General features: G+C 42.7%; 1 protein-coding gene across 1 annotated transcript; it reads left to right on the top strand.

The window, feature by feature from the left end:
* Window positions 1-10,631: 10,631 nt before the first annotated feature.
* Window positions 10,632-36,378, top strand: ntn2 (netrin 2). The gene is made up of 6 exons (XM_085360659.1): window positions 10,632-11,682; window positions 24,067-24,255; window positions 28,630-28,779; window positions 30,877-30,930; window positions 35,835-35,909; window positions 35,993-36,378. Exons 1-6 carry the CDS (start codon window positions 10,632-10,634, stop codon window positions 36,376-36,378), a joined length of 1,905 nt encoding a protein of 634 aa, XP_085216785.1.
* The last annotated feature ends 14,217 nt before the right edge of the window (window positions 36,379-50,595 follow it).

The following is a 50,595-nucleotide window of genomic DNA, read 5'->3' as shown; positions in this document are numbered from 1 at the left end:
GTGTTTTTCTTCGCGCATATTTATTTCTTTTATTAATTGGGCGCCTCTTCAAATTACAGGAAAAATGAAACTTAAGTTATCCAAATACTGTGCGCTATTGGATATGCAGATCTCTCTCACACACACACACACCCTCACTCTCTCTCACCCTCACTCTCTCTCTCGGGTGCGCTCTTTCTCTCTTGGTTTTGGGGGAAATCTGGGTTTGATTTTAACGGGGAGTAGCCTAACCCGGGCTCTCTTTACATATGGATGTACTGGACGCTCTTCAGTCGCTCTGAGCTTCGGACGGGGATGAGTTCGGTGGTTCATCTCTCCTCCCGCCGCTATCTTCTCACTTGTGCTTAACTATTTTTTAAAAGGAGACGAACGTGAGAAAGTACGCCTCACTTTTTTCCCCTCGTTTGGAGAGGACGGTTTTTGACGGAGCACGAAGCTTGATGCTAAGGTGGATCTCTCGCTTGTAGGACGTCTTTTAAAAGTACTAAGTCAGCGGCTCTACCGTCTTGTGACACTGGGGTAAGTTTATAATTTGCGGCTCACCGTGCCTGTTTGTTCCACACACCCGGCGTGTGCGCGTCTCTGCGGAGAGCAGATCTCAATTTTACGCACCGCTTATTTTCCCAGTAAGTGACTCACGGCGCTCGCTGTGACGGGCTGTCCAAACCTGCTATTTGTTTTAAACGCAGGCAATGACTGTTATTACCGCATTACAGACTGAGGTCGTGTAAGTTTCGGGTTGCTGAATCACCGGGACGCGCTGGATCAGAGCGGCGGACATCACGAACAGGTGTCAGCCTCCACGGTTTACACCTGGCCCACGTGTCGCCGCAAAGGAAAAACAACAATGTCAGCCCGTGCCGAGGTGCAAGAGGTGAGCTATATGAAAGCCAGCTTGCATGCAACAGCTTCCAGGTTCGGGCACTGGCGCGTAATCGGTGCATTGGCCGCTTCTAATATTACCCCCTTTTCCGTTCGACGCCACCACGTGCAACTTGTGGTTTAAAAAAAAAAAAAGGGACATTTATGCATTAAAAATGTTTAAATTAAGACACAGTAGCTCGTTTGGAGAAATAACTTGTCTTTATTATTAAAGGTCAGGAAAATCTGTCTAAATCAGGGTTGGCAAACATAAGTCCCAGGGGCAAGAATCGGCCGCCCAAGACTCCAATCCGGCCCACTTGATGGAAAATGTGTAGGAGGACATGAATATATGACTTTTAACCGTCCTTTTACAAGTTTTGAAGCCCTTTTTTTTTTTTTTTTTTTTTTTTTTTTTTTTTTTACTGATCCAGACCTTCCCCATTACCATTCATACTACCCCAAAGTAAATAAATAATAGATTTCTATCATTTTAAACATTACTGCTACACAGAATTTAAGCCCAAAGAGTTGTGCTGACAGATTTCATACATTTACTGCAGCAGCATTTCTTTATCATTTAGAAATGCTGTTGAAATTTGACTTTCTTTTTTTTTATATTAAAATCTCTCTGGGTTTAAATGTGTAGTTAAGCTTCTGCACACTGACAGAAAGGGGAGTTTCACTGGTACGGCCCACATAAGATCAAAGTAACGTGTATGTGGTCCGTGATGTAAAATTAATTTGATACCTGTGCTCTAAACTCTAAATAGCAAATGATGATAATACATTTTTGCACTTAAGTCCACTTCCTGTCAGGGTGTGATGGGGAAACAATAGCCTTTACAATACTGATGAGGTTCACCCTCCCCGAGCTCATCCACTTCTCTGCTCTCAAGCAGGTACAAGCCTGGAAGCGAAAGCGAGAATCCCATACCGATGGCTTATCTTAACTGCTTCAATAGACTTAAAGTATCCCCCTATTGCGCTCTGAAACAGTGTCAGCCACTTGACCTACTTCTCACTCTCGCCGCAAACGCCTGGAATCGGTGCACGATGAGGGCCTCTGAAACCTTGCCGCTCGCCAAGGTCAGAAAGAATGTGAAATGTCAAGTCGAAGCCAGAGGAAAGCAGGGGGAGTTTAATGCATCTGAAGCGAAGGGCTGTTCATCTGGAGTGCAGCCACTGCTTCCCTGTTTTTGCAAATTAATCATCATTATTTAATTGCATCACACCCTGCTTCCATCAGTGACAGAGCGAGGGAGGTAGAGCCAGGAGCAGCTGAAGGCACATGATGTGGAGGCTAATCCAGAGCAACATAGTGCAGATTTTTATTAACTCCTTAAAGTGCGGCTGGATGGGGATGGTTAAAGCTGCAGTAACATAAGCAGACTGTTTTCTTCTGCCTTGAAGAGCAGGATTCCTCTGGATCTTGGCTCCGTCCACCTGAGCGAGTAAAGTCAACACTTCCACTATATTTTTCCTTCTGTGGCTTCAGCAGTTTGACGAGAGCGGGAAAGTAATGCTATATCTGTTTCTCCTAGTCGCATACACTGCTCTGTTTTTACTGTGTGTAACTTCATCCCCCTTGAGTCGAGCATTCGAATAAACTGTGCAGGCTGATTAATTAATAAGGTCTACTCAACCACGAGCCTGTGGGAGAGGCTATCATTGAACTCACGATGCAGCTGTTTGTCAGGAGCTACCATATCAGATTCTGGTAGCTACAGGGATAAAACACAAGATCCAAGAATTAGAGTTTGATTTCAATCCATGAAGAATTGATATATTCTGTTTCCAACCTTGCATTTATATGCAGCCCATGAGCTGAATGTGGTGTGACAGAGTACCCACATTACATGCACTCACTCAGGCAGCATCTGTCTCCACTTCAGAGGTGAGAATGAAGTTGAAATACTATCTTGACTGCTGACTGAATTGCCTGTGTGATATCTCTCTGAGTGACAAATTAGGTGTTTGTACTTGCTTACCTTCTCTGTTAAAATACCCATCATTCATCAGCGTGATACCCAAGATGGCTCTCGCTGTGGGAAGAGGACCCAGAGGCAGAGATTCACATTTTATCCCACCACTTCCTGCACCAGCAAACGCTAGGCCTGCGTTTGCTAGCTGCAGATTTCATCCAGATGCAGAGGTGTGTGTGTGTGTGTGTGTGTGTGTGTGTGTGTGTGTGTGTGTGTGTGTGTGTGTGTGTGTGTGTGTGGTCCACATGCGTATATCTGGCCCCACTTATTTCCTATCAGTATACTTATCTGACTTGGATACACACAGACACATCCATAGTGATGGAAAAGTGTTAGTGCCTTTACACTATGACCTCTGACCTGTGGGCAACTCCCCTACAGAAATCCCCCTGGGGTGTAGTAACATCGCCCTCAAGGGAGAATGAATAAAGATGGAGAGGAAAGAACAGGAAGAGGTGAAGCAGGCTTGTCTGAGTCACAAGCTTTGGCATCCGATAAAGTGTCTTGTAAATACAACTTGTTTGTCAAGGAGTGTGTTTAATGAACGCAACCTTCGGAGTATTTCAAGGACTTAATAAAACGATTTGCACCCCCTTTGGAGTTCAAAGTAGGTCCGTGCTTTTGGCTGTGGTGGGGTAGAGGTTGCTCTTATGCAATGGAAAAAAAAAAAAAGAGGAAAAGAGACCGTTTTTCCTGTTAGGGGGGCTTTTGGGAAAACCGCGGCTCTGCCTACCGCAGCCAACCTTCAAAGGGTTTTAAAGGAGCGTTCACCTCTCTTCTCCTTAAATCCTTCCATGCCTCTGAACAAGTTACTTCCTCTCATACCCAGAAACGGCTCACCTGCCTCTCAAGCTGCGGTCTGGGTTGTGCTTATGTCCATGGGAAATGTTCCGTAGGGCAGCCCTCCAGTCCAACCGCTTCCTGAAAACACCACACTTTGGGAAGTTCAGCATTTCTCACATGTCTGTATTATCGCTGTAATCCTGCTACTTGATAGCTTTCATCCAGTGTTAAAGGAATTTGTTAGTCTGCCCGCCATCGTGGTCCGAGGATATCATCCATCTTTTTCGCTCTCTCTCTCTCTCTCAAGCTCATCTTGACAGCACATGTAGGGGAAATATTTCTTGTATTTGAAAACAGATCACAGCGTGACATAGGTGGCTATAAATTTTTGGACGCCGGTCCTTGTACTCCAAACTTTTACCCTGTCAGCTAAAAATCCAGAAGAAAAGTTTTTCCTCGTGGGAGCTTCATGGAGATTTTTTTTTTTTTTCAAGAAAATAGTTCCACATCCTGTAACGCAACATACTTATGTTCAGAATGATCCATGATCCATTTGGCTGTGACTCAAATAGATTCAGAGTTTGTAACTGCTAACTCACATACTTTATTTTGCAGTGTGATTTAAGGTTGAGCTTTCTGTAGGATTTAGTCTTAAAATCAGTTATTTTACCACAGATGTTTGGTTTGTGTCACTGACTAAATGTTTTTAAAAAAAAGGTCAAAACTAAAAAAGAAATTATTTAAATGCATCATATTTTATTATATTTTTTTAACTGTAGAGCTCATACTCGTCTTCACCCTACTTACTGTGTTTTCTTCTCGCTTTTTATGAGTGCAGTCACATTTAAAAGTGAAGCAGAAAACACATGAGTCGGATGTGTGGAGGCTCTAAGTTGGAAAAACAACTAAAACCAAAGGTCTTGTGTTTTCATTTGATGTGTATTTTTGCCTGTTTCTGTTCTCACAGTTTAACCCTCTTTAATCCCGTGTAAATTCATGAGTAATGCCTAAAACTTTCTGTCTGCTCATGTCCTCTCCACTCCCTTACGCTTCTCGTTTTCTCACCGAGAGCAGGCTCACCTCACTGAACCCTCTTTTTAACAGACAAAAATATACAACAAGGTGTCCTATCAGCAGTTTTCGTGACTTTTTGCACTAAATACAAGGATCAGCAGCTCAGTACAGCTTCCCGTCCAGAGTCTGTGAGAGCCATCTTAACTTCTCTGTCTGTCGTCTCTCCTCCTGTTTGGTTCTGGATCAGGTTCTGTTGATTTAAAGAACTGCTGTCAGACTCGGGGCCGGCGGTGTGGGCTGGGCCAGAGAAGCTGCTGCATTCCTCTGCTGGGCGTTCAGGGTTTCTCCCTGTGGTGTCTCTTTCTGTCAGATAGAAAGGTAGAGAATTTTTTTTTTTCACTTGGATGTTTTATGATCTTCTGTGGATCTGCCTGCTGCATCTCAAGCCACACAGACACTTTGAAACGGCTTTGTGTTATCCCAGAAACAGCCAGTACTATCTCATGGACTTTGCTTTAGCTACAGGAGTTTGATATAGCAGTAAGGTGATGGTGAGTAGTTTTGAAGGTTGGAATTGGAGGATTTGTCACATTATATACACACACACACACACACACACACACACACACACACACACACACACACACACACACACACACACACACACACACCCTCTGAGGAGACATAAGCAGGCTTTAAAAATTTGTTAGTGATCCCCGTGCTAATGACGCCCTCAGCTGTGAGAGGTTACACCCCTCTTTCCTCAGCCCTCCCCCTGCCTCTTCAGTGCCTAATGAATGCTAGTGAGGTACTCAGACTTTCCTTCACCCTCACGTACTTACACACAAACACACACACACACCAATGGTAGGATCTTCATGACCGTGGAGATGGACATCATTAAGTGGGATTCAGGCTGATAATATCGGACCCCTGTTACCTGAAACCTGTCAGTCATGTTGATTGGTCTGGACAAGTTTGCTTATCTTTCAGGTGTGTGTGTGTGTGTGTGTGTGTGTGTGTGCACAAAGTGGACAGGGATGTGATTCATGATTAATCAGAACTGTCATTTATGGCCGGTTCCATTTTCTCAAATATATAAATTTATGTTATTCTCTCATAAATGGCATCAATTAATAATTTATAGGTGTGGCACAAAAGCTAAAATAAACCTTGTGAAACGTGACTACTTCCTGATATCTGAAATAGAACACTAGTAGTTGATAAATGGATAAGATTGAGGGGATGGAGTAGATGTAGGGGATTCCTGTTGCTTTCCTGTTCAGCGGTGTAATATTCATACAGTGTATCTTTCCATGCTGATAATGAGAATGGAGGTAGCCCTGTTGTTAGCCTATTAAAAATCCCATCATGATTCCAGGCAGCCGGTAATAACCCCATTAGGGATTACTATACAGCAGGCTGGAGGGTTAGCAGGGTACCAATTTGGACCCCAGCTTGCTGTCATCTGAGACGGTCGTCGCAGAAGGCCTCCATTCAGTCCCACTTTGAGTGCAGCCAGCACACCGTCGCTCCAGAACAGCAGGAACGGCTCCCAGTTGGGATACAAAGTGGCTCAGCTGGTCCCTCTCCTATCCTCACCTCCCCTGGCGCCCTCCTCTTCACCCAAGCCAAATAAAGCCTCTCAGCCACTTCTGTTTTCCTAATCTGTGAACTCTGACAGAGGCGCCCACGCTTGAAAGAGAGACAACTCAACATGGGATGATCTCCCGGTGACAGCGAGAAGCTGAAAAAACGTTCCCAGGAATGTCTCCGCTGAAACCACCAGACCACCCTGTCATCTTCCTGTTCTTCTCTTCCTCCCTTTCTCTCTCGTCTGTCTTCCTGGATTTCTGCTCCCTCTATTCGTCGCCCACATCTCTTTAATCTAATTTCCTTTCCCATTGCCCCTCATCATCAGCCTTCCTTAATTGGGCTCACTGGTTTGATTTTTAAACCGCTGGATCTGTTCCGACTGCCAAATGGCCTGAGTAATCTTTAAAAACATGCTATGCAGGGGGAGAGTGAGGGCTTTCACTCTAAAAGCCCCATATTATTTTCATTCTCTCATTTCCAAAGGAGTCTATATTACTAATAAGCAAATAATTTAACACTGCCACAGCCCAGGATTTGGGATCAAAGCATGTTTGCACATTCAGGATTTTCATTGCCGTTATGCCACAGAGGAATGTTGTTGTGACAATTTGCCTAATGTGCAGTTTGTATTTATCACCGCACTTCGACCAGCTAATCATTTTAAAATTACTTCTTTTTTTCTCACTTAAATGATGCCAGTAGGTTTGCAAGCAGGCCAACTTTAACGTGAAATGCAAAAGCGTAGCTATTATAGGAGATCAACATGGGAAGCGATGCATTACCCTCAGGTTAAATGTAACATCTTTACACTCAAATGTAATTAATTAGTGAGCTTGGGCAACGTGGCAGCCAGATTTTCCAACACTTAAACAGAGCCAGGATAACTGCTACACTCACTTGAACGAGAGTGGTTTTAATCATCTCATTTAACTCTTGGCAGGAATCATAATGTAAAAATATTGCATGCATGATTTTATTTTCTCCCACAACAATAAGAATATCTCTTTACTAGAACAATGTAAGCAAATCTGCAAGTCTTTTTGTTTCTCTTTAAAAGCTGCAGCCTCTCCTCGCTAACCCAACATTTCTGTGTGGGATTCGTCGTCTTAATCAGAAAGACGGAGACACTGGACTGCAGCTGTTGCTACTTGAACCACATTTAATGAGAGGCTAAATCTTTCCCACTGAGGGGAAGTCGTAGCTTGTTAAACACACGGCCAAAGCTATAGGCAGATAACTTTTTGCTGAAACAGATTCTTAGTATTTAAAAGGTCAACCTGCTACACCTCAGTGCTGATGTCATAGCAGAGATTAAAAATACCAAAAGGCTGATTTTAGTGGAAGTGAGAAGTCTCTCGTGCATGCTGGCAACTGTTTCGGAGGGCGGACTGAGTGGAATTAAACAGCCGTGTCACTGTACCGTCTCTGTTTAACCTACATGCTCGTCTGTCAGACGCGCCTGACAGCACCAGACCCTGCAAGAGTCCCGGCAGGCACATGGGCCGCACCATATTTAGTCATCCAAAGTCCAGACACAGACCCGTGCAGTCCTCTACCTTAATCTGTCTCCCCTCCATTGCACCCTCTCTCAATTTTTATGTCCTTCCCTCAACTCCCTCCCTCCATCTCTGTCACTTTCCCTCTTTCTCCTACTGCTCCCATTCATCTCTGTCCTTGCTTGCCCTCCCTCCAGTCATTTCTGCTTTATCACTGTCGTGCCCCTCACTGTTTCTCTCCTTCCCGTGTCCCTTTCCTTTCTTGCCTACCAAAACTCTTATATATGATTATGCCATCTATTTTTCTTTGGTCTGCTGTCCACCCACCAACTCTTTCTAAACATGCCCATAAAATCTTCAATCCTGTGATAATTTCTAGACCTTTTTCCTATTTTGTTTCCACTCCTATTTCCTCTCTCCTTCAGAGACTCCCCACAGTTTATTTTCCCAGATGAGCATGCCTCTGATGGAAGCCCGGCCTGGATGCTAATGAGTTGCTAATTCTATCGGCCGCCTCTCTGCGCCCTCCCCACTGAGTGTCAAGCCCACCAGCCTTACCATGACCGGTCTTTTGATGGAGTACGTTTGGTTGATGAACTCCCGTCTGTGTAACCACTTTAACCTCCCTGACCGCAGACACATGCAACCTATCTGTGTCCTTATCTATCCTGCCAAGACCTCTTAGTCCAGTCATTAATGAGCAGACCCATCCTCTCAATCCACTGTGCATAGTGTAAGAGGAAATGTGTTGTTTTTATTCTTATGCTGAGGTCTTTAACTTGCCAAGAAGATTATTTCTGAATGTCTGCTTCACATCTCAGATGTGTTAGGTTGTATTTCCCTATACTCACATATAGGGAACTTCCCACTATATCACTTTATACTAAATCCTACAACTTATGCTGTCATGTCCCAAAAGTTCTCTGTAATTTTTCTGAACTTTTTATTTGAAGTTGTGATGCATACATACAGTAGGTACAGAAGGACAACAGAGTACGATTGCACCTCAAACTATGTAATTTCACATTAAGATAGGGGCATTCGGATACTCTATAATACAGCCCACAACCCTTTTACAATACTGTGTAGATACTGCATTTCCCTTATGACATTGTATGTTTAAATAGAAAAACACCTGTATGATATTTTATCTCCTTTCCTTTCAAATACTCCAAATGTACCTGTTACTTTAAAATTATTAACAGCATACTTTTCTTCTTTTCTTTAAGAGTGAAAACTGTATCCAATGTTCTCCTGCATGTATCCATAACACACACATACTGAAAATAAAAAAACCTAAACCTAAAAAAATTACCTGCTTAATGTTGCTAAAATTAACACCACACAGGTTACACTCTGTAATGCGTGACAGAGATTGATATCGATATTCATCACATTAATTTTTCTAAGCATCTGAATTTATGCTTGACAATCAGCTGAATGGTGTTTAAGCACAGAAGAGGCATCCTATTTATTAGGACACGTGGGTGTTATTTTTTGTTTTTGTTTTTTTTGAGGATTTCTATGGACAAAATCCACAAAAATTGACTTTTTTTTTTTTTGATTGGCCACAGATGAAGCTTTTTGTTCTACAAAGATGAAGAACGATTCTGTAGTATAAGAAAGAGTGTGGGGGTAGAAGGAGGTGGGTGTGATGCATTGTAATTGAATTCAAACGGTTGAGGTACCTTCCCAACCCCTCCGCTGTCACTTTTAAAATGAGGCTCTTCTAGACTTGACATCCAGGGAAGTAAAAAGGGGATTAAGGAAGAAGAAACCTCAGGCCATATACATCTCTTTCTATTGTCTGCTTTCTTTGCTCTGGGGCTTTTTCTCCTTGTGCCCCTCGATCTTTCTCGGGGACCAAGAGGCCTCTCGTCAAGCACTCAGCTTATGAAAGAAGCCAGCCAGGTACCTGTCTTGACCCATAGATTTAGTCTGTGAGACACTGAGGCCTTTCTAAGTTCTTTTAAAGTGGAGTTCATTTCTCAAATACCCATCACTTTTGGTGAATTTTCTGGTTCAGCGAATAAACACAATGCTGCCTTCTTTGCGGTCAGCACTGTGTCACAATAGCGTTGCAACGGTTGATTTCCTGTAAAATTCCTCAAAAATTAGCAAGTAACTACAGCCTGGCCTTCGTATGTAGAATCCACCCCCCGTCTTTTTTTTTTTTTCTTTTTTTTTTCCCTTCTAGGACCAGCGCTTGCAGCAGTGCTTTGACCAGGGTCACACACGGTTCACTGCTCTGCCGCACCACCAGGGATTATGGGGTGACTTCTGCCATGCTGCTCAAGCATGACCAGAAGGCTTGGCCAGTTTTGACCTGAATAGCGTAGGACTCGAGTAGTGAATGAGAGGCCGGCATTGAAATTCAGGATGCAGCTACTTGCAGTCACTTATGTCTCTCTTTAAATGGTCACATTCTCTCTCTCGGGCCCCTCATCTGTCTGATCCTTTGACAGGCTTTCAGTCAATGAAAACATTCACTTGTGGCCGTACAATGTAAAAGATTTTATTTAATTTCCTTTATAAGGGGAAGTATAATTTGGTTTTAAAGATACACAACATTGGGTTTTTTGTTTGCTTGTTTTTTATGCAGTACATCAATGCCACTTTCCATTTTCTATCCTGTTATGGTAAAATATGTCGATGACATTGACCCTTGTGTTTATTTCTCTCTCTTACAGGAAAGGCTCTGGTCAGCCTGAAGCGAAGGGTCACTGAGCTCAGACACTCTTCTTCCACTGACTCACAAATTACACACTCACGGGGGGGGGGAGTCACACACTGACACATCAGTGCAACGACGCAGACACTCAGTTTACACACTTGGGCAAACACACATACCCTCATCCTTGCACATAGACATCCAAACACAGGCCCCTTGAGCAGGATGAGGGAACCTTGGAGGTACCTGCTGGGCCTGTGCCTCCTGGCATGCTCAACCTTCACCCACAGTGCCGCTAATCCCTTCACAGGACAGCAGACTCCTCCAGACCCCTGCTATGATGACACCGGTGCAGCACGCCGGTGTATCCCTGAGTTTATCAATGCTGCCTTCGGCAAGGAGGTGATGGTTTCCAGCGTGTGTGGCCGACCTCCCTCCCGTTCCTGTAGCGTGGTGGAGCGGGGCGACGAGCGGCCTTCTGTACGCACGTGCCAAATCTGTGACGCAGCCGACCCTCGCCGTGCCCACCCGGCTTCCTACCTCACCGACCTCAACTCGGCCCACAACCTCACCTGCTGGCAGTCGGAGAATCTGAACACCTCTCCGTACAATGTGACTCTCACCCTTTCGCTGGGTAAAAAATTTGAGATTACCTACGTCAGCCTGCAGTTTTGTTCACCACGACCCGAGTCCCTGGCCATATACAAAAGCATGGACTATGGCAAAAGCTGGATGCCCTACCAGTTCTACTCCTCGCAGTGCCGCCGCATGTACAACCGACCCAACAAAGCAACCATCACCAAGCAGAATGAGCAGGAAGCTCTTTGCACAGATGGTCACACTGACCTTTACCCGCTGTCTGGAGGGCTTATAGCTTTCAGCACTCTGGATGGACGGCCTTCTGGTAAAGATTTTGACAACAGCCCAGTTCTTCAGGACTGGGTCACCGTCACTGATATCCGTGTGGTCTTTAGCCGGCCGCAGATGCCCCGGGAGTTGGTACTAGGGGCCGGAGGCAACACTGGAGGGAGGGATGATGACCCCATGGCAGTGACATCAACACTCCCAACTTATTTCTATGCAGTGGGAGACTTCCAGGTGGGCGGGAGGTGTAAGTGCAACGGCCATGCCTCACGCTGTCTGAAAGACAAGGAAGGTAAACTGGTGTGTGACTGCAAACACAACACGGAGGGACCTGAATGTGACCGCTGCAAGCCCTTTCACTATGACCGACCTTGGCAGAGGGCCAATGCTCGCGAGGCCAATGAATGTCTGCGTAAGTCTCTCTTCTTATCTGTCATCCGTTATGTGCTTTTAACAATGTTTTAGTTTTTCTGCTCTAGATATCTCGTGGATATAATCTGGATATTGCATGGGATCATTACTTCAGGTTGCAGACAATCATAAAAAAGTCTGAATTTGAACAACACTGTGGCGCAAAAATCAGTGCAACAGTGGCTGCATCTAAAGTTCTGATTGCATGTCTTAGCTGAGCAGATGAAAATTAGGAAATGCCTGAAAATTTCAATGTTTGTCTATTTTGTTGCGTCTTTTCACGGCACAGTTATTTTCAGGACGTGAGCTGAACTGAGAGGGCACCAAAAATGATTTTATACAGAAGCAACACAGAGAAAGAGCGAGCTGTAGAAAAGGATAAATATGAGTTGGAAGACCCGTGTTTGACTGTCATAAGAGTAATTAATGATGTTGCCAGAACATTATGTTGTTTATACAGGTGAAGAGTTGTGCGCTGACAACTTTGGCAATGTCTCTCAAAACACAAGCCCATACGTTCCTTTCATTTCTCATCAGCCTCTTGCATTTACTGTTCCAGTAGAGAAAAACAGGGCTACTGCACTCAACTACATCCTGAACTTGTCTATTTAAAAAAGGAAAAAATTGTTTTGCACAAGCAAGTCTAAACAGTGGATGACAACAGCTCGACTCATTGGCACACGGCTACGGCTAAGACTTCCAAGAATGTTATTTGGCAGCGTTTGCCGTCACCTCACGACACACTCAGTAAAAGTCATCCAGACATGCTCTGAAAGCATGCCAAGAAAAATCATGGCAATTTCTGTGGCAATTTTTGTAATGTAAGTAGATTACCTTTGTATAGGATCAGGCCTTTCTATGACACCAATTTTATGGCTGTACAAAGGTCTTGCTTACATGTCACATTAGCGTTTTTATCAGGATTCATCCTCTAATGTGTGGCTGTTTCTTTGGTGGTTACACACAAATATATATATATAATTATTATTATTATTATTATTTTTTTTACAGCGTTCTTCTGTTGGTGTGAATAGACTTACGTTGAACTCAATTCAGGTCAATTTTGCTTGTCATAAAAATGTGTTAGCGTAGCAAAATAAAACCATATTAGAAACCACTGTCCCTGCTTTAACCTTTATGAAATAAAATTACAGCCAGAGAAGGAGGGGGGAGAAACGGGAGCAGAACATTGAAAAACTCAGTATATTTTTCTAACATGTTGTAATTGCCCTGTGAGCTGGCCTGAGTTCATATTTAGCATTGAACAGAGCCAAATCTGTTTAAAGGGGGCAGAGAGTGACAGAGCCAGAGAAGCGAGGCCGTTCTAGCCTTAGACTGGACTTAGAACTGACACGGGAGATTTCAACCTTACTTTTGGCTTTTCCTCCTCGACGCCCTCGCTTTCTCGGCTCACAGATGCAGGCACACATACACCTAACCCCTTTCTGTAACAATATCCTGTCAATCCCTGAGTGATTTCGCCCTCGTACTTTTGCGCACGCCCTCCTTCAAATGTCCCGTAGCCGTTTGTGAAGTGTTACGCCCGCTTTCCGTAGATCTCATCTCTGTGGGATTGATATGTCACTTTTACCCAGAAGTTCTGGCCTAAATAGCCCGGCTCCACGGGCCAACTACGATGACCTAATCCCGGTGTTGATACAGGGCAGTTAAAGGTCTTTGCTAGTCGCACGCTATACCTGATCACACATCCTGATTTGCCAACAAACCAGTCCCAGTTGTCCCTAATTTCACGTTCCACAAGCTTCTTTTTTTTTTGCTTTTTTTACAGCCTATTCCACTGGAACCACTTCCAAAATATTCTTAAAGTAGCAGGAGGGCCTTTTAAAGAGGCTTCTCAGTGTATAAATAAAGCCCCTTAAGAAAAAAAAATGCTGCCGTGCCTTGTCGATTTCTCTGCTTGCTTTTCTTTTTGAGACGTTACACAAACTGATTGGGGGGGTAAGAGTGGTAAGTTACATAGTGGAGGAGTCCCTTAGGTGTCATAAGAGGTCCTGGGGTTGTTTGGGTTTGGAGGGAGAGTCTGAAAGGTCACGATCCTCCGTGCAGGGGTGACGGAGTTAAGCTGATTGGGAGGTGGTTTGTGGGTAATGAGGAATTCAGAGTGGGCAGATTTGGAGCCACATCAAAAGCTGTTTTGCACCCTGCCACTGAAGCCGAGTCGGCTCTTGAGAAATTATGTGCCTCTTGGCTGATTTTTTTTTTTTTTTTTTTTTTTTTTTTACCCTTTCAAGTTCCTTTTAAATGTTGTGCAAGGTTTTGGTCTTATCGGTCTTGACTTAAATCTTAACATGCACAACGTGAACATCGCCTCCAACAGAACTTGGGTTTTGCTAAATGTTCGACATGCCCCGCACCAGGATTTCTGTCTGTGCTCTTGGCAAACTCGCATAGCGTCTCCAGACACAAGCCATGCGCACACACGCCCATCTGCCGCCTCCCTCTCTATGAATCCTGCCTCGAGACATTGGTTTACAAATCCCTGCTGTAGTAGTCGGAGAGGGCAGCCTCGTAAAGGATTGTGTCTGTTTGTATTGAGGGAGACATGATGGAAAAATCTGTGATTTATCTGCTCGGCGTCCGAGCCACAGGAGAGAATAAGGAAACAGATGGATAAGAGCTATTTGGTTAGTGGTTGTGATGGAGTGTGGGCTTTTCTGCTGGCGTGGCCGGTCTCGTAATGTAAATACTTTATGTTAACTTAAAAATATGAGACACTAGATCATGCCATAAATTGAATCTGCCAAAGTCGCACCGTAAGATGAAGAGCCCTCTTGTGGAGTCAACGACAATGTGACATCCTGAGTAGATGATAATTTATGGTCTCGTAGCTCTCTGTTCTTGGCTGTGTCCACAGCCGTCTCGGCCCTGTTTGGCTGCAACAACAAGCTGCTCTATTCTCCAGCCCTTCCTCTCCCTCATTTGTACTCAACCTGCAGGAAGTCCAGAGCACTGCTGGGACGCTGCGAGCTCAGGGCCAGACACCATCCATCCCCCAGTGGCCCACCGAGCCAGATCTGCTTCCAGTGTTGAGCCAGGCGCGCTGGTATGCATTAAACAGGGAAGTCATTTAAAGACTGATTGAACTGCTGTTTCGTCTGATTTGCCAGAAATGCAGGTGAGCTGCGGTTAGCAGCGAAAGCCGAGTGTTTCTGCTCTGCTGACGTCTTTGGGCATGGTGTTGAATGTTTTGAGTAGGAAATTTGACACACTGGGTCCACGGAGGGAATGAATGATATGGTATTCTTCTTTTTTTTCTGCACAAGAGGGTTTAATTTTGAAATTAAACAACCAATCAGTCAAAGACCTTTTCACTGTAGACTCTCGTTATACCTCAGGCCATGTCATCACCTGAAGGAAATCCCACAAATTAGTTATTACCTCTGAAAAAAGTTATTAGCTGTTATATAATACGTAGATGCTATTAGATCATGTCTGCTTCACTAATGAAACAGTGGTCTTATTAAAATGTGACTTTTACAGCGGAAGAGGAAGGAGAAGCAGAACGGACAGATTTTTGCGAGTCTTGTCACAAACCCTCTCAAGCTTTTCAGGGGGCTTGTGGCTTTTTGTGGGCTCAGCTTATGTTTTTTGGAAACTATTAGCTGGAATTAGGGGGACATTGACAGATGGGTTTCTTAGGGAAAGCAGTGTGATCCAGCAGTGGTGTCAAAGCAAGAGGCCGGCCAGCAACACATGCTCAGAACCATTACTCTGATGAAGCTTTCAGAGCTGGAAACTCTGAAAGACCACAGAAGCGCAAATTCGCCGCTTTTTTTTCCTCTTTTTTTTTTAATATCTCTTTTTCCACCTTTTCATTTCTCTCACTGACAAGGGGCAGATGGTTATTCAATCCTTATTAGAATTTCAAAATAGGCCTCCATCCTTTCACAGCACCCCTCCTCCTCGTCCTCCTCCGCCTTCACCTCCGCCAAGGCCAAGCAGAGGTCAGGCCCGCGTTCCAGTCATGGAGCAGATTCATCAAGACACTTTTTAGAAACTTACTTGTTAGAAATGACCTCATTCTTAAACATCCCACACATGAAAGCATGGCACAGTATGCGTGAAGATGCATCAGCGACTGATTTCACAGATGAGCAACGTTTGTGTGCTTTTATTTTGAAATGAAAAGCTAACATCACCAGAGCACTTGGTACCTTAAACTGGTACAACATGGTCAGCTGAACTTTTTTTTTTTTTTAATTATTATTATTTTAATCTGACTGTAGAGGCCATTATGAAATGAATCTTAGTAAGATGCTAAATATAGATGGCTAAGGATGTACGTTTGTTCCATTTTCCTAATTTCACTAAGTGACCTCCGCTGCCTTTGCCATGGAGGCAAAGGGGGAAACGATGCTTCAGTTACTTTTGTTTGTATGTGTGCTTGTTGAGGGGGCGTGGGGGTTGGTGAGCAAAAGAAAGTGATTTTTTTTTTTTTTTTTTTTTTTTTTTTTTTTTTAAAGAAACCTCCTGTGCTTTCAAATAATTACACAGCCGCAGAATGTTGTTTTTAAAATCATGCCTCTGGGATAGTTAGCGTGAGACACGAGAGTTATGGTATGGCGAGGCCAACAAACATAACATTAGGCCTCTGAATTCTGTTTTGGTGGGGTGCGCGCGCTTTAAGAATTTGAAGCAGGTCCTTTAGGACAGCAGGATTTGGTCACTTTGACTGTAAGCTTTGCTCTTTGCTTTTATTCCCTCTGTCAGTATTGCGGCTTTGGTTCGTGGCCAACCCGCAAGGGACTGATGCAGTTCTCATTCGGCAAAGCCACCCATAAAGGCTTCCTGGCAAGAATGAAGCGCAGTTAAACAAACGTTCAGGACAGCAAAGTGTCAAATAACAGCGCTTAATGTCAGCCGGGTTAAAATGCTGGATGCTCCGCGGCTGCCCGAGGCCAAGGGAGTGCGCGTTAGTGTGCGTACGAATCTCCTCGCGTCTGTGCATGTGTGAGAGCCACATGTAATCTGGAAGTGTGATGTAGCATTTCATCCCGGTGCCAAAGCAAACTGGTGGAGCTGCAGTGTGTGTGCCCACCCTGCTTTCCCAGGCCCACATCAACTCTCACCCACAGATGGTAGCAATCACCTCCTGAGGTGCCCTTCACCTCCAGCGTTGTCTTTGCTCTCTGTCCTCGTTGTAGCACACACTTCAGTGTTCCCTCTTCTGCCTGGACAAACTCACGCCTGCTGTTTTGTATTTCATCTATTTCGCCTCACTGATATCAGCCTCCTCCTTCTATCGCTGAATTCGTCATTTCGTAATGTTTTTCCTCTTCATATGTTGTTGCAAGTGTTTGTGTTCTCTTGCCTGGAAAAAGAAGAAGAAAGAAGTAGTATTTTGGCTGCCAGCCGGTATTGCTGGTGGCAACAAGTTTCAGAGGGTATTAAAAGAAAGTATGTTTTAGTATGAGCTCCCTTTTAACAGGTTTTCATTCATGTCTATACCTGACTCAGACGGTGGGGAAATAGACTGATCTAAGCAATCAGTCGCTGGCATCGTTTGCATTTTGTGTACTGCATTTGAAGTGAAGTCAAAAGAAGACTGCATCCATCTCCACTGAGGAAGTTCAGCCCATGAATACATCTTACAGACCGGATCTGTAAGTCAGGCTACCTCTGCTTCTCACTGCTGATTTAAACATCACCTTTACGACTCCAAAGCCGCTTCAAATGTTCAGCTATTATTGGGGTTTGAGCCACGGTTCTCCACCATTTCTGCTGTCATCTCTGGCCAAGGTGGTGAATTTTCACAGTATGTTCCATCTGTCACTTTCTATTTCTATTTCTAACCCAAACAGGGCATCTCGTGCAATGCCCAGAGGCTACATCATGCATGTGTGTGCCAAGAGTCAAGGCAAAAAGTAAAAACTGCTGCACTTTACCTTGGTTCTTACTGATTCTCCATGATGATTTGATTGCACAACATCCTCTGCTGCTTCTCCTGATTGCATCTTATTGACTGTGACAAGGAAAAAAAGAGCAAGTAAGAGACGGAAAGCAAAGGCAGTGGCAGGACAGAGATAACGATGTAGGGATGTGAAGTGGACCAGTGAGGGGAAACAGAGCTAAGGACTCAAATCTCACTGACACCAGGCCCCCAACCTGGCAACCCTCCAGACTAATCTTATTAAAATCTCTCTCTGCCTGATGCCATCCAGAGAGAGAAAGTGGAGATGCAGGGAAAAAGGTGGACGAGAGCGAGGGCCAAGGCAGGAAACGAGCAAAGGAGAGACGAGCGACCAGCATTTGAGATGGGGTCTTATGAAAGTAAAAAGAGAGGAGGGGTAGCAGAGGTATTAAGGGGACTCTTAAGTTCAAAAGGGCTCCTGAGAGCTTGCTCTTAAGCCAGCGGCGTGAGGCTAACCACAGAACCCATCAGAGGGAGGGGAAGTCTGAGAAGTGGTATCATATCTGAAATTGAAAGATGTCTGTGTGTATGGGGTGGGGGGGAACAAGAAGCTCTTGCATACTGTACTGAGTGTGTAATGCACCCAGCCGGATTTCCTGTTAGTCCTCAGCTCTGACTCTTTAAGTCATTGTCTCAGCTTGATGTCCACAGCTCATTAGAGTCTACAGATCCAGCAGAGCTTACATCTGCTTATGACTTTTATTTTATTTTTTTTTACCCTCAGTCCATATTATTTTGTGGGCAGTTATTACCTCTTGAGGCACTTATCACTGGTGTGTGTGTGTGTGTGTGTGTGTGTGTGTGTGTGTGTCCACACTGTACACTGGCTTGGCTATAATAAGGAGCTAATTAACCGGGTGTTCCCCTTGGTGCCCTGAGCAGGTGGCTGGAGCAGCCAGGTGGAACTCGGCCCAAACACACACACACGTGCATTGGCATACACACATACACACACATGATGGCAGCAGCCCATATAGCAGAGCCTGTTTGGCCAGGCGAAGAGAGCACCCAAGGGGGGCTGCTGCAAGCAAGTCTGGACTGTGGCATGGGCCAAGAGGGGAAAGGTGGTTGGTGTGAGCGCACTCCAATTTTCAAGGACCAATTTTAGCCATGGGATTTGTGTTTCGCACAGGCATCCAAAATCAATTGGCTGTGCTCACTGTATACGTACGGCTTGGCTTTTGTTCGGCCTGAAGGAAAATCGAGGTTAGATTTATCCCGGAGATATGGAGTGGATGCAAGAGGGGTGATGCACTCACAAACACGCTCGCATTTTTTTTGTTGTTGTTGTTGAGCAGAGTCTTTAATGGCCAATTTGGCATTCGTACTTGACGAGTCAACACGCGAACCTCTTCGGAGCACATTTCCTCGTAGAGGCATCTTAACACAATAACCGATATTAAGTGGTGTGGTGTGTGTTTAATTTTTTTTCCTCTCGATCTCGAAATATTTCCTCTTGTTTTGAAAAACACAGATCACCTAAGATGACGAACTGTGTAGGGGGAAGGTACCGGGTCGAAACAAGAACCGCAGATGAAAGTTTTGCACTTGGCACCGTTCGGTTTGATGACAGTGTGGTGAAACAATTCATTGCTCTAAAATTTTCCAAAGGGTTCTCCTCCTCCCTCCCTCCCTTTATTTTGGTCTCCGCATCCCTCCGTTTGCCAAGCCTGTAGCCTGTGTTTGTTATTTGATTTCCACGACAACACGAGAAACCAGCTTTACGCATCCTCGAATTGGACACTGACCCACGGAGGAAAATCGTTCACTTTGGGGGGCAATCACAGACTCTTTGCTGACTTTGCTGCCACCCACAGAAGTCCTCCCCCATACTGAAATGACTCCCCCCCCCCCCCCTTCCTCCTTTAGATAAAAATGAGTCTTTATGCACAGCACTACTACGGAAGCTTTGATGTGTTAATGAATTGAAAAATGGTCTTCAACAGAGTTCAGTTATCCCCGCTGAGCCTAATTTGGTTGAGAGGGTGTGCAGTGGTGGTGATGGTAGGGGGTGGCATTTTGGTGGGAGGTGGTGTGTGTGTGTGTGTGTGTGTGTGTGTGTGTGTGTGTGTGTGTGTGTGTGTGTGTGTGTGTGTGCGCGCGTAGGCACTTCAAAACAAACCCATAAACATTCCAGGATCTTTGGGGCAGCTGTAGCTCTGAGTTAACAGCACGCAGGGTGTGAAGTGCAGGAAAAAAAACACATGCAGGTAGCATAGAAACACCTACTTGCTTTTAATTTTTTTTTTAGTGCTGATTTTCTGGGATTTGTTCATTTTTCTCCTGCACTTTTTTTTTTTTCTGCATCCATCCCCATTTGCGTCGTTCTTTTACTGTCAGATACTAAACTTTTTCCAATTCTTTCTTCCTGTGACAAAATGTCTGGATGTCGTTAAATCCTTTGCAGCTACACGTGCTAAATCATTTAAAGGTTAAATTCTGGAGCTTTCCTTTACATTCTCCACACTTAAGCGTGTCCAAGCTCAGTCCGGTCTTTGTTGGCCGATCTTATTGCACAGCTGTAAATCTAGAGGATGCCATAAGAGGTCCGCTGGTACTTCAGCTGGGCAGAAAACGCGATCCATCGCTTTCATGTTCTGCTACAAGGTGTTAATGGTCACAAGTGCTCACAGCTGTGTGTGTGTCTGAGATGCTTGATCACAATCACAGACCCCTACCTCCATGCCCCCACCCGCTTTCCACCCCTGCAGCCCCAGCCACTCAGTGTGACGTGTGTGTTCTTTGTCACATTTCCCTTAGAAGAAGTTGGACAGGCTGTTTAGATCTTCACATGCACACACACACACATGCAGGGAGTCTCTCACCAGTCGATGTATATTGTTTTTCCCACTCAAACCTGGGACCAACCATCTCGCCATCTAAGAGCAGACTAAGGGTTAAAAGGCTTTGAACTCATTTTTCAAACTTTGTTCAGGATTAAATTGCCCCGCTCCCCTAACACTGCCTTCATATTCCATTTTGGATAATTCTCCAGGGTTGAGAATTAATTCTGATCTTGGACTCTCCAGAGTATGAAAGCACAGCAAATAAATCCAGCAGGGTCTCTACACAAACAGCGCTGCCTTGATATGAATTTATACATAAAACATTATTTTCATTAGCTCGAGGATTCCATACAAATTGGGCAACATAATAACCAGATGGAATTGGGAAACAGTCTGGGAATGTGCTCCCCTTTTTCTTCCAGGGCCCGCAAGAGGGTGAGTCGGGGGGAGACTTGGCCTCTTTCCCAACCAGGTGCCAGGCTTTCCTTTGAGTGTGGACAGCGATATGTATTGCTCACCATATGTGGGGTACTTATTGCTTAACATTTGCGCTTGAGGGATTCTCCTCCAGTGAAGTTGTCCTTTAAGTGATTGCAAAAGGCTCAGATCATTGAACTTAATAGAACTGGAGAACTGACCTTGGCTGGAGCAGAGAAATGAAAATCATCTGTAAATTATTGGGAAATATGTCTTAAAGGTCACACATTATACCATTATCATTATAAGTTCATCTAAGTCTCATATCTCTCAAGAATGTGCATGTCAAGTGTCAGCTTAAAATACAAAACGGATTTCTCATCCTGCAGTGGTTGTACAAACACGGTCTTTGCTGTGTTTTATAAAGTTTCCCTTAAATAAAATAGGGGCCTTGGCAGTGGCAGCTTATCTGGAACAGCGCTGTGCCTTCTCCTGCCATTGCAATAGATATCTCAGAACAGGAAAAGTAAAGCAAAAGAACTTTGGTTACCCGCCATAAGCCCAGATCCTGTAAGTATAGACTTACCCACTGTCTTGTAACAAAACTCCAGAATTCAGCCACACGTCTGAACCAGAACTGGACCCAGAGCAAGGAAAGAGTCTTACAGAATGAAATGCTGCACTAAATTTTCACATAATAGAGTTACCATTTCTGAAATCACTTGCATTATGGCTATTTATTTTCCACTTATGTACAATCGGGCTAACTGAGTTTAGCCCGCACTACAGGACATGAAGAGACATGAAAATACCCACTTGTAGCAGGCTCAGTATTAAAGGCATTTTTTGCTGGCCTTTTGTATTCTAACACAACGCTGGTGAGTAGGCGTATATACTCAGGTCGTGCAAATAGTTGCCAGATTAGCTGTGCAACATGCTAACAGTGTTTTCCGATCAGGCAAGAGTGGGTAAAGTGTACTGCATTCATCCAACACTAAACATTAGTTTGATTGTAGTATTTTTTCAGATGTATAGCTAAGAGCTTTACAGAGCTACAGGCTCAAACCAAAAAATAAAGAAGTAAAGGGTCATGGGGGGGGGGGGGCTTTGTTGAAGATGAGGACTGTGTAGTTGTGACATGACGTTATGGAAGGCCCTTATAAGTCGTTTTTAAGGTAGTTTCTGAACACAGTTTGAGTAAATCTCTATTTTTCTAAATCACTTATAGTCCACCTTTACATATTTGTAATGAAATGGGTACTGAGATCTCATTTTCTACGAACTTGTAACAAAATAAGTTTAAAAGTTCTGTGTTCTACAACTGGTTTCTTATTTTGTCAGTAGTAAACTTAATTACTGAAAAGATTTATATAATTGAAAATAAAAAAAACTGATATTTCCCAAATCTTTGGAACAGCATTGTTGTTTTAAAGGAGTGACAGAGTCATTTAAAAGATGATTAATTATTAATTGGTCTTTATATAAACACTAAAAACTTATAAAAGCGGGGGTTTAATACATAGAACATAAAAGTGACGTTGGACAAAATTTTATTCAGTAGTAGTGGTGGTGATGATGATGATGATGATGATGATGATTATAAACTACCTGTTTTCATTGCCCATTATGGCACTTAATTACTTAATTTTCTTATTTATTTTACTGTTTTGTGTCTGTGTACAATGTATTTGTACATACTGTCTGTGAAAAGCTCTTACAAACTTTTATTTACTTACTCAACACAAAGGTGTAAAGGTACCATGTTGTGGTTACAGGTGTTGCAGGTGTGTTATGTACCATTTTTATGCTCTTTAATTCATACACAGCCGTAGTACCTTAGTAGCTCGGCTTTTTGCCTAGCAACTTCAGAGTGGTGACGTGTCCTCATGAAGTGACTGCACCTGGGCAAGAAATAGCTCTACAAACAAACAAGATATAATGTGTTAATTAGTGAGGGCTGGCAGATTTAGTTGCCGCCGGTCAGAGCCAGGCTAGGTGTTTGGCCCTCGTAAGAGGCTGTTCTCGCTAGCTTCATGTTTATCCATCTGGCATGAGGATGGTGTCAAACTTGTAGCCCTGCAAATATGATCATGTATACACTGAGTGAGTGGGTAAGACAGAAAATATACATTTCACATGTTTCTGTAACTGACCCCTCTGCGCCTTACCCTCACCCAGTGTGTTTTAACTTAGTCTCTGTTGCTACATCCTTCTTGTTTTATTCTAAACATTTATTGTGTAGTGAAATCTATTTCCTTGACGCCTCTCCAGTTTGACTAAAGTTAATGAATATCACTTTCTGTTGTGATCCTCTAATACTTCTGCTTTGCCACAACTGTTGACATTTTCACTCAAACAGCTCTGCTGTTGTTTACCGCTTTTCAAATGCATCTGCAGATAACTTTGAGCTAAAGCTAAGCTCAGCGACAGTTGACTTTGAAGCCACGGCCAAGTCTTCAGGTTCCAGGTCTGACTTTGATTTAACCAGCAGAGGTTCTGGATCAAAGTCTTACACAAGCAAGAAGTGTGGGTTTCTCATTAGACTTCTCAAATGCAAAACCCCCACGTTTAGATAATGAAAAGAGTTTATCAATAATGTCAGAGTTGGTGAACGCAGTTTTATGCTGAGGAATCAACGGAAAAGACTTGTGAGCAAAAGAGACATTAAGGAACCAGCTGGATTTCAAGGGTAACTGGGAGAGCTATAACCACCCCTCACATGTCCCATATATCCTGCTCGCCTCATTTAGAAGACAGCTAGCTCGAGCCCATTCCTATATCTGATTTGGTCTCGCTTTTAATAGATCTAAGAAGTCTTTACTCATCAGTGATTCATGAAATTAATGTCTCTCTTTCCAGTGATTAATAACTAATGGGCTGAGAGAAGCCGAATTCATTAATTATGAAATGGGGAAAATGAGCTCTGCAAATATCACTTTTGATTGATGAGTTCTGGAATAGCAGCCAAGCCCACAGATGCAGCATAGATTATAAACCACTTATTATTATTATTATTATTATTATTATTATTACACTGCCTTACTTGAAAATCTTTCCCAGCTCTCTTGTGATATACATACCCCACCAGTAAGGATATATTTTACTGCTGAGCGTGCTCCATGTGAACATTTCAGCCTGCTAAATTTATGTTTGAACCCTAAGATAAATACTGAGAAGTTATTGTAAACTTTTGTATCTATCCTCCTCACCCTTGCCGATACCATAACGGCTTTGCTCTTTCCCTCCGCAGCGTGCAACTGCAACCTCCACGCCCGCCGGTGTCGATTCAACATGGAGTTGTACAAGTTGTCAGGGAGGAAAAGTGGCGGGGTGTGCATGAATTGCCGCCATAATACCGCAGGACGCCACTGCCACTACTGCAAGGAGGGCTTCTACAGGGACATGGCCAGACCAATCACCCACAGGCGAGCCTGCAAAGGTGAGAATCTAACAAGAAGTAACAGTAGTGTTTATGAAGAACTTTATTACTAATTTTCCAACGTGGCTTTCAAGATAGTCTGTGCTATTTGCTGCATGAGCTCATTCCTCCTCTATACTTCTATTAGGCTTCAGTCAAGCATACTGCAGAACTGTAGCACTCATTCATTTATCCTTGATTATGATCAGAGCTCGCTCTTCATCTGCTGTCAGAAATATAACACACAAGTGGTTTCCTGGGAAAGAATTACCAACCACAAGTCACGAGCACGGATTGCTTCGCGTTATGTCAGTCATTAATAGAGTAGAAAATATTTGTTTATAGATATATGTGATTATATGAAAATGTCCCAGATTATTATTTTAAATGTAGTTTAGCTTTTTCTTTGGCGCTACTCGGTGCTAAATGTTTACAAAATGTTCAAACAAACACTGATTGAGCCAGTCTATGTGTTTGAGAAAGGGGAGAAGTGGTAATATTTTATGAGTGGAAACATATGTTGTCATGGCAACTCTTACTATATATGTATATATTAATAAAAAAAAAAAATCAGCATGTCTGATTTGCCATACCATAGCAGAGAGAAATGATTTGATACTATGCCTGGAGTCTTTCTGGCCACCCCACCGAATGTTTTCCCCCCTTGCCCACACACCACATAATATTTTCATGTAACCAATGCATGTCTCATGGAAAATTGATTTCATTATTTCACATTTGCAGTGATATTTTTCAGCCCCATATTATGCTGGAAATATTGCAAAAATAACACTTGTTTCCTGTATTTGATGCTCGAGAAAATACTCAAATAAATAAGAGTGTTTTGTAGCCGTATGATCCAGATGAAGGTTTAAAAAAATCACTTCCAGAACATAAAAAACGGCACTAGTGAAAGCTGCCAACACTCATAGCCATGAAGATCTCCTGGCTGTAATTTCACGGTGGGAATCTCTCGCTGGCTTCTCGTCAGTTTTCCTTCTGCAGCCTGTAATATAACACCGAGAGGTTAGAAATGGCATGATATCAGGCCGCAGTTGCCCATGGTAGTTTCAATGAGATGTTGAGCCATTCATCGTGTAATGGCCAAAAAAATTACAAAAAAAACCCTCCACAGCGACTTGGTCACATACCTTAAAACTTAAGTCATTTGACCTGTTAATGCACTGAAACAATAACAGAAAGGGATCTGCTGCACCCCTGACAACAGATCCGCTCTGAGATGTGCATCCCCATGTGCAAATGGTTCTCTCATCTTTCATTTCCTGCAGTACGTGGAAGCATAATGTTTTCACACACATGCAGGCCACTTGACACTACAGTTTGTCTGCGATCCAAGTCAAGTGATCAGGTTATAAACAGTTTAACACCCTCCTTTCCAAAAGCTCCAGATGTGACAGAATCCAAGCTTACATTTATAAAGCTGAGGGGGCCAGCTCCATGATTGATCCACAGCATTCTAGGAGATGTCATTTGCTTTTGCTCTCTTTTTCTTCATCTCTGTCTTGCCAGATGGTTTACAACCAGGACCTCTGATTGCACCCTGACTTATGACTTCCCTCACTCTGCCTTTCTACAAACCCATTAAACCTTTGTCTTCCTCTTATTCTCATACCAGCATCTATGATTTTCTTTCCAGCCCTTTGCTTTCCATGTCCTTTCTGCCTGTGACCCGGTCGCGACAGAGGTCAGGGGTGTGGTATTGTTGAAGGGGGTGCGTGTCATGTCGTCATGTCTGAAATGGAGTTACTGCAATAAAATACAGGTGTGTTCAGAGGAGGAGGCGGGAATAGAGGGAGGCTGGTGGGAGGTACAGAATCTAGAAGGGGTTGTGTCTGTTACTGATCAAACTTGTCCAGGTCTAGTTGTCTGTTCACAGTGTGAGGCGTATTTGAAGGAATCTAAACACAAAACCAGGATTCCGGAAGTAACGTGGATATTTTAAGTCCGCAAATCTGAAAGCTACTTTCCATGACAGCAGACAAAGGCAGTCTTCCATGTGTCCTCACCCCCAACTGCTCTCAGCGGATGGCTGCCCAGCCGTGAGCCTGGTTGTTCTGGAAGTTTCTTCTAGTTAAAAGGGAGTTTTTCCTTCCCACGGTCGCCAAGCGCTTGCTCATAGGGGATCATCTGATTGGTTGGGGTTTAAGTATTAAATGCCTTGGTGTGACTGTTTTTGTGATTTGGCGCTACATAAATAAAACTGAAGTGAACAAAGTGCAGTCACCACAAGTTGAGTAACACAGTCACTTAAAATCACTTGAATCACTTAAAACAAGCAGACGCCTGAGAAAGGGACTGCAAATCCCAATGCAGCGCCTGTCACATCTGCAGTCACATGGGCTTGAAAAGCCATCAACATCTGAGGACATTTTTACAGCTTTCTAACTGGCTCTAGCCTCTGCACATAAAACCTCAGAAAAACAGTTTGAGGAAGGAAGGCTGGGGGTTAGACTGACACGACCAAACCCCCGTCTCCATCCTGCCTGCCCCTGACAGCTCGTTCAGATCTGGCCGTTGCTGGTTATTTACTGAACAATGTGAACACTGACAGTAACCTCTGAACTCCAAACAGTCAGAGTCTCAATTAGAAGGGAAGCGAGGGGGTCCTGTGCATCATTCGCAGTTTGTTTATACTGACCAGCCCTGTCAATGTTAAGTGATCAGTGCAGAGACAATAGCTTGTAAAACTCCTTGCCTTTGTCACATGTCTCTGCAGGAACAACTTGGGATTATGACATGGGTCATCTCACATGTGCTTTTCCTTTGGTCTGAAAGCATTTTTCATTACTTGAAAAACGGTAAAAGTTGACGGACCAATGCACTATATCATTTGAGTTTTATTGAGAATGCAAACTTCAGGAAAATCCCAAATAGTTCCTAGCCAGAAGCAGAAGAAACTCTGGCTCTAAATGAAGGTGGAGGTTGCTGGCACAGCATAAAAAGGCGTCTGGTGACCCCCGGCACCCGAATTAGTCCTGCATCACACCCTGCCACATGCTTAACGTTCTTGTCCTTAGTTCAGTCGCACTTTACCAAGTGCCTTCAAAGCTCAAGTTTCCCATTGGAGTCTGCGTGACTCAAATAATGGGGATTTTGCACTCATGATGAAGCATCAGATTTACATCTCGGCTTCAAACAGTGTGCAGCCACTTTGACACCTGTAGACTTCGTTGGCCTTGCCAGAAAAGGCAGACACGATTCTAAAGATCTGAGCTGAGCTAATCTCCTCACACCCTGCCGTCATGCAGACACTCTTGGGTCAGTTTCAGCCATTTAAACGCTCGCGTTGCCGATCCAACAGGTGGTAGGGTCCTCTCCTTTGTTGTAGCAACTTTAAAAAAAAAAAATCTGCGGGCGCAAATAAACACATTAACAGTTTCGTCAGGTGGTGGGAAGAAACCGTGGCATGTTAGCAGCTGCCTTTCCCTGGCAAGCTCTGTAGAAGTCTGCTGGATTACAGGGTTTTTCCCTTGTATGAAATATTGGTCCTTCTTGCCTTTTCTTGATAAGCCTGGACAATTACAACTATTGTGTTACAGCTGAGGCCCTTGCAAGTTTGCTTTTGCCTTTTTTTTTTTTTTTTTTTTTGTTAGTCTGAGAGTATTTTTCCAAAGTGTCAGACTGAAAACAAAGGGGGAAAAGGCAGAGTTTTCCTACTGGGTTTCATGGCTTATTGTGTTTTTGCTTTCACACTTCCTGTGTTCTTGTAAGCTTTTGTCAAATGGCTTCAACCAACACTCTAGGCCTCATATGATTAACTGCTCTTCATACATCCAAAAAAACTAATGAGTTAAAGTGGCTTAAATAAATCACCTAGAAAAGCAAACCTCAAAAGTCTTGCCAAAGTGAGGTGACCGGAGCATTGCCTGTTGGTGTTGGCATTTGGTGGGCATCCACGGAACTTTTGGGAAGTGATGAAACAGCAGAGCGTGTGTTACCAGGCAGGCAGGCACTAGGCTGCATGCAGCATTTAGGAAAGAGGAAACGAGCATTTGGTCTGCATCTCCTGCTGAAACTGATGCACTACATGCATCGTTCACCCGATCTAATAGCTTTCTGTGCTTTTAGTTGTCCTGTAATGTCCTCCACACAAATATCTTATTTCTCATCAGTTTTCTGGATATGCATGCAGTTTTTCACAATGCAGTAGTTTGAGAAACCTAGGTATAAAGGCTAAAGACATGTGGGCCCCCAAACATTCAGTATTAATGCAGTCAATCATTAATCAATAATATTTACTGAATGTCGGAGGAGTTTTGTCTTATCATTTTGCATTTTGCAGCAGGTTTGATGAACTGGTATCTCTTATCTCTTTTATCTGCCCCACCACCCTCCATCCCTCTTTGACATCTTCCCCCAACCCCCCCACGCCAGCTTGTGACTGCCACCCTGTGGGCGCAGCAGGCAAGACATGCAACCAGACCACAGGCCAGTGCCCCTGCAAGGACGGTGTCACGGGCATCACCTGCAACCGCTGCGCCAAAGGGTACCAGCAGAGCCGCTCGCCCGTGGCCCCCTGCATCAGTGAGTAACTCAGACACACATCCACACGCAGCTACCAGTTACTGCATGCGACACTGATCAGATCGTCATGGTTAATTTTATCAGCTTGCCTGTGACTATTAAAATCTGACAAAAAGCATGATCCATAGCTAAAGGCAGCACATACCCAAACCATGAAGAATACAGAACATAAGTGAAAACATACTTTTATGTAGTCTTTCTGGCTATCGGACAGACATAACCCGTGTGTGTGTGTGTGTGTGTGTGTGTGTGTGTGTGTGTGTTGACTTGCATAGCCACTGAAACTGCAATGACATTTCATGGAGAAGAGCCCAAAACGTGAGCCAAACGAGCGCCCCAGCATAAAGTTGGGTTAAATTGAAACGCGATCCATGCTAAAGGAACAAAGAGGCATACTGTTGTTAACGCTTGTGCTGTTATTCTACTTTCTCTTAACTATGTACCATATGTGTTTGTGTGTGTGTGTGTGCTCTAGTAGCTGTGTTTAGGTTTTTGATTTCCTGTAACAAGCGAATGTGAGTCCACGCAAGTTACGAATTTTGCCCGTGGGCCCAGCACGTGTCTGTGCCACATTGCAAACAATCAAAAGATAGCCTCCACCAAATCAAGTCATGCCGCGCCGCCCAGTGCCGTGACCAGCTCTGCCACACTGCCACACGGTGCCATGTTGTTCCTCTTGCATGCAGCTCCGAAGCAGATGGCGGATAGGCAAGAAGGAGAAGACGACCGTGGTCATGGATGGCAGACTATACTCGTTTAAGTGCCATTAGGTGAACTGTCTATCGAGAACAAGAGGAATAGTGGGTGTGGGCATGCTTAAGCTATGCACATTATGACAACCCTGTCTGCCATTATAGCCTGATGTCAGCATATTACCCCTGGAGGATACTGTATCCCAAGACAGAAGACAAATCCATTAAGAAGCCAATTAGTATGATGGCAGCAACCCACATCTGAATGATCCTTTCATCATCTGTCTATCTTCACAAGATGTGGCCATCGGGGCAAAGGGTCTCAAAGTGGCTTCTAGCAGCTGTGCCTGCCTTCACAAAGCTCCGTGCCCTTGTTTGTTTTTGTTGGCAGGGTGTCCATAATTTTAGAGAGACAACTGCTGCTTTTGCCTCAAAACAGCTTTCCAAGAAACCCCCCTCTGCCTCCTGCCAACACACTCTCACACACTCGGTCCAACCCCTGAACCTCCAAATCCAATCAAAAGCAGATCCTCTGGGTGGATGCTAAGCCGGCGTTCCAGTAATTCTGTTTACGGTAAAAGGAGAGGGGCCTGTTGTTAGCATTAGCATTTGTATTGGAAAGATGCATACGATTAAAGGAGTAGTCCTGGAGGAATTCTACAAGGCACTTTTTTTTTTTTTTGTAGCCAGCGGGCACAACAAGGGAGGGCTGTATCTGTCTCAAGATGATCCCACCAAAATTGCCCCTTTGCCATCCGTCCATCTGTCTATACATGCTTGCATGGAGATTGCACAGCAGTGTTAACCCCACATCTGTTAGAGGAGGATGAAACTAATCTAGTGTAGCCACCTTGCCATTGTGTGCCTACTTTCAATGCGCTGACTCCTCCAAACTGGTTTATGGTGTGATTCTTGTGAAGCATCAACTAACATTGGACTTTGATTATTTCTTCCAGTTAGTCTGAAGATCTCCTTAAAAAAAGACACTGAAACCACTGCATTAGTCTATGGCATGTATGGTTTATTTGAACCAGTCTTCCCTCTCACCACCAATAAGTATTCCTGTCAGTCTCTTAGCGTTTATCTAGCACGTCTGTCTGGAAAGCCCTGTGTATTTTCATAAGTTTGACATATAGTACACCACAAACCTACTGTGTGGCAACCCTGATTCTTCTTCTTTTTTTCCCCAGTGACCTCAAATAGCACTTTTTACTTCTTCTCAGTACTATTTCCCATCCCACCCCCATATTTGGGATCACATTTAATGAATTTGGACACACTTTGTTTCTTTGACCACACGTGCTCTCATTGTAGGCCGGCAGCCAGATCATTTCAGACATACTTAAAAGGTGTGGACTTAGAATTAATCGTTGAAATAACTTTGTGTTTCTTGTGCGTGTTTCAGAAATCCCTGTGGTCAACCCCACAGCTGTCGTGAGCAGCACAGAGGAACCAGCAGGTTAGTATATACTCCTTGCACCTTGAGCACCCCTACTTTATGAGAGGAACAAAAACATAAAATACGTGTCCAGAAATATTAAATATTAAGGCGTGGAATAAATATTAATAGAGGGCGGGTTTGCTCATTTGAAGTTCTCAGGGAAACGATTGCACTGGGGACGGAAAAATTTTACATTGTCTTAAAAACCTGTGTCCTTGGCATAGTTTCCCCAACTGCTAGCCTCAAGTTAGTGGAGACACGCTGTGCTCAGACTTTAAGTGCAGCTTTAAGCCAAGGGCAGAAGATAGGCAGCTGAGGTGATTAATTACAGTTTAGTTGGGAGATATAGTGGAAGGGGAACGTTGCGAGGCATGAAAAGAGTGTTGGCAAGTAACTGGGGGAAATTTGTTCAGTCACTCCCTCTAACACTCTAGGCTTCGGTCAATTACCCTGTCCGCATTTTTCATTCTACAACTGTTTGATTTAAATGGTGGTGTTGATTTGGAAACGTTGATTCATTAGTGGATTTATATCATATATTATCACTGAAGCGGCAGACTGTGCACCCCTCCCAAATTTGCTATTACTGCCATTCTTTTTAAAGCAATAATGGTTTTCTTGTTTTTATGTCCTTTCTCTTCTAAAAATAATACGTATTTTCAGAACCCTCACAATAAATTTTCCAACTTTAACTTTCGACTTAACTTTCGAGGTTGCATGCTATAAATTTTGAGGACTCGATTCATAGAGTTCAAGATGTTTATAATGGCTCTTACCGAGGTCCACATAAAAGGCCAAAATTGGTTGTACACTCCAAATAAAAACCTCCAGATATGTCTAATAGTGTGAAATGAAAAACATTCTTCTGGTGGAGAATTCGTGAAGTTTCTAAGGTAAATGTTGTAAAGTAGCTAAGCTAAGCTTACCGGTTACTGGTTAGCTTAGCAAAAATCCTGGACAAAAAATGGGGGAAAGAAATGGTGTATTACAACAGATTAATCGTGGTAGGTTAATTATTGAGATTTAGAGCAGATAATTGCATAAAATAAATCCAATTGGGATCAAACTTTACCTAAATGATTTCAATTAGGTGAGGTGAATTCTAGCCAAAGATCTTTCATCTCATTTTTTTTTACCATGACTATGTTTACAAGTGAGTGTAGTTAAAGTAAACATAAAATCAGGTCTTAAAATTATGTAAATACAACCTCAGAAGAACAACACATGATTATACTGTGTTATTATTTTTAAAAATGCTAACGCAGAATTGTGTGTGAAAGTACACCCTCAGTGTGAGCATCTCTATAAAAGCTGAAGTTCGGACAGTTTGCAGGTCTGGAGTATTCAATTGTGTATTAGCACAACATTAAAGAAGAAATGCATCAGAAATCATCTCAGAGAAGCAACTGATGCTGCTCACCAATCTGCGAAGTTGGAACTAGTAATTTGAAATCCATCATTGTAGAGTGAGAAAGATTATTCCACTGGTGAAAAACATTCAAAACCGTTCGCAGGAGTGGATGTCCCAGCAAATTCACCCCAAAGTCAAGACCGTACAATGTTCAGAGAAACTTCAAAACAGAAAGGCTACACCTCAGACTGCACATGCCTCAGCATGGTCAATGTTAAGTTCGTGATAATACGATTAGAAAAAGACTGGACAAGTATGGATTGTTTGGAAGTGTCTCCAGGAGGAAACTTCTTCTCTTTCGAACATGGCAGCACAACTCAAGTTTGCAAAATTGCATCTGGAAAAAATTCCTTTGGAAACATTGGAACTGACAGAGGGTGTACTTTCTTTTTACTGTGACTGTAAGTCCTGAATTTAATTTTCCTTAGACTCGCAGCTTCTTCACTCATTTACAACTTGTTCTGTATAACCTTTTACCGCCATCGCTTGGGTCTTTTTAACCCAAAGAAGCAGAGTCCAGCCCTTTCTTGTTTACTACTTTCCTGGGAAAATGTTACAGGGTCTAAGAACACAAGAGTCATTGATTGTCAATTCACCTCAGCTTCTACCAAACACACCAGCGCATTTCCCCCATCTTTCTCCTTCCTAAACTACCACAGAAAGAGCTTCACCATCAGAAACCTAAGGCCCCCAAAATCTTTTTGTGTAAGGGGCGTTGGATGCAATTTGTCCTTGTCATGGCACAGTGAAAGGGGCTCAAGGGAAAGAGGGCATCGAGAGTCTTGGAGCCAATTGTGCATGTTTTCAGCAGGCTGGCCTTCTGGGTCATTGGGCAATTCACCAAGAGCTTTTCCAGGTGATCACCCAGCAGTAAGTAGTGCTTCATGGGAAAGAGCATACTGTCGCCCCAGCCAGAGTTTCAAGAGCAGGTTAGCCACTGTATACAAAAACAGAGACCTACATACACAAAACAGCTGTGATCTAATGAAATCCATGCTCATCTCATGCACATGCACGCCTGTCACAGCTGCATGCATACTTACATGAATACCACATACTCTGTACTAATGAGAAAGCCCTTAAGTAGACTGTGATATTCTGCAACATTTATTTAAAGTAAAACGTACACACATGCACCACACACCTTTGCACTCATCCACACCTTCACTCATTGCAGCGTATTGAAAGTCATCTTCTTTCTCCTTTTGTGTTTCCCTTTCTTTCCTCTCTCTGGCTAATAAAATCTCCAGCACTCTGATATACAGCCAACCTTTCTGGACGTTTTAATGAGCTCCTCGGTCCCCCGTTTCTTCCTCCTCCTCAGTTCTTCCACAAAAAAAAATGAACAATACAACACCCTTTCACTCATACAACATTCCCAAAAGGGTCATTTTTCTCTCTTTTTTGTTTTTAAACTTGGACATTTCATGTCCAGCGATTTTTATTTGGTTTTCTTTGGAAAGCAAAAACGGCTAAATGGTTATTCCTCTTGAAGGGAACGAGAGATACCAGTCCACTTACCAGCGTGTGGTTTGTTGGTGGTCAACTTTTCACGTCCCTTCATTAGAAGTTCACCATTTTCATTTTTTTAAAACTTATTTTGTATCCTTCTCATAGATTTTTATTTTTATGCTGTGGATCCAAAATTCGATGTGTCACAGAATCCAGCAGCCTGTGTCAACCACAGATGAGTCTTACTAACAAACAACAGCATTTTTCTTTCTGCAGCTCCAATGGCAGAAATTGAGTTAAAAGCACAGTGAATGCTTTAAAGTTTAAAAGGGATTCTTATCATTGTTTTAGCGCACTTCATCTGTTTAAGCCTATTTAATCATGCTTATCTTCTCAGTTTCCCTTTCCTTTTGCTCTTTGTTCTTGCAAAACATGTTTTCCGATCTCCGAGAATACAGACATGGCAAAACAAATATTTCAGGACTACAAGAAAATAAACCACGCGATGTAATTACATGCATATGCTTTCAAATCTTTGAAGGGTTCTATAACACAACTGAGAGTTTCTTTCCGACCTTTCTGGTCCATTGAAACTGCTGTACACAGCTATTCCTCAACATAAAATTACAAACAACTTATATATATATATATATATATATATATATATATATATATATATATATATATATATATATATATATATATATATATATATATATATATATATATATATATATATATATATAAAAAATATAAATAATTTGTTTTTTTTCTTTTTTTTGTTTTTTTAATTTAATTCAGGTTGCAGGTAAGCTGTGAGTCATATAATAGAAGGAAAGGTGGCTGCTCAGGTTCCAAATGCTGAAATCAAGCGCCAAAGTGTTTCCAGCGCCACATGCCTGCTCTTTGGCCAAAATCTGCATGAGGGAAAAGCTGGATTGAAAAAGATGCTGGAGGACACAGAACAGCTAAACCAAACCGTGACTGGCCTTAAAGTCGGTCAGAAAAAGATCAGAGAATGGTCATCCAGCCTAGAAATCAATTTTGACTGTCATATTCATAAACGTAAAAACCACATCATTTGCAACCCCACCTACTAATGGTCAGCAGAGGTCATTGGTCCAGTGTGTGGTCTTAGTTGTCACTCTGGCAGCCAAGGCCTATCCACATTCATCCAACCATGACCTGCTTCCACCACGCTCTGCCTTTTCTCAAGGCCCCGGAGAACATGTCAAACTGAACACTTTTACTCCTCTGGTATGTTTCACTTGCCTCCCAGCACTGGCTGTTGCAGGGATTTGGATGTGTGATTTGTCAGAAGCTGTTTTTTAGCACACAAAAACCACACCAAGCCCAACTATTATTTAGCGCTGCTCCAGTTTTCCTTTCAGCCTTTGGCAACATCAGTCAGTTTGTAAAGGCAAGTATAAGTTTACTCAGTTATTATAGAAAAAAATACACATGTATTTAAAAAGTAGATCATGCTTTGATGTGTATTTTTTGTGTTTATAAAAAAATGTGAAATATATTAATGGGACGGGGAGTCAAAGTTGGCCTTTCTATATAGAAATCAGCACATATCACAATGTTATGTTTATATTTGCTTGATCACTGCGTTTTATATTTTAAAGTGATGTGACACTAATTATGCATTACAACGTGTTAGTAAGACTGAGCAAATATGAAAGATTCATGTGCTCCTTTGGTACCTTTTTCACCAATACTGTGACTGTGCCTAGCCTATAAATGCTTAAACACATTTCCACCACAAAAAAGAAGACTGATGACTTGTGTCAAAAATCTGTCCCAAAGGGAGGGTTCACAAGTGACTGGCATTTGGAGTCTGCAGATTCTGTTGACCATGATATTCTTCCCAAGGAAATCACACCGACTTCTGTTAGTAACACTATGCAACATTTGGTTCCCAAATCTGTCAAAATGAAGGATGGTTTTCAGTGCACCAAGAGAGAACTGGCCCCAGCCACATGTTGGTGGAAAACAAGCACTGGAGTCACTGCCTGCATTTCAGGTGTGAACTTGGTTGTCCTTATTTTTGCAGATTGTGAGTCCTACTGTAAACCAGTGAAAGGCAACTTGAAGATCAACATGAAGAAATACTGCAAGAAGGATTATGGTAAGAGAGCAGAATTCCTTTCCATACCATTAATTAAAAAGCGTAAAGAGTTTTGAGTGTGTTTCTTGCAAATGTGTTCCCAGCTGTCCAAGTGAACGTGCTGGACATGGAGACGGTGGGTGACTGGGCCAAGTTCTCCGTTAGCGTGGTGGCTGTGTACAAGAGCCGGGGCGAACCCTTAAAGAGAGGTGACAACATCTTGTGGGTACACATGAAGGACCTTGCCTGCAAGTGTCCCAAAATCCAGATGAGCAAACGATTTTTGGTGATGGGTGGCGCTGAAGGTGGAACGGGCCCAGGAGCAGGTCCAGGAGTCGGTCCCGGAGGTGGAGCCAGCAGTCCAGGGGCGGAGCGCATAGGCTTGGTGGCCGATAAGAACAGCCTGGTGATCCAGTGGAGAGACGTTTGGACGAGACGTCTGAGGAAGTTCCAGCGCAAGGAGAAGAAGGGGAAGTGCAGCAAAGCATGATTGGGAAAAGCAGCGTCCATCCCTACCTCTCCCTCCACAGCACTCAATCACAAATCCTGACTCTTGACTTCTCTTATCCCTGGCCACTCGAGTCCTTTCTTCTCCTCCATTGTGGGAACGCTGCACATTACAAAGACTGCATGTACCCTGCCTGTTTTAAGGACCACGTTTTGTGTATATTGTATAATTATTTTCATTTTTATTTTTCAAGTTTTTTTCATTGTAAGGCCACTTGTCTATTTGTCCGATTGGTTTGCCTTAAAAAGGGACCATTAAAAAGGGTGTGAAGTGTAGACAAAAGCAGGCGCCATTTCCCCCCCTCGACGACGGCAACTGAACTGTCCAACCCCCTGCTAAAAAATACAACCCCCTGACCTCCACCTGTCAAAACTGCCTGTCTTCTGCCATTTTAAGGTATTTCCATGCAAGACTACCAATGCTCACCCCTCACTGTTCTCTGAGGATTTTATTATAGAGTGTTTATCACTTCACAGACTGATATCAGCAACAAAACAAGCTACAGATCTCCAGCTTGGCCACCTCACACTGATGACCTTCAGAATTTTCCTGTCAAAACAGGCCTAATTTCTCAAGGTCTTTGCAGTATCTTCTTTGGACTATAGGACTTCTATGTCCTACGAGGAACCAAGGGCTCCCTTTGCAGGGACATTTTCCACAGCAAACCTCAGTCACACCACCACTGCTGCTGCCGCCACCACCACACAGCCCTCACAGAATAAACTGCTCACGTAGGCTCTTATACGGTCAAGTGCCCGATGTCACTGCTCATACTAGAGTTTGTATATCTTGTGTGGCTACTTTGCTATCTCAGCCATCCACATCCTTATTTGAGATGTATCCCTTTGTTGCATTGGGCACGAGTGAGTCACATCGCAGGCCTCTTCACCACTGTTCCCTCTTATGAGTGGTTTATAAAGTCACCATCATGACTCATGGCCTGTCACTTTGTGGAAGATGAAGCGGCGCAGACCGAATTTCAGAACAAAACCAACTTTTCCATTGAGACTTTTGCGCTTCATGGATATTCTCTTTGCTGGGTACAGCTCTTCCAGACGTTGCTGTGTGGCCAGCGTCACTTATGTCTTTAAAAATGGCCGAACATTTCATTGCGTTGACTGATGAAGACTGGCAGGCTTTTGTTTGCCACAACAAGAGATTGAAACAAGAGTTCCTTTTTCATGCAGTAAAAACACAAAAACAAGTTGGATAAAGAAAAGACGTAGCTGTGTTGTTGGGTTTTTTCGTTTTTGTTTTTCATTCCTTGCTTAGTATTTCGACAAAATGAATGAGCCTGGAACATTTTTAGTGCTCACTGATTGTATTATGACATGAGAGGATCATATTTCAGTCCTCATGTGCTTTGTTAAGTTTGCATGTTTGTGGGGTTTTTTCTTTTTTCTTTTGCTGGTCCATCAAATCCTTACAGGGAGCAGAGAGAGGTAAACTAATATGAGCATGAAGATCCAAAGGAAAACTTCCCAGGTCATCTTCCACCACTTGCCCACCCCAAATGCATAACCCTGTCATGCCTTGCCAAATAAGAGTAGTCAGTTTTTAAATTCAATTAAGAGACTATGAAAGTCAGGACCAACGAATTAACCGCAGAGAGACCCATCTGGTTGCTCTCAAGCTTTTTATCTGCCTTTTGCAGTTATTTCATTTTGTAAACGACTTTACAATTTATTTAAATAGAGTACAATATAAACACACAGTTTAGTTGAGGGGCACATCAAGCTCACATAGCATTGAGTGTTCCTACAGGCATCTCATGCTAGCTTGTGGTTACGCTCCTTTGGCTTTGGCGGCATGTTTGGTTTGTCATTCCTCCAAAAGTGTCTCTCCTCTGCTCTCGTCTGTGTGTCAGCCACAAACTCCCTCCCTCCACCCCCCCCCCCCCCCCCCCCGAATTCTCCTTTTAACCCATTTTGCATGTTGTGTATTTAGTGTTTTAGATAAGTGAAAGCACAGAAAGAGGCTTCCAGACTCCTCTGTGGTGTATAGTACTGCACTGTAGTTCTTGTTTTCTGAGAATGTAAATCAATCTGCAAAGAAAAGACACACAGGTAAATGGTCTGATTGTGTTTATGAAGTGTTATTAGAACTGAGGACGTCTAATGGCATGATATTTGATGCTGTTATGAACTCTGAACATGACTAGATGTTGTTCAAACGATTGTGGCTCTTCATGCTTTTCTCTCTCATCAAGACATTTTTTGTTTTTGTTTTTTATAATACAATGCAAAAACAAGTTGTAACCAAAATGAATTATAAGCCACCACGACTTCTGATGTGTGACAAAAAAAAGGTTTTCTATGGCACTGTGCTGAGGGCACAAATCCCACTGATGGAATTTCTCAAAAATGCAGAAGCAGTCCTTTATTTATGTGTCGGCTGTCCTCTGTGACCTCTCAGACAGGTGGTGTTACAGTAGCACCCGTGTCCGCATCTTGGTATGTAAGTCTGGCATTACAATGAATTGTCAAAATATTTGCCTCAGCTCCTTGAGCACCCAACACCCTCGTGAAGGAATTCCACAAAATTCTTTCTCTTCTAGTTTTCACGTGATATGTCACACTATAGGAACGCTTCCAAAAGAGGCTTTTTCCGATGCCTGTTGATCATTTTTGCCAGTTCAGTTTACCCAAAATGCTGGATAGTTCTTAAACTATACACATGTATAACTATCCTGCCTGCAAATCTTTAGAGTGTGGCACTGCATGGGAACACATTTAGCCTAAGGGCCCCGTTGTACCAGCCAAGCAGATAAAAGTGTACAATCATGTCAGGTTTTACTGCTCACATGGTCACAGATCAGACGGACATGTTGTAAGATGACTTGGTGGAGAAAAAAGTATAGATGGAGGCGATTTCCCTTATATCAGTGCCGATGCAGAGGGGTTTTTTTCAGAGTAGCGACACCTATTGTTCCGAGGAGTACTGTAGCAGCTTCCTGCACCATAAATGTTTAGGACTATGATGATGACGTTGCCTGTGGCGAACAAACAGACCAGCGTGAAAGGTATACTGAGGCATCCTGTCATGCAGCTACTGCGGACAGATCACACCAATCCACCACAGCAACTGATCTTGTCAATAGCAATAGGAAATAAGTTTCACTATAATGATGTTAAACAAAATGTTACTGGTGTGTCACTTCTGCCATAAAACATCTGAAGCCAGCAGCTGATGGATCACCATGTGTTAGCTAGCTAGTTTTAGCTAAAGCGCCCTTGCCTTTGTTTTAATAGTTGAGAGCTTTTTTACCTTCAAATCTAAAAGAGCAAATCAAATCAAGATTAAGCATGTTTGTGCTTTTGCACTGCAGTGTAAAGTGAAGGAATCTCCACTAAATGCACTATATGGACAAAAGTAGTTTACCTCACACCTACAAGAGCTGCTCAGGTACCAAAATCCATGTCGTGAAGCTCCTGGCACACAGCAAACAAGGTTTGCAAATCTGCAGTTACTGAGTCACAGGTGCACCTTAGCGGTTGCTCTGTAACCTCACATGGCCTTCCACTTTGTCACTATTTCTAAACACACCCATGTTTGCGATAATACCACCGATAGCTTATCGTAGAATATCTGGAAGAGGGGAAAAAATTACAAATGTGATGGATTTCAATGAGCTCTTTAGAACTGATCTTTCACAAATGCTTGTAAACGCAGACTGCGTTGCTAGGTGCTTCATTTTATACACCTGTGGCAATGGGTTTGAAAACACTTGAATTCATAAAAAGGTGTGGTCCAAAATTTTTTATCCATGTAGAGTTCAAGTAAAACATCACCAGAATGGAGCGGGATCACATCTTTGTGTGAATCCTTTAAAAGGGTGATCTAAACATTCATGGATTGTAAAAGATGAAATATTTACACGGTTCTCCTGCAGTTCTGTGGAGGGTCTGGTATGTAAGCTGGAAAAAAAAATACAGTTTTCCCTGCAGGCCTCTGCACAGGTCACATGATCGAAAACTACGAACCAGCTTTTCCTTTTCTTAAGTGCCCACCCTGAACATCGAAATCAAAATAGGTTAAAATTGGCCAGATTTTGTTCGAGTGGGGGGTTAGGGGGTGGAAGTGTAGCGCTTGTGAAAGCTATTTTGTGAGCCTCATAGAGAGAGCCATCCTGTTGTTTTATATTAACAAGCCCAGCAGCTTGGCAGTGGAACTGAGACCATAACTGCTTCACTTTGCTTCCTCCCCCCTGTGTATTTTTTTTCCACAGCGTTTATAGCATTCACAGGTGTGTGAGTTTGTGTGTTTAATTAACCTTCCCGAGCAAACAAGTGACACACACAACTTGCAGAGAGGTGAGAGGAAACTTATTTGAAGTTTAGCGTTTTTGGGTGGGGGTAGGGTTCTGAAACGGTCCATGATGAAGAATTAAATCACACAAATTTTCTTGGTCAACTTCCCATTGTTTGTTTTTTGACTATTTTTTTTTTCTTTGTGCACATGCGTCATTTTCATCCACACATTTGGCTTGTCCTGATGCATTTTTTTTTTTTTAATATTGTAAATATGTACTGAACTGCCTCTGCCGTTTATGTTGTCTTTTGTAAAGCATCACTTAGCCTGGGATGACTCACATTTATGGATGTACAAACCAGATGATTATGGATGTTATATGGATGTAGAAACCAGGAACATATGCTTTCGTGATCACGACCAGAAGACGTGGTTCAGATATTACACAGAATGTATTCCTTTCGGTTTTATGTTGTTTCCAGACAACAACCACCCAATTGTAAATGACTTTGAGGTGAATGGAGTAAAAACGTGACTGACTGGACCCTCTGCTTTTCCCATAGAGGTACAGATGGAAACTGACACACAAAGCCCACCATGTCCTGTTACATTAATGTCCTGGGAATAATGGTTCACTCACACAAAAATTGTCCACCTACCTTTTTGGGGGGAACAAAGGGATCCTGCCCTCAGTCTAGCACTGCTTTTCACTTCTGTTATATCGAAGTCTTCCTTGTACATTTTCCTCTGAGGCAATGAACCACTGACTTTTTAATCTAAATGGTAAAAAATAAATTATTAGGTAATGAACTGTGCGTTGTGTTGATCATCTGTCTCTTTAATAGCGGCTATTAGCCTTAGCTGCAGAAATTATATAAAATTGATCATGTGTGTTTTCTCCATTGCTCAAACACAGTTGGCACTGCTCTGGTATGTTTCCACTCACGGGGGCTAGATGGGGGTTTGAAGAAGAGAATATTGGGTAGAGCGGCTCCCCTCCTCTATGAACGCTGCAAGAGCTAAAGCTCTGTAAATAAACAATGAGGCGCACACACACAGTATATACACACAATTTAATGCGTTCCTCACCTTGGAGGAAACCCAACTCCAGAGAAAGGCTCAAAGCAGGAATCTCCTTACTCTCTTTCTCTTTTTTTTTCACCTACAGTGTCCTCTCTTCCTCATCTCCCCACCCACTAACCAAACAGGCCAGCTCCATCCATTCTCCTGAAGGTAAATTACAGGAAAGCAGTCATTTATCATCACTCTCCCCAGGCATGGCCACTGAGGCTCTGAGAATAGAGGTTTCACAGACTGGACACACACACACACTGAAACATATCTTGAATCTCTGAATCAAGCATCTCTCTCCTGGACATCCTGGCCTTCTATCAAGTTGCTGTTTATATTGAGTTCAGTTAACTATACACCAAAGCAAAACCGTCTACAACCAGAACAAAACTGAAAATCCTTTGTCCTGTAGGACATTCAGTCATTAAAGATGATCAGCATTTACATGAGCAAAATATTGCCTCAGTTCTTCGCTTCTTCTTATGAATAACAAAATAAAGATGTTAAGATGTTGTTTTACAAGGCACCAAGCTTTCTCCTTTTTTTTAATCTCTGTGACAACCAATAACCGAGTCCCAGACCCCAAACCCACTTTGATGTCACCCTTTATTTTGTAAAGTTCATTTGAAGCCTCAGCTTTAGCTTTTTGGCTACCATTAACTATTAACATATTGGGATGGGAGGGTGGAGTCCTAAGCTATCAATAAGTCCCAGTTACCTTGGTTAGCAAGGTTTATCCATAGACTATACTAGTGAATCACAAAGATAGGGGAATTCTGTCACATACAGTTTCCTTTTTCTTTCTTCAGTTAGAAACAACATTGAAAATTTGACATTTGAGTCTTCATAACAACATTTTACAAACTGCTGGTTGCTACATCGATTTTTAGCGATTAATCTTTGAGTGGTCGAAACTTTTAAGGCCTCAGTCACACAGGCTTAGAGACCAGCTGGTGGGAATAATGTGTGTTCCTTTACTGGTTGTTGAGAATCGCTGGGTGAACATCAGTCGAAAAGAGGGTGCAGCAAAGGTCCTTGTTTTTGCTTTGGTCACTAGCAGATTGCTGCAATTGCCTGTAGTTTCCATTGAAGATGACAACATGATAACACTTGGAAATTACTAGTTAAGTGGCTAAAAGCTGTGATTCACAGAGGCAGCCAACATGTTTCAAAGGGTGGAAGTTTGACTTTGAAGGCAAACATTCTCCGTTAATGTTTTGTGTTGCGCTTTTAACAGTTTCACTACAGCTCGGAGAGCAACGGTTGATTGTTTTTTTTGACAAGTCAGTGTATTGCAATCTAGGGGAACCATGAAAATCTGTTAGCAATCAAAGAAAATGCTGGTATGTTTTTGGTGCAACGTGGCATACCTCTTTGTAACCAATTTCAGATTGCGACTGCCAGCAGTCTCCACCTCACTGATCAGCCTGCGTGGCCGGGGATTTGGCAACTGATTTCACAGCAACTGCCACCAACCTCAAGCAACCGCTTGGCGACCAGCTGGGAAATGCACATTTTTCCCTTACCACTGGTGGTTGCCAAACCTCATTGAAAGGTTTAGGGTTTTCAAGGTTTACCCATAAAGATGATCATGGCGATGTTGGTTTATAAAGTCCTGTTATGAAGACTCAAATCTAATCAGAAATAGCCACTTGGACGAAAGATTATGGGGTGCTAATTTATTAGCTATTGCTTGGTTAGCAAGGTGTATCCAGTGTAAGTGTGTCACACATGGGATAACTGCTACCACAAATATGGGACTAGGTTCAGCTGACTGGTCAGAATTAGATGATAACGGCAGCCCTCATTCAGAATGGCCAAACTCCTAATAATTTATAAGCTTCTAATACAATTCAAACAAGTCAGTTAATCACGAAATCCTTCCCAGTACAGCTTCTTTTATTGTAGAGACCAAAACCACTTCTTTTTCTTGTGGGGACTGATTTTTGGAGTCAGCTTCAAGTACCCACTTGAGCAACTCCACTTTTTGGTGTTGACTTTAGTTTTCAGGCCTGCAAGTGGCACTTGATCCAAAAAGCCCCTTAACAAGCTTCTTCTACACTATGTTTTCTAAAGTAATGCAGCCCACCTACTGTTTGTCTCTATAAAGGTTTATCAAAAACATCTACATTACTTTCCCTCATCACCTGCACTGCTCTCACGCTGCATTCATCTCTGTCAGCTAATTTTGTTTCCTTCACCTTGATGAATGCATCAGTAATGGAAAACCTTGATCTAAAGAGCTAAGGGGCTCCCTCATAGGGATCGTTGCGAATTACTGCTATAATGAAAGTTACATCAATTATAGCCAGTGTAAATCACTGTCACATTTAAGCTTTGTTTACTAGTGTTTATAGAATAAACTGACTTACGGGAGTTTTGTGAATAATTTGCTGCTTTGATGAAAAGAGAAACTAAAGTAAAGCCAAATATTGTCCAGTTTGTCCCCTCCCTATTCTACTGACACACACACAACCACAGGAACACACACACACCCATCAGCAGACGAAGGGGGCTTACCAATTGTGCTTTCATAAGCTGCCAAAGCGGCTTCATTGGATTTAAATGGAGCCTCATTACCACTGTGCTTCAAAGCTCAACAACGGCATTTTCCAGCATGGGGTCTCTGTATGTGTCTGCAGGTCTCTTTCCTAAGACTTTTCTTTTCCCCTCATGCTCTTCTTTTATTTTCACCGCAACTTACCATCCTAATGGTCTAATGGGACTTATTTCTCTTTTTCACGCCGCCCTCCCCCAGCCCCTATCTCTTTTCCATCATCTGTATATCTGTGAACACTTGTGTGTGTGTGTGTGTGTGTGTGTGTGTGTGTGTGTGTGTGTGTGTGTGTGTGTGTGTGTGTGTGTGGGTCAGCAAGTACTAACCCCCCGAAAACCGCAACAAAAATGTGGCAAGAAATCTGTGTGGACCGAGATCATAAATATTCAGTGGTGAAGGTCTGATCTCTTTCTCTCTCCTCTCTGCTGTGTGTCTGTTTTTTTTCCTTTTCTGAGTGAAACCAGCTGTCGTCTGAAGAGACGCCGCTCCCTCTGGATCTGACAACATGCGTGACAATGACCACACCTCTGCTCGCACATCTGTCATCCTTCGGTCTCTTCGTATTTCCAACTTTCCGTTTTTCCATTTTGCCTTCATCTTTCCAAGGGAAACATCGTCTTCTCGCTTTCAAAACGTTCAACCTTTCTAGGCTGCAAATGGGCTAATCACATCTCTTTTGCTGGCCAGCGATTTTCCAGACACAAACAGAGAGCGTCGGGAATTGTAGGGGACTGCCGCCGCACAAAACTGGAATTCAGTGCTCTCTTTTTTCCCATTTTATTGCAGAAACAAACTTTATTGGGCTAGTGAGTGATTGAAAATGAGTGAGGAATAGGGGGGTAATTTAAAACCAGTGTGGTCCCTGATAGGAGCATTGTGGACCACAAGCCTGTTCCTAATCCGCCCCTCAGCTTTGTGTTTGATTGGGTACTGTTGAAAATGGGGATGAGTCTGCCTCTTCAAAGCCTGTAACATAAGAGGAATGTGTGTGTGAGTCAAAGTGTGTGTGTGTCTGTATTAAGGTGATCACAAAAAGCGGATTGTGTGCAGATGGACAAATAGAAATTACACTGGTAAATTTTGCATAAGCCCTTTATGAGCTGTTTCACTTATTACTGAGCATTTTGAAGCCATTGCTTAAGCAATTACAGTCCTGGCTTCAGCACTTCAGTAATTATTAAACTTTCATGCCCGTGCCAAATTATTCATGTATTTAAAAAAGAAAAACAACAATAACCAGACACTCAATATTGTGCTTGGCTAAGAATGCCGTGTCTGATTGCGATGGGATACTTCAGCATCGAGATCAGGCCTTGGGTGAACATTTAGGTTTGGGAAAAGGGCTGAATACAAAAATTAGGGCGCGCCTGGGAATCTGAGGAAATACCAAAAAGAAAATATAGCTTTTTTATTAGTGTTTCTGAAGTTATGGTGACTGTAACGATAAGTCTTGGCATTAATATGAGCTGGCCACACTAGAATCTCAATTATTACTTGCCCTGTGGGCTAAATCGGGGGTTTCCAAAGTGGACACACACTTAACTCCCAAATATGTGAGAATATGAGGAAAAAATATGTGTGTAGCGGCACCCACTTTTTAGAGGGATAATCTATTCGGGATAAATCAAATTCAGAGAGCGTTGTCCATTCATAATTTAGAAGTGATGACAGAAAATGTGCCATTTGAGGAGTATCCTTATGCATTATTGGCTTTGCGATGCATGCAAACGTCACGGCCAAAGATTTGATGAAATATGCAAAAATTCAGGGGTGAACTGGAAGAGAAGTTGCATTTTAGATGAATATGACTCATTTTTTTGGAGTTCATACAGTATAAACAGCTCCTGGGTGGTGGTGGAGGAATGATCATGACAATAAGTTTTTTAATCACAAAGAAACAAAACAAAACAAAAAAATCTGATTTGAGACACCACCATGGATCACAGGTAGGTCCCAGGTTCAATAGTTTTTCCAAAGTTGCCAATCTTTCTCTCTACATTCCTCGCTTCCAAGTCTTCTATTACTCACTTATAAATTTAGGAAGAACGCTCCTCTTTCCTCCAGGCTCAAGCCCTTTTAAGCTCTACACCTCAGGCTATACTGTAACAGACTGTGTCAGGCTGGGCCGATCCACTTCAGGCCCCATCTGTTGGCATTTAGCACCAGCTTCCCCGCCTCTGCACAGATCTCCGGTCGACATTAACTGCCCTAATTTGTCTGCCAAAGCCCACTCTGATTGCTACCATGTGACGTTATGCGAAAGGTGAGGGATTCCTACTTATCTGTGAGGACAGGCAGAGAGCAGAGCAGGGGGGGATGGGTGAAAACAAGAAGGGGGTAAGCAGGGTTAGGAGGAAAAAAGTTAAGTAAAGAAAGTGATCAGGGAAGGCATACTATGTGAAAAAAGTGGGAATAAGATTGATTGTCAACCAGTGTTGATTAAATAGTTGTGAGATGTCCCAGATGGGACATGCTGTCATTCTCTACAGTCTGCAACCCAACATGATCAAAAATGTAAAAGACAAGTTTTGAAGTCTATTTTGTAAAGTTTTTCCATGTGGGATTTGTGTTGTAACAGTTGGACAAGCAGGGATATGTGGGAAGAACATGAAGGCATGCCATGCCTTGTATAGCTTAACCCCTTCATTCAAATGATGATTTTATGTATAGAATCATTTTCTTAAAACTGCCCTAAATATAAATTCCACATGTACTTCCAGAGACTGTAAAGCACATCCAGAAAGCATTCACAGTGCTTCACTTGTTCCACATTTTGTCATACAACAACAACAACAACAACAACAACAACAACAACAGCAAAGCTTGATATTCTAGTATAGCCTGCTTAGCTTTTGCGCAATACTTTGTTAAAGCATCTTTGGCAGCAATTACAGCCTCAAGTCATAAGCATGGTGGCAGCTGCATCATGTTGTTGGTTTGAGGGACAGATATATCCAAGACAACAACAACAACCTTGAGCACGCAGCCAAAATAACAAAGGAGTGAATTCAGTACCACTCTGTAAATGTCCTTGAGTGGCCCAGCCAGAGCCCAGAGTTTAACCCAATTGAACAGATGTGAAAATGGCTGCGCACTGACCCTCCCCATCCAACCTGATGAGAGGTTCTGTAAAGAAGAATGGGAGAAATTGATGTGCCAAGCTTGTAGCATCAAACTCAAAAAGACTTGAGGCTGCAATTGCTGCCGAGGTGCTTCAATATTAAGCAAAGGCTGTGAATATTTATTTACATGTCATAATTTACAATTTATTTTTCATGAATTTGCACAAATTTCAAGCATACTTTTAATCATTTTGTCAATTTTGTCATTAATTGTAATAATTTTTAGTTGAAAAATGAATTTAATCCATTTTGTAACAAGAAGCTAATTTATTAGCTATTGCTTGGTTAGCGAGGCATATCTATGGACTCAATGAGTGTGTCACACATGGGATAACTGCTACCACAAATGTTGTACTAGGTCCAGCTGACTGTTCAGAATTAGATGAGGATGGCAGCCCTCATTCAGAACGGCCACACTCCTAATAATCCACACACTTCTAATACAATTCAAGTACATTAATAACAAGTCGCCCCCTACTGGCCATTAGAAGGAATGCCAGTCTTAATGAATATCCACATGCATGTGTACTCCTTAGAACAGGATTTTTGGTGATTTTCATTCTCAGAAATTTCTCAGTCCACATGAAATCAATTAATTAATATTCTGCCAATAAAAAATAAAGTACAACTTAGTTACAGGAATATTTCAGGAAACTGTCTGAATCTTTCTCATTCCTCGTGCAAAGTACTTCCAGCTTTTAAGCAGGGTCCTGACCTGCACTATTTCCTCTTTTAGAGGGTAAGTAGATGAAGTGGATGTTCATTCAGCCACAGATTAGCATCACTGGTAGAATCACTTTTCTCTAGTTCACTGGACATTATGTAAGCTGTAGTCAAATATTTCAGGGAGGAAGGTTGCCCTGGTTGGTCTGCATGTCAAAGATTGATATATAACTCTTCAAACCTGTTCATATGTTGTTGTCTGAAAAAGCTGACTAAACAGGAATCAGCTAAATAATTTAAGTGCAGGTAAGCTTTTTACATCCATTGCCCCAGCTGCGTTGCCTGTTGCAGTTAATTCTTCTCTTTCTGCTACAGTAAACATGCAGGTGTGTAACTCTGTGGGGTTATTTGGCAAAAGCTTTTGCACTGTTATACTGTCCAATGGGCCAGCGATCCTTTTTTGTCATATTTTTACTGCATGCTTTATGGCCTGTGTATCTGTGCATATGGTTTTACTTTAATTCTTTTGCAGTCATGCCTGCTGTGTGCGGTAGGGTTTGAGCACCATGACAGTTATCAGGCAGCGCAAGGCTGTTAATGTGCCCACCATCAGGTGTGATTATTTTATTTTCCATTTGTCGCAGGTGTCTGTATCGTTGACTTACTGGGAAATAATATTATGGTTAGAGTTTCAAGTTGCACAGAAAAAAAGAAAAGAAAAAAATTGAGGAGCTTCAAGGTAAACCCACATAAACTATCCTTTAAGAAAAAAAGCTGCTTTCAGCTGCTCCCTTATTCACAAGGGGCCACCACAGCGGGTAGCTTCGCAAGTTTGATTTCTCAGACTTTCTATCCCGGATGCCTTTCCTGATGCAACCCCGAAGAAATAAACGGTAAACTAAGGCAGACACACGGCTTTTCCTCCTTTCTTTATGCCTCCTTTCACCTCAGACCTACTGCCTTTAACCTGAAAATTTATCTCAGCAAGCCATGTTGAAGGCAGCCCATCTAACACTCCTTTTAGGTGGGTCATTTTGTGTTCATGGTTCACCTCTCTGTCCCTTATTCTGTATAAACGCTGCTATGTGTTTAGAGACTAAATACAGCAAAAGGCTGGAAAAAAAACAATGACCCGATCACGCTTTTGTCTTCATGTCTCTTCCACAGTGTCTCCCTCCCTTTTCCTTTCTCCCTCCCCTCACCCCCAACCTGTCGTGGTAGATGGCTGCTCCTCCCTGAGCCTGGTTCTACCTAAGGTTTCTTCCTGTTTAGAGGGAGTTTTTCCTTTCCACTGTCACCAAGTACCTGCTCGTACATGGTGCCCCAACTGTTGGGATTTTCTTTCTATTATTGCAGGCTCTTTACCTTACAATATAGAACATCCCGAGTCAACTGTAATTGTGATTTGGTGCTATACTGAGTCTATTTTCAATGTATTTTTTATTTTTTTGGATCTCAGTGTTTCACTATCTTTGTATTATCTTCCTGGCTTCTACTTCCTGTTATTTTGGTCTTTTCTTTTACCTCTGTGTACTTCTATACTGTCTGTCTTTTTCTCCCCTTTTTTGTGGTACTTTATCCTTCTCCCCTCGAATCAAGTGTATTGTAAATACTTGATTCCTTTGCTCACGTCATGGTCCCTCCCAACAAAGAGGGCACCACATGAGACAAGGAGGAGACACGACATGATCTCAGATGTGTTTTATTTTTAGGGCCAATTTCAATTAAATTCACACCATGGCACAGTGGGAGTAGAGATATACCTGTTTGTAATCACACAATCAAGGGCTGAAGATTTGATCATTTCTCTATACAAAATGACATGAATAAAGAGGACTAGTTGTTTAAAGAGTACACCTGTGTCTATCTCCACTGTTGTCCAGGTACATTTTTGAACCTGAGACATCCTTGAACATGACATACACAGCCAGGAGGACGGACTAGAGAGCACAAATAAGAGAAATTAGGAAAAAGCCTTCTGGTTTGCCTGTTCCCATCAGCCCCCTCTCTGTATACAGTCTTCTCTTTCCCTTTGCCAGTTCATCTGTTGTCCTGTATGTGTGTCAGCCCCTTGTTCCTTAAGCTTCTACCTCTTCAGTTCTGGGTTTCTGCTTTGAAATGTTCCTCTATGTCCTGTGTTTGGGTCAAATCACAGAAATGATCAAAAACTATGAGCTAAAAAACTGAAATGCTTAACAAAAATCACCACTTATCACTAGTGACACTAAGCGGATGCTACAACATTAAAGCATCTGGTACTATAGAGCAAGTTCACCATATGCAGGCTGTCTTTCTGTTGGTCATCAACTGGCTAAGTTAACTCAGTGATTCATATGAGTCACTCTCATTAAAGGGTTGGTGCTTGCAGCATCTGACCAATATACCAAGATTACTATTTTAGACCTACTACATTAACAAGGTTTAGTCTATTTGAAACCAGTATTAATAAGACAAAAGAGAATCTGATGGATTATAACTGAGCATTTTCAAATTCATATTTAAAAGAGAGCTTTAATTTTTATTTTGAATCTTAAT

The sequence above is a fragment of the Diplotaxodon limnothrissa genome, linkage group LG8, assembly GCF_057381915.1.
Source record: "Diplotaxodon limnothrissa isolate DT_005_m linkage group LG8, D_limnothrissa_male_GT1.1, whole genome shotgun sequence".
NCBI lineage: Eukaryota > Metazoa > Chordata > Actinopteri > Cichliformes > Cichlidae > Diplotaxodon > Diplotaxodon limnothrissa.
Note: the sequence above shows the minus strand (reverse complement) of the source record. Positions and strands in the feature narration are given on the sequence as shown.

Excerpts from the sequence above, each read along its gene's own strand:
- ntn2 (XM_085360659.1), top strand. The coding sequence starts at position 10,632 with ATGAGGGAACCTTGGAGGTACCTGCTGGGCCTGTGCCTCCTGGCATGC. Across the intron at positions 11,683-24,066 it reads CGAGGCCAATGAATGTCTGC|CGTGCAACTGCAACCTCCAC; the intron begins GTAAGTCTCTCT and ends TTCCCTCCGCAG. Across the intron at positions 30,931-35,834 it reads CAGCACAGAGGAACCAGCAG|ATTGTGAGTCCTACTGTAAA; the intron begins GTTAGTATATAC and ends TTATTTTTGCAG.